The sequence below is a fragment of the Vipera ursinii genome, assembly GCF_947247035.1.
Source record: "Vipera ursinii genome assembly, chromosome: Z".
In the NCBI taxonomy this organism is placed as follows: domain Eukaryota; kingdom Metazoa; phylum Chordata; class Lepidosauria; order Squamata; family Viperidae; genus Vipera; species Vipera ursinii.
The window spans coordinates 20,608,837-20,680,925 of record NC_139517.1 but is presented as its reverse complement, the minus strand read 5'-3'; the positions used below and the strand labels follow the sequence as shown (position 1 = coordinate 20,680,925).

General features: G+C 40.9%; 2 protein-coding genes across 7 annotated transcripts; one reads left to right on the top strand and one right to left on the bottom strand.

Annotated features, from left to right (window-relative positions):
* Window positions 1–21,441: 21,441 nt before the first annotated feature.
* On the bottom strand, window positions 21,442–26,739 carry LOC310650360 (serine protease 27-like). The gene is made up of 5 exons (XM_083379274.1): window positions 26,572–26,739; window positions 23,350–23,376; window positions 23,106–23,268; window positions 22,376–22,647; window positions 21,442–21,802 (listed from the first exon to the last, which is right to left on the bottom strand). The coding sequence occupies exons 1-5, from the start codon at window positions 26,621–26,623 to the stop codon at window positions 21,585–21,587; spliced, it is 732 nt and encodes a 243-aa protein (XP_083235400.1). The 5' UTR covers window positions 26,624–26,739; the 3' UTR covers window positions 21,442–21,584.
* Window positions 26,740–32,965: 6,226 nt separating this feature from the next.
* On the top strand, window positions 32,966–59,552 carry RNF112 (ring finger protein 112). Of its 6 annotated transcripts, XM_083379213.1 has the most exons (16): window positions 32,966–33,460; window positions 36,301–36,462; window positions 36,772–36,848; window positions 37,965–38,033; window positions 40,188–40,485; window positions 41,724–41,939; window positions 42,582–42,719; window positions 44,027–44,131; window positions 44,226–44,276; window positions 46,699–46,755; window positions 48,319–48,405; window positions 48,549–48,675; window positions 49,334–49,464; window positions 51,444–51,497; window positions 55,516–55,587; window positions 56,471–59,552. In XM_083379213.1, the coding sequence occupies exons 4-16, from the start codon at window positions 38,008–38,010 to the stop codon at window positions 57,023–57,025; spliced, it is 1,917 nt and encodes a 638-aa protein (XP_083235339.1). In that variant the 5' UTR covers window positions 32,966–33,460; window positions 36,301–36,462; window positions 36,772–36,848; window positions 37,965–38,007; the 3' UTR covers window positions 57,026–59,552. The 6 variants fall into 6 exon arrangements, 5 of the variants coding, with proteins under 5 accessions (XP_083235339.1, XP_083235340.1, XP_083235343.1 ...); XM_083379214.1 differs by lacking the exon at window positions 36,301–36,462; XR_014494348.1 differs by lacking the exons at window positions 32,966–33,460; window positions 36,301–36,462 and having other exon boundaries at window positions 36,575–36,848; window positions 56,471–58,590; window positions 58,827–59,552.
* The last annotated feature ends 12,537 nt before the right edge of the window (window positions 59,553–72,089 follow it).

Below are 72,089 nucleotides of genomic sequence, written 5' to 3'. Positions count from 1 at the left end.
TTAAACCATTCATTCCATTTTATGGCATCCTCATTAATGGTGAATGATTGATCTGCAGGGGAGTGTGGATCAATCCTTCCAATTTTTAGCTTGGTCTGATTTTCAGAAAAAATAAAATTTATGATATCAAATCCAGCAATCATCTTCCCTTCCTGATCAAACAATATACTGTCTCCAATACTGTTATTAAACGCAACATATCTCAAAAAATGATGCAGCTGAATAAGAAAGAAAGGACAAATATTGTAGCCAAACTATGTATTAATGCAGTTGTCAAAAGAAACTATTTCAATGTTGCATCTCTATCATGCAAGTATATAAGAGGGAGAAACACCTGCCTCAGCATTTCCCCTGCACTTTGTTAATTAATTAATTCTTAATAACCAAGGATGGAACCATTCATTTAAAAACAAAGTATAAGAACATTTTGCACTAAAATCTGCAGTGTTGCTTAGATTGGGCTCTTAGATGACATGGTTAGATTTGGACTGGGATAATCTTAATAAGCTTTTACACATGGTAGAAATGAAGCTATACAAATTAGGTAAATTGGAATCCATCTACACAGTGGATTTGAAAATAAGACATTGCATTACTATGGCTAGAGATTTAGGACTCAAGAGTGTAAGGTGCATAATACCTGCCAAAATGGGTGATTATGAATCCATAGCCCACCATCCATCATTGTTCTGTGTTTGAGCCAAGAGGTAGACATGGCATGTAAAGCATGGGCTATGGCAAAGGCAGCATTGTAGATACTGTAGCTGTAGCCAGACATGGATATTTCAAAAACGGGGGCAGAGAGTTTATTTATTTTCTCCTGGCCAGTGCAAATGTTCTCCTCTTCTCCATTGATAAGCGTACCTGGAAATTGACAGTTGAAGACCTGCTCCCAAAAGCCTTTGAAAAAACCATCTCCTTTTGTAGTGAAAGGATTTCGACTCTCAATAAATTGATGGAATCCAGACACATCATTGGAATGAAATGCAAAGCCCAAAGCTCCATGGAAAATTCCTAAATCCCAATACCTTTGAAATCCAAAGGAAGCAATCTCTATTTGGGCTGTGAAGATCCATAGCTTTCCTAGGGGTTTCCGATGCTTACTGTGTACATCTTCATCTGACTGATAAGCAAGAAATCTAAAAAATCCAAAGGAATTAGATTCACCAAAAGCAATTATCACTGTAGTCTTACTAGCTGTCAATGTATGATAAGTCTTCCTCCCTTTATCCAGTAATTCAAAGATATTAGTAATAAAAGTTATGCCAGGGATTTTTTCTATGAATGCAATACAGACACCCTTCTGAGAAAACATGGGTATCACTGTTTGTAGAAGTCTTTCTCCACCATCAGTCTCCATAACCACCATTCCAATCCATATCCATCTGAAGTGCAGAAGCAGAGACAAAATCCCTTCATATTGAAGATCTTCCTTTGGAACCATTTGGTAGAAGGGAAGGCCAGGAGATTTGTCCTTCATCACCGGAGTGGGACTATAGGTCAGCTAAAGAGATCCATGAAGAAGAAGAAGAAGATAATAACAGCAGTTATTATCATGTGCCCAGTATGTGTTAAATTCAAAAATTAGTATTTTCCATCTGCTTATAATAATATATCATTCTAAATTATATTTGTTCTTTCAATCCATAACATATATAGATATCATATGTGTATGTATTATCTATCATAATAATTAAATAACATTTGAAATTAAACAAAATCTAATTTAAAACTGTTTTAAAAAGAGATTAACAGATATTAAACAAAAAACTACATTTTTTAATCACAGAGTTTCTGCGGGCTTCAACCTTTGTCTTCTGTTATTTGGAATGTGTTGTAGATCACATTATTTTACTTGGTATATTTTGGGATATTGCTGTATGTATGTCACACATTTCAGACCAATACTCTTCATGTATTGGATTTATAAATTATATAAATTATTACATTAAATCTATTTAACTTTATTGCATAATTGTATAGAATATTGTTATTGTTTTATCTTGTTGATCTAATAATTTTGGCTAATTTTGAACTTTAGTTGAGCTCATTTAAAAAATAACAATTTAATCATAGCATTTGTTTTGACTTTCTTGTGTTAATGATGGTTATTACTCCATTTCTTCTATTATTTGCTTGTTCATAGTAGGTCTGTGTGACTCAATTTCACCCATCTGAGTTCACTTATCATCAGAATGTAAATCGTCACTCTTGACCTTTATATTACAAAAGTATTAAGCTTTACTTGGTTCTCACATGCAACATGCTAACACAAATTCTGTCTGTCTGTCTGCCTGCCTGTTTTCCTGCCTACCTATCTGCCTACCTACCTACCTATAGTATCTGACTCTGTTTGTTATAGCACTGCTGGACTTAACTTCTTGAAGGAGGATGAAACATGAGCAGGGGCACCAGGGAATGATAGTCTTGCAGGAGGTGATTCCAGCATTATTGAAGCCAGTAAATCCATTCTGACTGAGGTAGATCCAGCAAGCCCCCAGGACTCCCTGCTTTGCACTCATTTACTGCCTGTGAGATTCTAAGGTATTCTATCTAGTCCTACTAGCAGCATTGGCACAGAAAATTATTTATCATCTCCTTACAGAAGGACTTTCTTTTGGGAATAATCCAGTGCTATTTTAACTTTGTTGTTGTTGTTGTTGTTAGTTGCACAGTTGTGTCCAACCCATCGCGACCCTATGGACAACATTCCTCCAGGCCTTCCTATCTTCTACCATCTTCCTATCCTCTACCAACTTGCCATATTGCAAATACCTTTGGACCTAGGGGAATGATAATGTTTATGTTTAAAAGAGGGAAATGGATTTATTCTAACACCTTTCTTTTCAATATTTCAATTATATTTCAAGAATTTCAATAAAGATGGCAAACAGGAGCAGACACATCCTGCATAACTCCTGAGGCCTGTTGGAGATTACTTGCCTGCCTCCAGCCAAGAAGTCTTTCTGATAAATTGTTAAGCACAGGAAAGATGCTGAAGTATTTTCCACCCTCCTCCTCTCGCTTAAATCTAGAAGCTAAAGGATCTTCTATCCTCCCTGCCACTTAATGTCCAGTGAGACACCAAAGGACCTGCCATCTTCTGCTCATACCTGAAGGCTGCCACATACCTCCTATTTTCTCTCCAAGGAGCCTGCTAATGTTCCTAAAGAAGGAAAGGGAGGTGGTGGATGAGGAGGAGAGGAGGAGGAGGGGGTAGGAGGAGGAGGGAAAGAGAAAGAGAAGTAGAATAAAAATGAGGAGGATTAAAGAATGACAGCAGGATGTGTGGCTCTCTACAACTTTTCCTTACACAGTGGCCAATAAAGTAAGAGAAGGAGGGGGACAAGAAAAACGATTAAGAGCAAGCAAAGAAAAATGGCTGTTAGATGTAAATCCTTCTGTGAGATGAATGATTACCTTTTTGTGAATAATTTCCTTTCATTTGCTTCTTTATTTCTGCTTTTTTCCCTGATACTCTGCTCTATTAATCCCTATTGCTGTCCCTTTCAGCTCTATGATTTGATGTTCTATGTTCTAATATCTATGGGAATTCAATGGTTACAACCTTCCCCCCGAAACTTAATAACAGACATTTGGTTATACCAATAGAGGAGAATATTTGTAGTTTAAGATGAACATCAGGGCAACAATCAAGAAGTAAACATTTAAGGAACTGGAAAACAAGCTAATAGTAAACAGTTCAACCAAAGAACCCCCAAGATCACTCCCACCAACACTGACAGTGCAAGACACTAGAATATAAATTGAGTGCCAACCACACTCCTTGCAAGTAAAACATCTGCAAGAAAACAACCAAGGTAAGAGAGCACTAAGGATCCCTCATTTAGCCATGCTTCTTTTTGCTGATTACACAGTCATCCTTTCTCTAAGCTAAGGTACCCCTAAGGTCAATGAACCTTAGCAGATTACTGTACAAAAGAATGACTTAAACTAATTCTTAAACTATTATTATTATAATGTACTCTAAAATTCCAGTTTTCTCAAGGGGACTGATGTCCCAGAAACAAGAATGGTGTCAATAATTATATTATAGAACAGGTCAATCCTTTAAATATCTTGCTACAGTATGGCGAATATAGCACAAACAAATTAAATTAATATTTAATAAGGCTAACAAATTCTTTAGAAATCATATTGGTCTTCTTTCATACCTAAAGAGACAAAAGCTCTTTAAAGCTAAATTCATCTGCCTGTTAGATGGCTGCCAATTACATGCATATAATATCATAAAGTCTTTAGATGTCATATACTACAGATTCCTAAGAGCATAGTCAAAGTGCCCTGCTGCATCTCAAATCCAGTACATCATTTAAAAATTGGTATAAGCCCTCTGGAATTCAAGATTCACAAAAAACAGCTTTACTTCTGGTGCAAACTCTAATTTTTGACTTATTAAATTTTTAAATCTTAATTATTTGAATTTAATGAAGATATTTTTCACACATAAGACAAATGATCTCTCCATTATGACTATATTTTAAAATAATGGAAATTCTCCCCCTCTCTCTCCCCCCTGTTTACCTTGAATATCATCTAAATTGATTCAGAAATATTTAAACTGCAAAGATGCATACAGTAAAATGAAGAAATTGTAAAAACATTGTTAACATTCATTGTCATACCTTACCTGGGGAATCTTATAGATATCCAGGAGAATTGCCATATCAAGAGAAGTAACAGAATCTAGACCACCAATCACTGCAAGGAGCTTATTCTTCATGTTACAGTTGTAATTTGGGAAAAATCTTTCTAGTGCATATGTAAGAATCATAGTGGAATAAAATGTCCATTTTGTATCATAATAATTGTCATAAATATGGATTCCCAATGTTATATTGGGTAATATTTGAGGATTTTCATTTATCTCTTTTGCTGCAAAGGCCAAAGCCAGGATGTGCTGGTAATTCATTGAAAATATTCTAAAATGAGCATTGCAATGTATATTAGATAATAGTTTACAATTCTGAAATTTTATGCAGCTTTTCCTATTGTACTCATTCCTATTTAATATACACATGCCTCTTTGAGACATATATTTCTCATACTGTAGAATAGCAAACACCCAAATTCTTATTATTTTATTATATGTAATAATTAATATCTGTAAAAAGTACCTTTCAAAAATAAATGGTGGAGAAAAAATGAAAAAAAATCAAGCAGAATGAACCCCTTTTGATTGCAAAACTGAAGAGGGTTTAATACTTGGATGTTGAATACTTGGTTCTTGTAAATTTATCAGTACTGCATTATAAATCTGAAGAAACAAATGTGTCCTGCTACACCTGTGGGAAAGTAAGAAATTTGTCTCAAGAAAAGGGATTAAGAAATTGAATAGGACAAGTAAATGCCAAAGGCAAAGGGAAAAGAATTGTAATGAAAGATATTATGTTCCAAAAATTAGGAGGAGAAATCAAAACTGTGATCTACCCTTGCCAATCCCCTCTCTGGTGAAAAGTATTGTATAAATGTTTTAAAACATACAATAGCAGAGGCTTTGGAGCAAATTGTGTTGAACATATATTTCCTCATATAACTAAACAAACACACAACTAAACCATTTCCTTTTGCACAGGCGAAAATGTAGCAATCAAATTTATGTGTAAATTTAAAAACCACAGCTTTCTGCATGTCCAAAGTTCCTTTAATTATACTAATATATGTTCCTACAATGCTGTTTGACAGCCCTCTAAAGATAAAGAAGACAACAAAGAAAAATGAATTCCTTACGTAAGTTCCTCAGGCATAGCTGGTGGGGGTTCCTTTATGAAATCTTTGGCATATGAGAGGAAGATTCCATGAGATGTGATGCCACCAATGATGAGGTCTCCAGAATGATGATAGCTATGAAGTGGGTGTTCTGGATACCATACATTACATTTCATGTTGAGAGCTTCATATGCTGTATATGGAAATAGAGTTAACAGGTGTATTGCTCCTACCAACATCCTGAATTCAAGTGTTAAAATCTCTCTGCAGGTTCTTCTCTCTATCCACAAAGAGGTCATTAGAGTCTCCATTAATTTATACAAGTAGAATGATTTATATTTATTATTATTCCCAGATTAAATGAATCAAGTCTTCTGACCAATCTAAATCTCCTAATATTGAATAAAGGGGTTCTTATTTATGGATTTATATTTCTTATTTCTAGACCACCTATCTCGCTCAAAGACAGACTGACAAACACATATCCCTATCCCTACCACAAATGCCAAAGTGCATATTTATTCAATAGTTCACTGACTGTTTATGAGGGTTGGTCTTTGCAATTTTACGCCAGCTAATTTAATTATAGATATTATGCTAATTGAATGAGTGCAAGTTGTTTCTTATTTAGAAGTTGAATACCATGTGAATATCTATATATCCAGGGCTTTTTTTCTCATAGAACACTCAGAACAGAGTTCCGGCACCTTTTTTGGATGGAACCTTGTAGGGTAGGCAAGGCAGGTTGTATGACATGTGTGAGTTCCGGCACCTTTTTCTTTTACAAAAAAAGCACTGTATATATCTATATCATCTATATCTATCTATATCTATATCTATATCTATCTATATCTATCTTTCTGTCTGTCTGTCTGTCTGTCTTTCTACTGTATCTATCTATTTGTCAAGACGGAAGGACATTTATTCTAGTTTTCTTCAATAAAAATTACATTTGATGTTATATATTTGAAGATCATATAGGAGCCGGGACCAGGGGGGCTTTTGCCCAGGTTCGCCTGGTGCGCCAGTTGCGGCCCTATCTGGACTGAGATGCCTTGCGCACAGTCACTCATGCGCTCGTGACCTCCCAGTTAGACTACTGCAACACTCTCTACATGGGGCAGCCCTTGAGGACCACTTGGAGGCTTCAGCTGGTGCAGAATGCAGCCGCACAAGTTGTGATGGGGGCTTCCCGATACTCCCATGTAACACCTCTGCTCTGCGAGCTGCATTGGCTTCCGGTTGGCCTCCAGGTGAGATTCAAGGTGCTGGTGATGACCTATAAAGCCCTACATGGCATGGGTCCGGATTACCTATGGGAGCACCTGCTGCCAGCGTCAACTTCCCTTCGTCCAGTGCGCTCCCACAGAGAGGGCCTCCTCAGGGTGCCGCCAGCAAAGGATTGCCAGCAGGCAACACCCAGGGGGAGGGCCTTCTCTGTGGGCGTGCCTGCCCTTTGGAACCAGTTACCCATAGAGCTCAGGACTGCCCCTGATTTTCGTTCGTTCCGCCTGGACCTGAAGACCTGACTCTTTGAGCTTTCCGGCCAGGACTGAGAATTTTTAATTTTTAACTTATTGTAATTGGGTTTTTAATCAGAGTTATAGGGGTTTTAGATTTTTAATCAAGGATAATTTAATCTATTTTAATTGTTATTAGTTTTTTGTATTGTAATGTTGTTTTAATTGCCTTGTGAACCGCCCTGGGTCCTATGGGAGAAGGGCGGTATATAAGTTCAATTAATACTAATACTAATACTAATACTAATACTAATACTAATACTACTAATACTACTACCACTACTACTACTAATAATAATAATAATATATGTTGACAGCGGCAAGATTACTCTATGTTCAGAAATGGAAGACTACATTGATTCCTACAATGGAGGAATGGTTTCAAAAACTGATGGAGCTAGCAGAGATGATGATGATAATGATGATAAGTTGGAAGGGACCTTGGAGGTCATCTAGTCCAGGGCTTTTCAACCAGTGGTATGGGTACCACCTGTAGTACATTGGCACCTGGCAGGTGGTATGGGACCATCCTAGAAAAGTGGTAGTGGGGGAGGGGAATGAGCTGAACTGGTAGCAGCACTGCACAAGCCTGAGCAAGAGATGGCTGGAGCTGCAGGGCTGTCAGGGCTCAGTGGAAGCACCAGGATCAGTACCAGGCTCCATCTGCAGCTCGGTGCTGATCCTTGCACTTCTGAGCCCAGAAGAAGCGCCGATCAGCTGGAATGTTGCAGCATCTCCAGGGTCTTGTGATTTACATTCAGATGCTTGGCAACTGATTCATATTTATGATGGGCACAGTGTCCCTGGTTCATGTGAAGTGACCAAAACCTGCTGCAACTACCCAGCAGACTGGGGGAATAAAAATCAAACACCCCTCACCTGACCCCTGCTGCCAATCCTCAACAGAAATGCTCACAACAATGAAAACCTCGAACAGGAGGAAGAGTGCCGCCGGGCGGGTAGGCAGTTGTCTTGCTCGGCTGTGGCTTGGGGGGGACTTTTTTCAGTGCCATTGTAACTTCGAACAGTCATTAAGCAAACTGTTGTAAGTTGAGGACTACCTGTACTTCATCACTTTTTTCCTTCTTCTTTTTTTTGTCATCAAGTTTTTGACAACTTGCTATGCGACTGGTGGTACTCAGATGTTGCCATATCCTAAAAGTGGTACAATGGGTGAAAAGGTTGAAAAGCCTTGATCTAGTCCAGGGGTCAGCAACCTGAAACAGTGAAAGAGCCACTCGGAAGCGGTTCCCTCACAAAAGAAAAAACTGGGAGCCGCAAAGAAGGATGTGCATGCGTGCACATGCGCAAAACAATAGGCTTGACAAAACAGTGGAGCCTAAGGGGAGACATGCAGCCGCCCTGCCCCTCTGCTCTCATTCACTCACCTTTGCTTGGAAAAGCTTCTCTATCACTATCATTCACTCATGTTTTGTTTGCAAAAGCTTCTCTCTCGCTCTGTCATTCCCTCACTTTTGCTCTAAAAAGCCTCTTTCACACTCTCATTCACTCACACTGCTCAAAAAACATTTCTCTCTCATTCTCATTCACTCACCAACTCAAAAGGCCAGCCACAGCACCTCCATTGACTTCCATGGGGATGCTTGGCAATGAAAACCACTCCCGCTATTGATGCTAATTTTTTCACTTGCTGCTTGGTTCCGATTTAACCCGTAGAAACAAATACCCATGCCGGCCCCCATGGCAGCAGCGAGCCCCAAGGACCAGGGCAGCCCAGTGCTCTCGTCGAAACACTGGAGCGTCTTTGGCAGCAGGAGTAGCAATGCCTGCCTGCCAGGCGGAAAAAACAGAAAGGTTGGTGGCGGTGGCAGCGGCAGCTGTTTTTCAGGCAGCTTAGTGCCCTTGCCGATATATGGAGGTGCTCCAGGCCCACGCTCCACTCCTCTCCACTGTTGGTGACTCTGAACAACTGGCCCTGACCTCCGCCGACTGGAGGCCATCGGTGGAGGTCAGGGCTGGTGGTACAGAGTTGTCAGCTCATCAGCGGCCCTGTGTATGCATCCTCCCAGGCCCACGGGAGCTCTGGCAACTCCGTAAGGCCAGCCCCAAACTTCACAAGTGGAAATCAAGGGAGATTACCAGGAACACAAAATCGGCGTTTCTCAGCCCGCGCTGATCTCGCACTCTTTACAGACTCCCTCTCTTTGTTTCAGTTAGCTTTCTGCATTTGGAATGAAGACATGAGATTCAGCATTTCTCCACACCCGCTGATCAGTGTGTGTGGAGAAACGCCCATTCCCTCTGCTGAGCCATCCCAGTTACTTCCCTGGAGCACCTCCATATCTCACAAGGGTGCATAGGGAATCTGCATTTCTCCGCACCCGCTGATCAGCATATGTGGAGAAACGCCCATTCCCTCTGCTGAGCCATCCCAGTTACTTCCCTGGAGCACCTCCATATCTCGCAAGGGCGCACAGGGAATCTGCATTTCTCCGCACCCACTGATCAGCAAGTGTGGAGAAATGCCCTTTCCCTCTGCTGAGCCATCCCAGTTACTTCCCTGGAGCACCTCCGTATCTCGCAAGAACACACAGGGAATCTGCGCTTCTCCACGCCCGCTGATCAGCACATGCGGAGAAATGCCCATTTCCTCTGCTGAGCCATCCCAGTTGCTTGCATTGCAGAAGGCAAGCGTTTGGAACGAAGACACGAGATTCGGCGTTTCTCAGCCCGTGCTGATCTCGCACTCCTTACAGTCTCCCTCTATCGAGTCTTCATCCCAAATGCAGAAAGCAAGCTGAAACAAAGAGAGGGAGACTGTAAGGAGGGCGAGATCAGCGCGGGCTGAGAAACACTGAATCTCGAGTCTTTATCCCAAATACTTGCCTTCTGCAACGCAAGCAACTGGGACGGCCCAGCAGAGGGAATGGGTGTTTCTCCACGCGCGCTGATCAGTGGGTGCAGAGAAACACCGAATCTCGAGTCTTTGTCCCAAATGCAGAAAGCAAGCTGAAACAAATGGAGACTGTAAGGAGCGCGAGATCAGCACGCGCAAAGAAACACCGAATCTCGAGTCTTCATTCCAAATGCTTGCCTTCTGCAACGCAAGCAACTGGGATGGCTGAGCAGAAGGAATGGGCATTTCTCCATGCACACTGATCAGCGCACACGGAGAAACGTGGATTCCCTGTGTGCCCTTGGGAAATATGGAGGTGCTCCAGGAAAGTAACTGGGACGGCTCAGCAGAGGGAATGGGCATTTCTCTGCGAGCAGGAAAGGTCTGTTAGGGAGGCGGTGGCCCGGTGTTGTTTACCTCCCTCCTGTGTGTATGTGTTGGACCTGTGGGGAACGGCTGGTAGAGGTGGCTGTCCGGCGTTTCCCCCCCTCCTGTGTGTGTGTCGGGCCCACGGGCTCGACACACAGAGAGATACAAACACCAGACTGCTGCCGCCTCTACCAGCTGTTCCCCATGGGTCCGACACACACACACACACAAACGAGAGGGGAGAAAATGCCGGACTTCCGCCTCCCTACCAGCCATTCCCCACAGGTCTGACACACACAGACACACACAGAGAGAGACAGAAAGAGAGAGAAAAGGGGGAAAAGAAGGAGGGGATCTGGCAACACCAGAGACTCCATATGTTGCTCAGAAACACCACCACACCTGCACGCCCCATCTGACCGACCCACTACTTTCCTTTCCAGCAGTCCTCCCATCTCTTCCTCCGCTGCCACCATGTGCAGTCCAAAGAAGAAGAGGTTTCTGGGCAGTCCCACAAACCAAAGAACTTCAACCAACAATTCAAACTTCACAAGTTTTTTTTTCTTTTCCATGAGAAGTTTGAATTGATTGGTTGAACTTTTTTAGCCCCACTTTTTTTTTGGACTGCACATGGTGGAGGACTGGGAGCTGCAGGAGACAGCTAAAAGAGCCGCATGCAGCTCCAGAGCCACGGTTTGCCAACCCGTATCATAGAATGCTCAGAACGGTGTTCCGGCACCTTTTCTTTTTGCAAAAAAAAAAAAAAAAAAAGCTCCCTCTGAAAGCCTATTGCAGGGATAGGCAATCTTGGCCATTTTTTATGACTCGTGGACTTCAGCTCCCAGAAATCCTGAGCAAGCCATGCTGAGGGAAAAGGGACAGGTTTCCAAACTGAGCCATGCTGGCTCAGGAATTCTGGGAGTTGAAGTCCTTGAGTCATAAAAGAGCCAAGGTTGCCTTCCCTGCACTAGAGGAGGACATTACAATTATTTACAGGGTTATTTCTTTAGGAACTAAACTTTTAGAATCTAAAACAGCTAATTCAAAAAAGCCAACAGGAAAGAACCTCACATTTTTCATCTGCTTCTGTCTTTTGGAAGGTAAAATTAGATAACAAAATAATCTATTTCCTATGTTAACATCTCTGCAATGAAATCAATAAATGTAACAGGAAAGAAATGAGAAACATTTTTCTCAATGTAATATTTATTTATTTATTTATTTTTGGGACTTATATGCCACCCTATCTCCAGAAGGACTCAGGGCAGCTAACAACAATAAAAACAACAATACAAAAGTTAAAAGAAATTAAATAAACAGCCCCAATAAATAAGTTAAACTAAACAATTAAAATTAAAAAACATTTCAAAAAACCCTGTCATCAGTCCAGGTCAGCCTGATGAAAAAGGAATGTTTTAAGGCCGCAGCGAAAGGACCAGATATCCGGGGCCATCCGGAGCTCAAGGGGGAGTTGGTTCCACAGGGCTGGCACTCCCACAGAGAAGGCCCTCCCCCTGGGGGTCGCCAGCCGACATTGTCTAGCCGACGGCACCCTGAGGAGGCCCTCTCTGTGTGAGCGCACTGGGCGATGGGAAGTCGTTCCCAGCAGCAGATGGTCCTGCAAATATCCCGGGCCTAGGCCATGTAGGGCTTTAAAGGTAAGTACCAGCACCTTAAATCTCACCCGGAAGACAACCGGTAACCTATTCAGCTCACGCAGGAGGGGTATAATATGGGAGTATCGGGATGCTCCCATCACTACCCACACGGGCATATTCTGCACCAGCTGGAGCCTCCGGGTGGTCTTCAAGGGCAGCCCCATGTAGAGATCATTGCAGTAATCTATCCGGGAGGTAACGAGTGCATGAGTGACCGTATGTAGGGCATCTCGGTCCAGATAGGGGCGCAACTGGCGCACCAGGCAAACCTGTGCAAATGCCCCCCTAGCCACGACTCCAATATGATCTTCAAAACTGAGTTGTGAGTCCAGGAGGATGCCTAAATTGCGTGCCCTATCAACAGGAGGTAACACCTCTCCTCCCATAACCAAAGATGGAACCTCTTGGACAAGTTGAGATGCTGGTACGTAAAGCCACTCAGTCTTGGCCGGGTTCAGCTGGAGCCTGTTCTTCCCCATCCAAATCTGTACCGCTTCCAGGCAACGGGACATCACATCGAGGGCATCGCTGGGTTGGTTTGGGGTAGAGATGAAAAGCTGGGTATCATCAGCATATTGATGATACCTCACTCCGAAACCACGGATGATCTCACCCAGAGGCTTCATATAGATGTTGAACAGGAGGGGCAAGAGTACCGACCCCTGAGGCATCCCACAACTAAGGGGCCTAGGGGTTGACCTCTGCCCTCCTGCCAACACCATCTGAGAAGGGCCCGAGAGGTAGGAGGAGAACCACTGTAAAACGGTGCCTCCCACTCCCAACCCCTCAAGACGTTGCAGCAAGATACCATGGTCGATGGTATCAAAAGCTGCTGAGAGGTCTAATAGGACCAGGACAGAAGAATAACCCCTGTCTCGGGTCGGGCCCACCAGAGATCATCCACCAGCGCGACCAATGCCATCTCCATGCTGTACCCGGGCCTGAAACCTGATTGGTATGGATCCAGATATTCAGTTACCTCCAGGACCAAAGGGAGCTGCCGTGCCACCATGCTCTCAACAACCTTCGCAAGGAAGCGAAGGTTGGAGACAGGACAAAAGTTATTTAAAATAGCTGGATCCAAGGCAGGTTTCTTGAGGAGGGGCCTTACCACCGCCTCTTTCAAGGTGGCAGGGAAGCACCCCTCACTCAAGGAAGCATTAATAACTGCCAGGAGCCAGCCTCGTGTAACCTCCCAAGCTGCATAAACCAGCCAGGAGGGACACGGGTCCAAAAACACGTGGCGGCACTTAATTTCCCCATGATCCTGTCCACTTCATCTGGAGTCACAGGATCAAACTCTTCCCAAACATTATCAGCCAAACCCATCGTTTCCCCCTCATCAGATACTGCCCAGTAGGAGTCCAAGCCAGCCCGAATCTGAGCGATTTTATCCACCAGATACTCACTAAACTCCTCGGCCCGTCCCTGCAAGGGGTCCTCTCCCATCCCCTGATTTAAAAGGGAGTGGGTCACCCTAAACAGGGCGGCCGGGAGGTTATCTGTGGATGCAATGAGTGTGGCGAAGTGAGCATGCTTCGCCACCTCCATTGCCACAAGATAAGATCTAGAAAAGGATCTTAACTGTGTTCGGTCAGACTCGGACCGACTGGATCTGCAAATGCTCTCTAGGCCCCTTCTCCGGTGCTTCATCTCCCGCAGGTCTATGGAGAACCAAGGAGTGAGCTGGGATCTGTGCCGGGTCAGAGGCTGCAAAGGCACAACACAGTCGAGAGCCTCCAAAGCAGCCCGTTGCCAGGCGTCAACTAAGGTCTCGACCAGGCTGTGGGAAAGGGAGGAAGGAATCAATCCAAGTGCCGTCTGGAACCTATCTGGGTCCATCAAGCACCTGGGGCAGAACCACCTGGTCGGTTCCGTCTCCCAGCAGTGGGGAGTGGCATGATGGAGGCCCGACCACAGGAGATAATGGTCTGTCCATGAAAGGGGTTGAGATGTTGGAGTAACCCCACCCAGACCATTAAGCCACTGCCCAGAGATAAAAATAAGGTCGGGCGTGTTTCCCCCGTGAGTCGGACCCTGAATAATCTTGGTCAGGTCCATGGCTATCATGGAAGCCATGAACTCTTGGGCCACCCCCGACGCACCACCCAGGGAAGGCAGGTTAAAATCTCCCAGAACCATAAGCCTGGGAAACTCAACCGCCAACCCCGAGAGAGCATTGAGTAGCCCGGCAGGGCCATTGCCACGCAGCTGGGAGAAAGGTACGTGAGCAACAGACCCAACTGACCCCCAGGACCCCACCTCAGGAGGAGGGACTCATATCCGCCTATCTGAGGGGCAGTGGTCTCCCGCGGACAAAGGGCCTCCTTAATAACAACTGCCACCCCCGCCCCTACCCTGAGCTTGAGGCTGGTGAAGCACACAGAAACCTGGTGGGCATAGCTCAATCAAAGGGACCCCTCCCTCCGGGCCCAACCAGGTTTCGGTAATGCATGCCAGGTCTGCACCTTCCTCCTCAAACAAATCCCGGATGAGGGGAGCTTTATTCACCACAGACCTGGCATTCAAATAAACCAGCCTGAGTTCAGGTACCTGTCCTTCCCCACCCCTGGAGAAGCAGGATGAAGCCAGAGGGTCGGAGCATGCCACCGCTCGAAGATAGCGGGGGCACAATCCCAAGTTTTGATATGGCCCTCTGTTCATCCGTCTGCCACCATTCCCAATCACCATGGGGATCACTGTCCCCACCCCATCCCCTCGGGCCCCAAGACACCCCCCCCACCGCTGCGACCATTTACCAACCTGGACTGAGAAAGGTCCAGCAAAATCCCCCCATCTTTCTTCTGGAACTTACATCCCTCCCCCCTCCCTAACCCATTAAAAAGTTTAAATAAAAAATCCCTAAGCCTCCTTTTTGTGCCATGCCACCTCTTGGGATCCCAGGATCCATCATTAAGGAACTGGTGGCACAAACCAGAGGGCCACACCTGCGAGAGGGGGGAATCTCTCAGGGCAAGCAATGTGCCCTCGGAATAAATCATCAATAAGATAAAAGAGATAAAATAAGCTAAAAGCAGGAGGAGATGAATTGGCAGGAATCAATACAACGGCAATTGATGATAAAATTACAGAGCTGGACAGCAACTCCCAAGCGAGGTCACCCTCTCACAGTGACAACAAGATCAGGGAATGCCACTATAAAGCTCTGGGCAGGTCCCATAGAGGGAAAAACAAAAGTCCAATGACTGGGAGGTAGTAATAGTCCATTTGTCGGTGGAGGCATCCATAGTTCCAGCAATGAACTGATGTAATCAAGTCTCTAGCTTCAGGTTCCAGGCCCGGCCAACAACAGCCGGGCCCCCCTGCTGCCCAACATCGCCAGGCCCCACCGACAACACCTTTCACCACAAATGTAAAATGGCAGCAATAAAATTCAAACCAGTCATCCATCCCCATCTCCAATTAAACTCACAACCAAAAAGGGCTATAGCAAGCCTCAGAATATAAATATCGTCCAGGGAAATGGGGTGGTCTCACCTCTAATCTTTGGGCGGCATCGTTGGCAGCCTCCATCCTCCAAACAACGGCCCCAAAAGGGCCTTCACAGAGGAGGGAAAGCTTGTGGCCCATCGGTCAGCATGTCTCCACCCCCCGAGGAACCTCCACCAGAGGGGAAAGCCCACCAACCGATCATCAGTTGGGCACTCGGCCGTCCCAGGCCAAGTGCCCCAGCGCCTGGATCAATGGCCTCAAGGGAATCATCATGGCCGCCACAGGCCCTAGGCGTCTCGCCGCCCGGATCATCGCCCCGAACGGGCCTCAAGAGATGTTCCTGCAGTCGTCGTAGGCCCAAAAAGCCTCGCCGGAGCATTCCAACTGCCGTAGGTCCCAGGCACCTCGCCGCCCAATTGTCATCCCGAACGGCCTCGAAAGGAGTCACCGCAGTCACCACAGGCCCCAGGCGCCCCACCGCCCAGATCATCCCGACTGCTTTAGGCCCCAGGTACCTCGCCGCCCGACTCATCTCCGGCGGCCTCAAAGAAGTTGCTGCAGCCGCCTCAGGTCCCAGGCCCGGACCACCCGGACCACCACACTACCATCTCCCACGGCCTCAAGCAAGTTGTCATGGCCCCAGGGACTCCCGGTGCCCAGCCAAGGCCATGCAGCAAGCAACAGCCTCATCAGGATTCAACAAGCCGAAACTTGTCCTGCATTCTCTAGCTCAGCCGCAGGCCGCGGCCATCTTCTCTGGAGGTAAAAAAAAATGTCTAATTTAGCTGATGCTAGAAAAAAATAGTATCTTTTGTACATATTCTTGAAAACTATTTTGAATCTAACCATCTATTACAACTAAACCACTTTAAGTTATACAATTCTTAAGAATGAAATATTCTTAATTTGGACTTTACTTTTCCTGTCTCGACTGTTATGTGTTTTGAAAAATAGATTATTTGGAATTTAGTTATGTTGCACATCAGTCTTTAAATAATTAACCTAGTAAATACATAATAATATATGATGTTTTCCATGGTGAGCTTAACATCAATAACAACATTTATTAAAAAGGCTAAAATATTTCTGGTGGTATTATCTGTACATTAAAATTTTGTTTAGTCACAATCTTTCACTTTTCACGTTCTGGACAAGCATTGGTCATGTATCCTAGCAAAAGATGTTACATATGTGCATAAGTGTAGTCAGTAGCATATGCCTTTTTAAAAATGTCAAACATGCAAAGAAACAAAAATAAGTCCAAAATATCTTTATTACATCCAGAAATCCCAACTTTGCAACCAATATTTCTCATCCATAACTATGGCACCCTAAGGATACCTGCATACATGCAAATGCTTCTCTGGGATCAGTAACGCAGCAGGGATTGCTTTTTCCTTCCAGTAACAGATTGCTGGGAAATTCCAAACATGGCCTTGAGAATTCCAATGTTTGTTACAAATTTTTCTGGATGTGGTTGGAAAGAGGCTGTTTGGCGCTGGAGACCATTGCCACGAGGAACACAGGTCTGGGTCGGGGTTCGGAGCAACTCCGGGTGGGGGCTCAGCACAGGCCGCGGCATGGCAACTGTGGGGAGGGGAATCCCTGCGGCATGTGGCTCTGAGCCGCAGGGACAGGGGTGCAAAGGATGGGCAGCGACGCCATAGCAAGACACCGGCATCACTCCCAGTGACAGTACCTCTGAGTTCCGGCACCTTTTTTTTTTTTTAGAAAAAAAGCACTGCTTAAGGGAAACTTGGCTTGAAGCCCAGACTCAGATAAGACTCTTTGTTTTTCCCTGACACTTTCACTTTTGCAGACTGCGGCTGGGAAAGGGGAAAAACAAAAGTTCTTGGGCTGCTTTTCTGGGTTGGGGACCATATTGGATTATAAAGACTACATACAAAAACAAACCCAGCCTTAAATGGGAAAAAATCATCTTTAACACCTGTCTCCAAAGGTTGCAGCTTGATATATCAACAAGAAAATGCTAATGAATCTCAGAAAGAAATTATTTCCATGTTGAAATCATTCCAAGAGACAATTGTTTTATTTCAGGATGAGACTAAAAATAACGCAAATGATATAAAAGTACAATTTTCTAACCTAAACTTACAAATCAAGACAATGACTGGAGCTCTCTCCTCCTCTTTATTCCTGACAACACCAACCCTGTCAATAGGTTGGGATGGGAGAGGATGACTGGCTCAAAGTTACTTAGTGAACTTCCACAGTTGAGAACATGGGTCCTCTCAGTGTTAACTATGGACCTCAGTGGCTAGCTAATTGTTCTTTTAGTTGCTGAAATATTATGGATTGGAAAAGAAATAAAGGTTTGGATGCATCCTGACAGAGAAGTACTTTTCTTTTAACAAGCATTTAAATCAAGCACATTCGGTATAAATCTGAAAAGGAGAAACCTTTTTCACAGTTAAATTTATAATGCTTATACCTTTTGGCATTTCTTGATAGGGATAATTAAATTGAAATTAATTTCCATGAAAAGGTTACTTGTCCCACAATGTTATGACAATATATATGATGATGATAGATATCCATTTAAATATATCCAGTACTTACACAGAAGAGATCTAATATATATTAGTTTATATTGAATAATATTTCAACACTTGCTGCACCCAAACTCATTGCCTTTATTGGGTGATGTCATAGGGAACTTATTTACAATGGCAGAAGAAGAAATGGAAATAAGGTAAATGTTAAAAAACTTGGTTTCTTACTTAATTTCATCAAACACTGTCGGAAGTGGTTTTTCCTTGAAGATTAATGTATTGGAGACAATAAAGCAATGAGAAGCAATGACACCAATGATGAAGTCTCCTGACTGATGATAGGTCAGAGGTGGCAAGTGAGGAACATGCAACCCACATTTAACAGTTGGAGTCTTGCTAATATGCAAGGAATTAGTAGAAACAGTAATGCCATCATCCCGCACACAGATCTCTCCTCTGTTCCCTCCATTGTTTACTGAGTTATTTTTTTCAATCCTCTATTGTTTATATCTAAAGGTTTTAGTGGAAAATATAAGTTATTAGATAACAGATATGAGAATCTGTGGTTGCACCTATATCTTGGCCATATCTGTAAATGATAGAAAGTATCATCATTTTGTAATTTGCTATGTTGTTACTGAAATTCAAGCAACTACCTTGAATTTCTATTCATTGTAAAATAGTATAGACCCTGGAATTTAGGAATAGAAAATATTAATGATAGAACAGATCCATACTTGTTCCTAACTCCTGCCTACAACCTCTGAATGCTACAGGAGATATAAATTACCTTTCCTAGTTTTATTATTCAATTACTGTATGTTACCACCTTCAGCCACTCTATTCAAGTGGTCTGGGCTTGGCAAGCAGCAACATTAATTACAGTACTTCTGATAATAAAGTTGAGGAATCCCCAAGGAACTGCAGATAGGAGCACGTTTGTGAATTTTGAAGACCAGAGGATAAAATGTCAGTAAGTATGAATATATTCTTTATTATTGTTAAATTTCTGTAACAACTTATATTGTCTGAATAAATATAAAAAGAACTAAAAAATAAAACAAATTATAAACAAGAATAAAAAAAACAAGAACATGACTAATAACAGGCAAAATAAAAGAATAAAAATATGAACCATCGAGGTATAACAACTATATATCAAGTATGAAATAATATATGAAAGTTAAAATTAAAACAAAGAAACCATTATTTTAACTGCCATAAAGTCCAGTCCAGAAGGATACAATATTTTTATTCACTTGACCAGTGAAAAAACAAAGAAGAATATATCTGATTTTCTGAAACACTCTTGGAGAAGAGCAAGAAACTATTATTTTAAAACCATCTAAAAGAAATGTTCATTGAAGGGTTTCCAATGGATATCAGAACTTAAGTTTAAAAGAACACCTTTGAACCATTTTCGCACAAATCATAATCCACAAGTCGATTTTTTTCCCTATTCTTGCACAGAGTAACGTTGATTTCTATCAAAACTGAATAATGCAGAATTACAATCCTGTTCCATGATCTTCTGTGAGGGGAAGCTGGGCAAATATATTGGTGGCAGCTATTTTGTCAACAGAACACCTTCAGCAAATAAAAGTTATTAATCTTGTAGTTGCTATATTTCATTATTGCCTTATTCCTTTAGTCTGTCTTCAATACCTATGACAACCCAATATTATAAGGACTCTTAATAAAATAGGAAAACAGCTCTGTTTCATATGCTCATAATTATATAAGCAAATCATTGCACACTGAATTTCAAGAACTGTCTTGTTTGTGTGTATTTTTATATTCAAAGTATAACACAGCACATCTAGCCAAACTGTACAGATCTGGCTTTCCGTGAAATTTCTGGCTTATTTTATGAAGCCTCTGTAGGACTCCTGTACACCTGCCATTCCTGAAAAACTGATATAAATTTACATTGCTATAACTCTGAAAAAATAATAAGTATGAAGAAATATAAGAAAGGTCCATGGCTTATGATTCTTTAATGTTATATAAAAGAATAAGAGGAAGGGGAAAGGGAAAGGGAAGAGGAAAAAACAAGAATTAGATGAAATTATGGGGATGAAACAAAACAGGAATGAAAGAGTTAATTAGCAAGGTCCATTCAAAAAGCCTTGACAAATACTTAAACATACATTTGCCTTGCCTTCCAGCTAATATAAGAGAGAAGGAACCCCGTGGCTCAGGAGGTTAAAACACTGCCTGATATACAATCAGCCTGGGTTCGAATCTCAGATAAAGGGTATGACTAACTGATGAGAACATAAATGAGTTCGAAATGATCATCTTAGCCTCCCAAATTCTTTATTAGCAATTTGAATAATTTGCACAAATAATGAGCTGTCATAAGTTGACTAGTTCCTGTGGATAAGCCCTGAGCCGGGCCAAAACAGGAATGAAAGAGTTAATTAGCAAGGTCCATTCAAAAAGCCTTGACAAATACTTAAACACACACACACACACACACACACACACACACACACACACACACACATATATATATATATATATATATATATATATATATATATATATATATATATATATATGATTCCAGAAGAAAATACCATACAGTGGGAGCTTTGTCATACAGATTTGACAAAGATCAGTTTCCACAAACTACAGCAGGCAATCTAGACAAATTCAGACATGCTCTACCAAGTTTTGTTACTATATAATAGAGATAATATTGATAAACAATGAAAGAAGCATAGCTATATTAGCAATAGCAACCAAGGAACATCCATTGTTAGGGATAATTACGTTTAGGGCACTAATGAAACTAGATTCCACTTCTGGAGCATGTCTCAAGATCCATCTAGTGTGGGCGCTAACCCGAGTGTAGACGCCAGGGCGTTTGGGGGCAGCACAGACATCTCCCCAGCTCACTACACCAGCCAAAACCCAATCTACATTCCATGGACAAAGCAATGGCCCCCCTGAGTCCCCCTGTAAAATAAAGAAATAAAGCATTACTCTCTAAGAATATAACATGAATTTTCTGTCAGAAAGGGTTCTTACATATGACTGATAGGTGAATCTTACTTCGACACTAGAAATATGATCATATTCTACTGTCCAAAGGCTATGAGCAACAGTTTGGGTAGAGCAAACTACTCTGTATTTCAAGAAAAGAAAATGATGGGAGGGTTCAGAAGGAATAATCTCACTGACTTCCACTCATGTCCACAGCATCTTCTACATGGGGTGATTGCCTCTCTCCACCTAATGGTAAACTGATCTTGTTCTATCAGCATATTTGTAACAAAAGCAAATATTGAAAACATTCACAAAATCAAAAAGGGAATAAATCTTGCTCAGGGAAATAGATGTATACAGACAAATAACAAATAGATGTACACAAACAAAATACCTCAACAGCAACTTCATTAGCAGATGCCTTTACAATGGAAAGGAACTAGCTCACATTAAAAGGTGCATTAAAATGTATGGGGCATACAGAAGCCATTTAATGTTTATTTAATTGTTCAATACACATTATGAACATTGCAGAATGTTTAATGCTGTTTAAATGTTTAATATCCTTAACCAGTCCCTTGAAAATTTGATATCTATATTCAGGAAACATCCCAGGCTCCTTAAAGTCACTGTAAAGAGTCTCACAGGTAGCCCTGTCAATAAGGGGAAGAAGCACTTCCTGCAAAATCTCGGGTTCAGGAAGTGGGACTGAGAGAAAGAGAAAAGAAAGTTATTTCTTCAGATTCCATCAGAGGGAAAAGCAGAACATCTAGGTAAAAGAAGGAATTTCAACAAACTGAACGGCTTGTCAATGTATTTACTGCTGCTGAAATTTAAACAAATTTAAACAATTACTCATCAAATATTATACCTGCTCTTTAAACAATTATTTAAATCACACAAATTCTAAATAATTATTAAAGGTGCTTAAGCTCCTTTTCTCTTGCATGTGTCCAGGCAGTTATTAAAATCCTTGATAATTTAATTCTATTTTTACTCATTGTTTTTCCTCCAGAAAAAGTATCCTTAATGTCAGGCTTTCTGAATCCATCTGAAACACTTGATCCATTCCAATAAAGCCAATTAGTAGAAGTTGGGGGCAGGGTAAGATTCTATTTATTTTATTACTATTATTTTATTATTTTACTTTATTTTTGGTGTTAAGGCTTGTATTTTTGGAACATATATACCTATGAGTTGCTACAAACACCAATAGATATGGAAGTTCAGATATATATAACATAATATATCACATAATATAGAAATATGTCTTATACTCACCTTGTGATTTAATGTTCCCCCATCCTGCAACCCAACAACCCAATCTGGGAGGGAAAACAATGGAAAGTCCTGGTAAACAGGCAGGCTGGATAAGCTGGGTGAAATTCACAGAGCTTTCAAGTTCCATTAGTGCAATATCATTGCCTTTTGACAGCCCAGTGTAGTTGGAGTGGGTGATAATTTGCTTCACATTCACTAGTACCGACTCTGGTCCCGGATAGGAGAGATTGTAGGATCCCAAAAGAACAGCAAATAGAGAGGGATCGGAGATACTGTAGATAGAGAAATTGGCTAATAAAACATAAGCAGGATATGAGAATGAAAACAGACATATTGTTCAAAATTCAGCTAGGAAGAGGAAGAAGTTGAAATTAGGTAGTTAAGAGAAAGTTAAAAAGGTATTTTAATTGTGGTGAGGAAACAGGAAAAGAAATCTTGTGGGGAGATTAGGCTTTATGCCTCAATATTTTTTAAGAAAAAAAACATGATAGAATCTATTAGAAAGGGTGTGACAGTAAAATCACTTCCCTAGGAATGGGAGAACAGTGTTTGTCATGAGTGTCAATATTAGCTAATAGCTTGAATGGTAGAAAGAATGGTAGAAACTGACCTTGGGGATGCCAGATCTCTTGGTAAAGGAAATGAAGTTTTATAAATTAGTTTCAGAAGTCTGAGAGTCAACCCTGTGGGGTTTTGTATGAAGGGAGTAAAGTTTGGAAACTGTTCTCACCTGCTAAAGCAATGCGCTGCTGTGAGAACCCAGCGTGAGGCAATGAGGGTTCCCCCACTCTGATGTGAGTCTAAAATCTGTAAGCTGGCCTGCCATGGCCATGAACCCACCTCAGCCTCTGTACCTCCTACTATTCGGGCAGAGGGGATAAATCGGCCACAAGCTGTGGGGAGATCAAGATAGGCAGGTTAGTGTCTGGGTCCTGAGTTCCGTACAGCTGAACTCCATGGAAAACTTTATTCACCTGGAGGTGGCTGGGCCTCTGTAATGCCTGTGAAGACAAGAAGAGAAACATCAAAAGAGACTGAATGGACCAAGAAAGGTAGCCAAAAATAAAACAAAATATGCTACATTAGATCACTTTTTAGATCAGCAATGTCTATAATGACATTGTTTAGAATTAATTATTCATTAATTGATAATTAACATATGAGACTTGGAACTTTAAAAATATGCTGTGTGTCATTCAAAAATGGTCATTCCCATTACAGCACATATCACTACTTCACTTATCTGTAGTAAATAAAGGTACAGATCTGAAGGAATTCTTGACCCAACATCATCCAATGAGTTTCAGGGCTTGGGAGGATTTGTGTGAGATAAAAAGAGTAAGACAACTTCAGCACTTTTAAAAACCAAAGATTACTTTGATCCCAAAATAAAATTGAGTTGATGAGAAATATATGAGGAAATAAAATAATGTATGCATATGTGTATGGATAATGAGGACGTACAGATGGTGTGTAACACTAGATAGATCAATTTTATTTTTTTATATTTCCTCTCTCCATTTTCTTTTTTGCTTCTTTCTTATTTCATCTCCATTCTTTCCTTAATACCATGTTTACCTGAAAGGAAAACCTACCCCCAAAATAAGCCCTAACTTGATTTTTGAGGGTGGGCCTAATATAAGCCCTACCCCAAAAATAGACCCTAGTTATGGGGCGAGACACACACCTACAAATCAAGCTAGGGTGGAGGTGGGAGATGGAGGTGCCCCACATGCCCTGCTTACCTGGCAGCTAGGCCTCTCCTTGCCAGCCCACTTCTGCAGTGTCTCCAGGCCTGCATTTCACATTCAGGCCTTTCTACAAGGCCTCTGCAGTTGAGAACTGAGCTATGGATTGAATCCATTGCTCCATTATCAGTTGCAGAGGCCTTCCGGAAAGGCCTGACTGTGAAATGCAGGCCCAAGCTCCATTCTGAGCTATAGAATGAAGCTGCTCCTTCAGTCACAGAAGAAGTGGGCCAGCTGGGTGGGGCTGTCAGTGCCGAGGTGAGTGGAAAAGCCACCCCACAAAAATAAGACCTGGTGCCTGTTTTGGAGGCTAAATAATAATAATAATAATAATAATAATAATAATAATAATAATAATAATAATAATACCCAGTCTTATTTTGGGGAAACATGGTAGCAATAGCACTTAGATTTATATACCATTCCACAGTGCTTTACAGCCCTCTCTAAGTGGTTTACAGAGTCAGCATATTACACCCAATAATCTGGGTCCTCATTTTACCAACCATGGAAGGATGGAAGGCTGAGTCAGCCTTAATGCTGCGTATGTTGAAAGGGAATAGCATGATGGATAGGTGCATAAGCATGTATGTCTGCCATGTACAGGAAATTAAGCAAAGCATATGTCTCTGTTTCAAATGTGGGCATCCATAATCTGTACCATTGTTTCCTTTTCCATCAGATCCTACTTGGTAACAAAATAATAATGCAGCTAGGTAACAAAATAATAATAAAAACAATAACATACATATTGCTGTACCCAAGAAATTTCAAGAATCAATAGTTTACAAAAAGTTCCCCCAAATCTCCTTAAATAACTCCCTATGTCATTTTGGGGAGCTGTAAAGATAATAGGGAAAAAAGTGCTACCAGAAGAAATGATTTATCTGTTCTATGGTATCATCTCTATTTTTAAGAATACTTTTGGAAAATGCATAAGTCTCATGGTCACTTTTAAAAAAAAACAAAATAGTATAAACAATATCAGCAGCTTTCTTTCACTGCTGGAAAAATATGCCTACCAGCTCCTTGAGACAGGCAGGGAAAATAATTAGGCAAATAGAAGTTAAAAAGCATTCCTGAAGGACCATTGGAATGGATCAATTTCACCATTTTTACTACTGCTAAATGGATAACTTGCAATTTCTCATATTCTTAATCACATCTATTTTATGAAAAGATGGTCTGTCCTGGAAACAATTTTGTAAGAGTACCCAAAATATTCTCTCCAAATGCTAAATGTGGCCCCCAGAGCACAGTGATTTTTGACTACTAATTTAGTTTATACCTTATTTATTTTCTCTTTTTGTCCATATATGTATGCGAGAAAAGACAGAAATAGCAAGAAGGAAGAAAAAGTTTCAAAACTAACCCAGGCCAGGCCCACAGAATGTCAGTAGTAATACTTTTCCTGTTTTACTCTTATCTGTATATAAATATATCTAAATGTACGTGAAAACATTTGAATCTAGATTTCTGAGTCCAAAGCCAACATTCTGTCTAACATTTTGTAAGAGACAGAATTACTGAGCTTAACATTAAATAGCAACACAGTAGCACATCTTTACTAATTTTCCTCAAAACACACAAAAACAGTTTCCAGGTGGTGAATCAGTTCCTTTTTGTCCTTCAAACTGTAAAAGAAAATATAATCACAGCTGAATAAATCTTATCAATCCAAACATACTTCTAAAATATCCAATAAAACAAAACAAACCCTTTCTCAGAATCCAAGTAATAAATTCAAATTATTTTTTAGTTAAAAAAAAAAGAACATTACTTAAAACTCTGCTATTTAACAATCCTTTATAATGCCAGCCTCAGCTAGATATACAATAGTTGGAAGAATGCCCTGGAATCTATGCATCAAAGTAATTATTTTGTTATCTACATTTATCAAACAAATGCATAGGTAATCAGAACACCCAGTAGATTTTTTGCCCGACTTCAGAAATTTCTCTCCTTAAAAATAAAAGACAAGGATTTTTTGAATAATTGTTTTGATTAACATAGGAAAGAAATACCTAATATATTTTCATACAATCTATGACCAAATCTAGGGTCTTACCCAACTGCATTCATTTAACAGTAGAACCATTTCTAAAATCAAAGCAAGTAAAATAAAATTAGTAACTTGCCCTGGGCTAAATAGGGTAAACCAGGGGTCTTCAAACTTGGTCCTTTTGTGACTTGTGGACTTCAACTCCCAAAATTCCTCAGCCAGCTTGCCAAGTTTGAAGACCCCTGGGCTAAACTTTACCTTTTATTAAAAAGGGGGGCTAGATTTCTCTCATCATCTGTTTATGTTTAATGTTTGTGTTTAATTTTTCAAAGTAATAAAAAATTGGGTACCTAGTAAACAAGAAAGGAGGGATGAATCTTTTTGTATTTTATACACCCACCTCTTTTGAAAAAAATAAGTGCCTTAAAGAAAAAATATTCTCTTACCCATCAGAAGAGAGAGAAGGGCCAATTCTTCAATCCCAAGAAATCTCACCATCTTTGTTTATGAGTCTATCTTGATTGACTTTAAGTCAAGTAATAAAAGAAGAAAGAAGTTAAAAGGTAGACAAAGCATAGAAGAATATGAATAACTGTCACTGTACTCTGACCTCCTTTTGTAAACTTAATACTCCCTATCTAGCTCCTCCTAGCATCTTAAAGGAAACAGTTTGTTGTTTTTGTTTAAATAAATTAGTTGTGATTAACTTCTCCAAGGGAACTGAGAGTTAACATTTGACTCCTTCCCAGAGTAGGGAGGAGCTTTTTTAATTGTATTATTCAAAGACATGGGTGGGACTGTAAGAACCCAGATAGATCAAAGACCAATCAGGTATTTACAAAGAGCATAAAAGGAGTACAGAAAAGCAACTGTGTTATGTGACTATTCATTCCAGAGTGGCCATCTTTCCAAAGAATACTGTATTTGAACATAGAATGTGCATTTAAGTTTTCTCACTTTACAGATTTCTAGGACCGTTCATGTGCTACTGACCCCACTGATTGGAGCTTCTGGATGTAGTATAATGACTGTGGAGGGCACCATATTTGTAAAATATCACAGATCTTTTCTTGGAAAAGCAAACTTACAATAATTTCATATTTGAGAAGGAAAATAATAGACCCACTGTAGGTCCATGGTTTGGTTCTGCTTCAGTAAAGTTATTTGTGCCTCAGAAACAATGAAGTTCTTTTTATCTGTCTAAGAATGTAACGTGAAGCATTACTGTACAATGAAATAGCTATGCAGCCTGTATGTCTTGTATTCTGTCTGTTTAAAATCATATAGTTAAGTATTGTTCAAGTCTGATTCAGCTTACGATGACTTTATGGATGCATTTATTTATTTGTTTATTTATTTATTTTTATCCTGACTGTATTATCTTTATAAATAACAAGGGGATGAACAAACCCAATACTCCTTCTTCCTCCATGCTGGTTTCTCAGCAACAGTATGTGTTATATTCTTGGTTTGGTTAGGCATTGATGAGGCAGAGTGGTGAAACAGCAAGCATGTTTATTAAATAACAACAGAAGCAACCCTAACGGCTGCTTCACAGCTAGATTCAAGGTGCTGGTGATGACCTATAAAGCCCTAAATGGCATGGGTCCGGATTATCTCAGGGAGCACCTGCTGCCAGCATCAACTTCCCATCGTCCTGTGCACTCCCACAGGGAGGGCCTCCTCAGGGGCCCGCCGGTCAGGGAATGCCGGCAGGCAATCCCCAGGGGGAGGGCGTTCTCTGTGGGCACGCCTGCCCTATGGAATCAATTGCCGGTGGAACTCCGGATCGCCCCCGACCTTTGTTCGTTTCGCTAGGACCTAAAAACCTGCCTTTTTGAGTTAGCTGGCCTGGACTGAGGGGTTTTAAGGTTTTTAAATTCTAATTTTAAATTTTGGGGCTATTGATTTAATTTTATTTTAATTTTTATATTGTATTGTTTTAATTTTGCCCTGTAAACCGCCCTGAGTCCTTCGGGAAAAGGGCGGTATATAAATTGAATTAAATAAATAAATAAAATAAATATACAGATCGCCTCTAGGTGGCAACCAATAGATGTAAAGCAATAGTTCGTGTGCGAAAGCATAGTTACTTGGAGACAGTCTGAGTTTCAAACAATACAGCCGTTAAGCAATCACTCAACTGATTAGAACAATTAAGGCCAATACATTCCACCCCTTCCCCCTAGATAGTTCATACTCTCAAATGCTTGATATAGTCCTGTAAATACTTAGGAGGCCTTCACGACCATTCCGAATGCCTGGGGGTCTCTGGAGGCTCCCGGTCTACCCGCTCGCCTACAATGCTGGGTAGCCTGGGACTTTGAGGCCCTCTTGCTTCGGGCCAACTCAAGTCCCTTTGGCTGACCTGTTCTGGTAGGCTCAAACCAAAGTCTATTTGGGTGGCAGAGTCTGCTAGGCTGGAACTTGGTGCTGCTTGCCAGTTCTGCTCAGTGGAAACAGTTTGTGTGTCTGGGGAAAACTCACTGCCAACCAAACCCCTGTCTCCTTGGCTGAGAGTCCTGTCGGAGCATGCAGGCTCCTCTGTTGAGCCATTGTTGCGCTGCCCCTGTGGATGGCCTTCTTGAGAGTCTTGAGCCAGCAACTGGTTCACTAGCCTTCGATGCAGTTGGTCAATGTGCCAGCAAATGACTTGGCCATCTTCCAGGACCACCTCATATGAAAGTGGCCCTGACACCTTAGCAACCACAGCTACCACCCACAAAGGCCCTTTCTCATAATTCTGGGCCCAAACCCAATCACCAACTTGCAAATTCCATGGTAGCTTTGGCTGTGCTGTGTCCAAGGCAACTTGGTCAGGGTGCACCTGATCCAGCTTAGTGATTAAATGTTGGCCCCATCTGAGTTCAGCTGGGCTTCTGCCCATGGCTGTGCAGGGAGTTGTGTGTTGGCAGAGTAAGAGGTCTGCCAGTCTGTGGTGCCAGTCCCCTGTGACATCCTCTTCAAGGATTCCTTGGTCATTCGGACCATGTGTTCTGCTTGGCCATTCAAGGTCGGGTGAAAGGGAGCCGAAGTGGCATGCCTTATTAAATTAGCCCTGAGGAAGGACTGAAATTCTGCAGCAGTGAATTGGGCCCCATTGTCTGAGACCAATACGTCTGGTAACCCATGCGTTCAAAGATCCTGCACAGTTCCTGGATGGTCCTGGCAGTAGTCATAGTTGGAACTGGTGTAACCTCTAGCCATTTGGAGTGACTGTCCACCACAATGAGGAACAGCTGTCCCTGAAAGGGCCCAGCAAAATCAATGTGGATTCTTGAACACGGTGTGTGTGTGCCCTCCCATCATTATGTACACTATACATTCATGTGATAATTTCCATAGCAATACGTGAAGTGCGTACAAGATGTTAAAGCCCATCTAGATTTTTCAACATTCCATTATCTTATTCTATACTTCTACCAGAGTTTTACTATCTAAATCAAATTGTAGACTAACAGTACTTATAGCATTCCTTTTAATTCCATGAATAAACAACCAAGCAATCATGTGTGAAGGTTTGCCTGATATCTTTAGCTCACCTCTAGGTCAATCCATTCTCCAGTTCTTCTCTTTTTATCTGCTTTTAATTATTACAATGAAAGAGCTAGCTTGATGTAGCGTCCAAGGTGTCAGACCAAGAGACTGTGAGTTCTAGTCCCAGTTCAGTACAAAGCCAGCTCAGTAAACTTGGGCATGCACGCAGTCTTTCTCAGCCCTATGAAGAAGGCAAGGACAAGTCACTTCCAAAATTTTTCCAAGTATTCTACAGGGACTAGTCGTGGCAGCCCAAGTAGTAAACATTGACTCAAAGGCACACTCTTCCCCCTATCCCCCCCAAAAGATCTACCTTTATAGTGATTACATAAATTATATCAACAAACAAACACTATTTCCCAAAGAGTGGGAAACCTGAAAATACAAACCCGAAAATCGAACTGACATAAGCAAATTCAGAGAAAATAAAGATTTTTATTATTTTTATAAATTTATAATTTAATAGTTTACAGTCATCTTTTCTATTAGCCTCTCCTATTAGTATCATATGATTATATTACTTTGTTGCTGTATGTACACTGAGAGCTTATGCCCCAAAGACAAACTCCTTGTGTGTCCAATCACACCTGGCCAATAAAATATTCTATTTTAAAATACATCTGATGCACTTTTATTCATTAAAGCATTTCCTCTATCTCTCTCAAATAAAGAAACAAACAATAGCTCCTGAACACCAAAAAAAACAAAAAACAAAAATAACAACTTAAAGATAAAGATAAGGAAGAAAAAAAAGTACAGGAAAATCTGGAAATATCACTAGGTGGCAATATTGACATACTGTTTTCATTCTCTTGCACATGCAGAAACCTATAGCTAATGTAAATTTTCTGTTGGTCTAATACATAATTCCTATATATCTTTTTGAACATCTTTTGAGTTTTACTCCTTCAGCTTTTCCTTTTCAAATTAGTATGCTCATTGTAGACTAAATTTAATCTTCAGGCTTGTGTTCCATATGACAACATATTAACTTTTTCAAGAATTTTGAGTCCGCACAATATATTTAAGCTGGGGACCCAAATAACCTTTTTAGGAGGGTTCCCATAATATGTTCAGCTATAAACTAATAAAATAAGCAAAATTTGCACAATATAACTAAGACATGTGTATTGAAATCCACCTAACTGCAATTCAATATTTAACAAAATTTAGTATATTGAATAAGAGCAATTGCAACTCCTAGGTCAGGGATAGGCAACCTCGGCTCTTTTATGACTCATGGACTTCAACTCCCAGAATTCCTGAGTCAGCATAGTTGACTCAGCATAGCATAGCTGACTCAGGAATTCTGGGAGTTGAAGTCCATGAGTCATAAAAGAGCCGAGGTTGCCTACCCCTGTCCTAGGTGAAAAAAATCATATTTGGACTGTAAGTTATAGAGGTTTTTAATGATATGATAGCCTTATTTTTAAAATCTTGTTTCTTAGGTTTGTTCTTTTTGTTTTTGTTTTGTTTGTTTGTTTGTTTTTGGTTTTTTAATATGCATATTAAGTCTAATCAAAGCTTCCTCTTCATAATAGGAGATTGGAATTATAGATATAAGAACATGGAAAGTCATATAGAGTATAACTTTGTAGTTCCAGATCCTAAGTACTGTAAAATAAACTTTATGGAAAACCTGGAACAGTGCTAGGAAGTCCTATGTAGGGAGTAAAAATCTGGACAACCCCTAGCCTAAAGTGAAGTAGAGTTATATTTTCTACCTTCTTGGTATCCAGTGGTAGCTATATTTTCGGAACCAAGATCTGCTGGACCTGCTATAAGCCCTTTTACTGATCTGCTTGAGCATTAGGCTATCTATACATTTTGCTTAACAAGATCATCTTTCATTAACAGAGTGGTAAAAGCCAAAGAGTCCCTATTGGATGAAGAGAACTGGCTTATCACTTCCATTCTATCTATCTAACTATCTGTCTGTCTATCTATCTATCTATCTATCCATCCATCCATCCTTATAAAGATGAGTCCAAGAAGTCAAACTCAACTCAAAGGAGACTTTGTGGAAAAGAAAATAATTAGCACTACTCTTACATTGAGTACAAGGGTGGGACATTTTATATATCTTCAAAATAATTGAAAAACCAAAGTTCTAGTAATTCCACATCCATCACCAAAACTAAAGGATGTTAAGAAATGTAGTTCCAAACCAGCTGGACAAGCCACCAGTTTGCTACCCTTGGCATGGCAACTGAAAATTGATAGATTCGTCATGTGCCGTCAAGTCATTGTCTCTTAACAACCAGATAGATAGTTATTCTTCATGATGATCTGTCCCTAATCTGATCCTTCAGCTGTTCCAACAGTGCACTCTTCACTGCTGTAACTAAGCATATCCATGTTGCTTCCCCTTCTCGTTCCTCCCACTTTTCCCAGCATTATAGCATACTTTACAGAGCTGAATTGTCCCATAATGTGTCCAGAGTAGGATCATTGAAGTCTGATCATTTGTGTCTTAAGTGAGAACTATGGGTTTGTTTGTTTGATAATCCATCTTTTCTTGGCTGTTCACAGAAATTCTCAAGAATCTTCTCCAACACAAAGTTCAAAAGCATTAATACTCTTCCTCTCCTGCTTCTTTAAATTCCAACTTTCACTTCCATAGTCTCACAGGGAATACCACACAAGCCTGAGCAAGAGATGGCTGGAGCTGCAAAGCTGTAAGGGCCCAGCGGAAGTGCCAGGATCAGTGCCAGGCTCCAGCTGAAGCTCGGCACTGATCCTGACACTTCTGAGTCCAGAAGAAGCACCGATCAGCTGGAATGCTACAGCATCTCCAGGGTCTTGTGATTTACATTCAGATGCTTGGCAACTGATTCATATTTATGATGGTCACCGTGTCTCAGGGTCATGTGAAGTGACCAAAACCTGCTCTAACCACCTAGCAGAGTGGGTGGTTTTTTGTTTTTTTGGTCATCAGGTGCTTGACACCTTGCTAGGCGATTGGTGGTACTCAGATGTTGCCATATCCTAAAAGTGGTGAGTGAAAAGGTTGAAAAGCCCTGCTCTAAATAATTCAGTTAATCACTCTGACATCTCCTTCAATGCTGTCCAGATTATCGAAATGTCTGCATGGTGCACTCTAGGAGATACAACCCCCCCTCCCCCACACACACACCATTTATCTTTTAGTAAAGGGGCTTGCAGTGTGCTCCCAGCCTCCCTGTATCTTCCACTTCTGTCAACTTGCAACTCCAAGCTCAAACATTATTGCCTGATTATTCAGTTTACTGACTATACCCACATTGCAGGAATTTGAGATTAAGAAACTGATTTTTTTAAGAAAGAAAGAAAGAAAGAAAGAAAGAAAGAAAGAAAGAAAGAAAGAAAGAAAGAAAGAAAGAAAGAAAGAAAGAAAGAAAGAAAGAAAGAAAGAAAGAAAGAAAGAAAGAAAGAAAGCTCAGTTCAATTCCAGGTGTGTGTATTTCTGCATGCCTGTTTGCACAGAAGGGATGACAATGACTTTACATGAATGTTCTTCCAGCACTGCACGCCAAGAGAAAACTATGCAAACTTCAGGGTGGAACTGAATTCCGGATCAGAAACGCAGTCACCTTCTTAGTACGGTCGGTTTCTTTTCCTCCCATAAACGGCTGTTTACTCTCCTCCCTCGCGTCATCTTTCCATCAACCTTGTGACTTTGGTGGACCAATCCGCGCCACCTTTATTATCTCTCTCCAGCATGGGGAAGTAGCGATGCCTTCTGCCTCCAACATGTTTCTTTTCACTTTCGTTTTTAACTCCTTCGCCCCAAACGTTACCGAGCCTGGCCCGGGACAGGTAAGAGAGCAGCGGGTGGGGTCGCCTTCTCTCTCCCCTCCCCCCTCACCCCCCCCCCCGGGTTCCTTCTGCCTGCCTGATCCTCCTTAAGCTGTGCTTTGTCAAGTTCAGCTGACCGGGAAGAAAGCGTCGCGCGTCGTCCCCTTGAAACTCGACCTGCCTCCTGTCGGGTGGCGATATTTGTGGCATTCGCGATCAGTTCGCGTTTCTCTTGAGCTTCGTTTCGACAAGGAGAGAACTCGGAGAGGGTTGGGAACTGGACGTTTTCTCAGTTTTCTCCTCGCTAGAAAGTACTTTGATTCTGCCAGTGAAGGATCAGAGAGAAAGTGGTGGGATGGATATCTACCAGGCATGGTTTTCAAATAGTTTCCTCTGCTGTTTCACCAAACAATAATAACAGTAAAAAAAGATTTAACAGGAAAATCCAATTGTCTTATTGGAACTACAGGATCTGGTGGTTTTTATTTGCATCACAGGTAATAAAAAGTGAAGAGGAGAGAACCGGTTATTATCTATATATCTATATAGATATTTATATCTACATATTTATATCTACATATCTATATCTAAGCACTCTCTGTCTCTGTCTACACACACACACACACACACACACACAGAGAGAGAGAGAGAGAGAGAGAGAGAGAGAGAGAGAGAGAGAGAACGAGAGAACCAGTATATATACAATTTTTGCTACAAGTTGCCCTCCATAATAAAGATAAGATAAGGAAGGATGATTGAAATAGAACATAAACTTAAGGAGTGGCAGATAAGATGCTTTACAGCTTCAGATAAATATAGAGGATGGGGCAAAGCTTGTTTTCAAATCCTCCACATGTGAGAATTAGTAACAATGCCTAGGCCGGATGGATTAGACCCAGAGAAACTCAGTCGGGACAAATTGCTATTCCAGTTTATTGGTTATTATAGCATAGCCAACTTCTTCCCAAAGGAACAGAGATGCTGTGAGATGAACACTAAATTATTTTGATTAAATAAATATATAGCAAGAGGTAGTTTTGCCCAATAACTTCTTCAGCAGTGTCATTAATTATTAATAAATTCATTACTTTGTCAATCCCAAAGCAGCCTTTTGCAAGAGAGTGTTGTCCAAATTGTTGGACTTCAAAATCCCAAAATTTTCAATCAGTAAAATGGCTGGGAATTCTGGGAGATGAATTTTAAGAAAGATAATTTGAAGTGACATTGCAAGACTATACAATTGTGTGGGAGACTTCCTTAGTGTGAGATTTTGGATTAAGTTAACTAGTTCTTCATTCTGAAGAATTCTTCTTCAATTTTCCCATCTATTAACTCCCATGAATCAAGTTCAAGTCTTGACATTTCTTAAAATCTCATCTTAATGTTGACAATCCCATAGAGATAGTTTTTTACACCTCTTTTGGGGAATTTTTTTTCAACTTCCCAGTCTAGTCTCTCCTTTATTTCCTAGTGGTGTCTCATCCAAGTACTAAACTTCATTTAGCTGTTTGAGATCAGACAAGGTCAATTGCTTTTACCTAGCTCAGACTACCCTAAAAGTGTAGGGGGGGGGGTTAAGCCTAGAAGTCTTACTAATTGTAAGTAAGAACCACTACTGGATTAGCAATCAAAATTGGCTGCAAGAACAAGAAGATAATGTAAGAAAATTCTAAATGGAGGGAATCAAAATAAGTCTTCCTAATAGCAATTGTATTGTTCATGATCTATTTTATCACAAAAGGACAGAAATGTCTGCTGTTGTGTTCTTTGTCCTAATCTTTGCTATCTGGAGGTACCTATCCAGTGAGAACAGCCAGATACAGTACTCAACTATGTATTCCCAGTTTTATCTCCAACAGGTTCCACATATAGGGATATAATGTTAAAATATAATAATACAATACAATAATGTTGCTGCTAACTAACTGCTTTTTCCTCAATGCTTAATAGTGTGAGGATTTTTATAAGTTCATTGAAATAAGGTGATATGGTTTGATGTCACATGCTTCAATAGGAGCTTCAGAATGAAAATGTGAAGAGGAACATGTGAAAGTCATATTATTTCCTGACAGGCTTTTCTTGTTTGGCTGGCTTTTTTAATGTCCCCACCCTTGCCAGTCACAGTTAAGTCCAATGCATATTTTTTTTAAAAAAATGAACCTAACATTAAAGCAGTCAGGAACAAAAGCAAAAACTATGGGTATGGTTGAGTAGAGCCAGCCCTGAAATAGTGGGTGATTATGTTACAGAAATAGAATATGGAAGTTATTACAAAACACTTTGTCTCTAGCAGTAGAAAACAGGGGCAGATGTTCAGAATAGTGGAAGAATCAATTTTGTCCTCTCTCTTTCTAATTTGTATCATAATAAAAGCTGTGGTTTTCTAAAACAAAAGGTGATATGTTTTAACATTTACTCTTTAGCTTGCTCAACCTGGAACTTGTTTTCGAGTTCACTTAAGTGTTATAAAGATTCATCTTAAGAAGCTACTGTCAAAGGTGGAAATCAAAATATATAATATTTGGAGAACTTTCTTACAAAAAACTCTTTGTGCTATAAAAACTTTGCATTTCTCACCTCAAAGCCAACCATCAAGAAGAGACACTTTCCTTCTTTGGTATGAAGGAGATGAGCAGCAGGGATGAAAAATGACAGTTCAGTTTAAGCTAATGATAAAAGCCATATAAACTGAGATAAGCTTTCTGAGATAAGCAGAAATAATACTTCTAATCCTAAATCTCTCTTACAAGTTTATTGTGTTTTGTAATGACCAAATTAATGAATTCCATCAGCATTTCTTAGCTTGGTATCCTCTTTTTTTTTCTTTTAACAAACCTGAAATCCCTTGCATCGGGGTGAAGTTGGACTACTGAACAGAGCTCGAGTGTTTATTGGCCGGATGCCCTTCCTGATGCCTATGTTGAGTTCACATCAGAAAGTTACTCATTGAACCCAGATAAACTTCTGCCACTAAAGATCGAATTAACTGCCTCCTGATTGTGAGGAAAGAGCTCCACTTCTAGGTTACGATACTGCTCTATCTACAGACCCTTTAATCCAGTATAATACTTAAACTTAAAATTAAATCACTCTTTCTTGGCCCAACAGAGTTGTTGTTGTGGGGAAAATAGGAGGAGGAAAGTGTATTGGATATGTTTGCCACCTTGAGTTGCCTGTAAAAATAATAAAGGTGGGATAGAACTAAATACATTGTTTGCTTAGATTTCTTCTAAGTAAACAAGCTGACTGAAATTAGAAGCAGGTCTTTTTGGCTGCACCCAGTCACGTAACTAACCCTAACCTTCTTTGACTGATTTTGACAATTTAAACAGGGTTATACTCAGAGAGGAGACCACAAGGAAATCCCAAGTCTAAAAGTTAGACTGGCAAATTGAACCAATCACTAAAGGTAATGATAAACTATGATTGTATTATTTCCTTCAAAGTAACATGGATGTGCCTGTAACATCACAAGAAATCAGGTTTTCACCTTTATCAGTGGACAAATATATATGACAACTTTAATAAGAATGTCCTGTTCCTTTCGTTGTATTAAATTAATCAAGTTTCCAGAACTAATGTTTACACATGATCAGAACTGTTTTGTTTTTTTAGTGAGCATATGTTCCAAATCTTCCCTGGATGGCAGGGGAGTGGACAGAGGAAGAGGAAAATATTATTTTCAAATAATATAAAAAAAAATCCTTGAGGAAAATTCCAAGGTTCTGTATGCTGCCTTTACTCCTACTGTACCCCCATAATAAAACTTTCTAGAATTTCCTAGGTCCCTTATATTTTTTTGTCCCAGCTCACTGTTACATAGCTTTTTTTCTTTTCTTTTTTTTTTTAAAAAAAATAGATTTGAAATTGCTGTTCCATACATTGACTTTTCCCAACTTAGCTTATTTTTAATGTCTTGGACTACAGTTCCCATCGTCCCTGGTTTTGTTTTTCTTTCTTTTTTTCTTTTGTTCTCATTGCTTAATTTTTTTGCTTATCATACATTTGATTTTAAATCGTGATTAAGAATACAAAAGAAATAAAAACAGAAATCTTTGTTCTGTTGAATAGGATTACCTGTTCGTGTATAATGGTCAGACTGGGGCCATTAATTTTTGCATTCTTTTGTACAAATGCTTCTTTTTATTCCTTCCATCCCAAATAAAGTCAAAGGACTGGTCTTTCGTGACCCCTTTTCTTTTTTCTTCTTTCTCTCCCCCATCTTTATTTGTCAGATTCTGGATAAGTTAAGGATAAGGAAAAGCCAGTTTGGTCTAGTAGTTAAGACGCCAAGCCGGAAAGCAGGAATCCATGATTTCAAGTCCAGCCTTAGCCATGAAAGCCACCTGGGTGATTTTGGGCCAGTCACTCTCTCTTAGCCTAAAACTCCTAGCAGGTGTGTGGATACTTTGTGACCTTGATTTATTTATAAAAATAACAAAAATGGATACAAAATAAATACAAAAGATAAGGAAAAAAGAGGGAGATGACTCTCTTCTTAGCAATGTGATCTTCTCTGTCTTAGGAAGGAGAAGTTTGGAAACCCTCAGTATCCTGGTCATCACAGAATGGGAAACCGAAATAGTGCTAAACCGTGAGTTGGTTCTTTATTTTCCAAAGAAAAATATTTGGGGGAATAATACTGAAAGAATTAATGTAATAACTTTTCTCATAATCTTCACCATGGCCACCTCTAGTATGTTGTATTGGAACATTGGTAAATATTGTAACTTAGTAGCAACAAATTATAGATTTTTTTTAAAAAAATGGTTGAGTACCATGAAATTAAGATTCTGTGAGATTTTGCTATTTATTTATTTATTGACAGAAATTATGCTATTTTGGTCAAATTTTACTATTTATTTATTTGTTTATTTGTTTTTTTCAAAACCTTTTCAGTTATTTCAGAATTCATTCCAACATTTGTATTTTTCTGCTGATTACTGTGTTTTTATTTATTCTTACAATTGATTTGCAGTTCTGTGGGAAATTGATGTAGTCTAAAAACTTTAATATGTAAACCCTTTCTAGAGTGAATAAATGACAGCTTTAAAAATTCAGATCAACTAAAAGAGAAACCAGAAACAGAAATCAGTGGTATCTAAGTCCACCTATTATTTATTTATCACTTAACTCTGACTATCAGTTCACTTTTCCCTTTATCAAACACTAAGCATGTTATTTGTTTACTTTTGATGAGTCATTTTCTCAAGAAAAAATAATGGAAAGGCAGTCATATCACCTAGTTTCCATTTTTCCACTTAATCCACAAAAGCTAACATTGCAAAGTTGTCTTTCCCACCATGAAAAAAAAAACATTTCCACAAAACGTTATGACAAATTGCTATGCAAAATTATAAAAATAAGCCAAAATACTATGTACTAGTGCAATTGTTTTGGAGTAAGGAAAGCAGTCTTTTCACTTTCACTCCCTGGAGGCAAAAAAGAGATCACAGGCCAGTGTAAAGCCAATAGTAGAAGACTGAAATAAGAGATGGTAGTGTTGTGGAAAGAAGAGACTCACGCCAGCTCTTCAGAGAAGGAAAAGTTTATTGCACAGGTTCAGAGAGCAAAATGAAGCAAAAGGGTCTGAACCACGAGGGGCTCGTGACCAGACATATTTATACCCCTCATTTCCTGGCTATACATTATTCCTTATTTGGTTATATTCTATGCATTCCTATCAGAAAGACAGTTCACAGTCAACAGTTGCAGAGGAGTGCATGTGTTTCAAAAACAGGATATGGCTATCTTAGCTCAGCATCTGTCTGAAGGACAAAAATATCTTATGCCAGACATGTCAAACACAAGGCCCAGGGGCCAGATTTGGCCCGTGAAGTGGTTTCATGTGGCCCGCGAAGCCATCCTGGAAACAGTGAGGGAACGGCCCCCACTGCCTTGGCCCCGGCCCAGAGACCCTCCTCCTGCCAGAGACCCTCAGATCTGTCCCACTACTGCCCAGGCTCCCATAGGCACCCTTGATGCGAACGATGTAGAGTTGGCCATGCCCACCCAGTAGGCCATATGCACTTTAGCCACACCCACCCAGTAGGCCATATGCACTTTAGCCATGCCCACCCAGTAGGCCACACCCACCCAGGCCACACCCACCTGGCCTCCTGAGGGCAACCACAATGCTGATGCAGCCCTCAATGAAATTGAGTTTGAAATGAGGGGGAGGGGGGATTGTTAAAGATAAACTGTATGTTAAAACTTTTCAATAAAAAAAAAAGAAATTGAGTTTGAAACCCCTGTCTTATGCCCATTCAGCACTTTTGCAAACGCCCTAGTTTTTCTCATTTTACAGACACTCTGGTATTTTTCCACTTTAGTAGTGTAGGGTCCACATACAAAGTAGATGGAGTCATTGATTTTCTTCATTTGATATTCCCTTTTTCTTTTGTTTTTAATCTTTACTCTTCCTTTTTCTCCTCCTCCTCCTCCTCTTCTTCCTCCTCCCCCTCCATTATCCAGATGAAGGATGGGTGTAGTACAAGACTCTGACCTGGGAAAATAACAATCAGATTTAATTTCTATGAACTATCTATGCACTTGGGCTGCAGGCAATGATATAGTTTGGTCATTTTAATTCTGGACTTCACCCTCCTTCCCATTTCAGATTATGATGCTCATCCTTCAAGGTGGAGCTTCTGGATTTCTCAACAACATTCTGGTCCTACAGTATCACATGAAGCTAAGCTAGAGCTTCCCACAGTTTGATTCAGTTCTTTCTCTTTGCTTCTTTCAGGACGATCTCATCAACAGTCCTTACACCAAAGTCTGTAGGAGGCATGATCCAGGACCTTCAGGAAGACATCAAATGTTCCATCTGTTTGGAGTCCTTCATTAATCCTGTCTCCATAGATTGTGGGCATAATTTCTGTCAAGAGTGTCTGTTTATCCACTTGAATAATTCTCCACAGTCTGAGTACAATTGCCCTGAATGCCGCCATCTCTGCCGCCCTGAATGCATGAAACCAGATGCACGGCTGAAAAGTTTGGTGGAAAAAATTTCACAGTTTCCTCACCTGGAAGAAGTCAACAAGGTGAGATTGCATCTAGGTAGAACTAAGAAGATTTTACTTCATTGTATGCCAGGTGCAAGAAATCACAAACCAGGATAGAGTTCAAAAACACTACAAGTTTATTTCAAGCTATCTAGATACAAGTATCTGGTCTACTAATGGTAAAGACAAATTGGTTCCAGATAAGAGTTAATGGACTTTAAGGGGAGACTTAGGTCTCTTACAGGGTGTGGTGACTCCAAACTGATGCTGCATTTGACCCCTCCCTTGGCTCAACCTGGTCATCTCCTACATTGCAGATAGATGGATGGATGGATGGATGGATGGATGGATGGATGGATAGATAGATAGATAGATAGATAGATAGATAGACAGACAGATTTGAAGTTGTTTCAATAAGCAGATGAATACATAAAAAAGCAATCTTGCAGATGACCAGATTCAGAGCCACACAGGACCATAAAGGTGACAACCACAACTCTGAGCTACATCTGTAAGACAAGGTGCAACCAGTTCAGCTCCCAAAGTTGGGTGGACACCCAAGTATAACAGGAATCATTCATCATAGCCCAGGGCTGCCACATTTTGTATTAGTGTTAGCTTCCAAATGCTTTACAGGTGCAATGAAATGTAGATCATGTTATAGTTATCCAGGCAAGAGATGACATGAATGAATGGGACCAAGACTTCCAACCCAAGAATGGCTGAATTAGTGTACCAGATATTCAAAAGTCCACCTGTCTGCAGCTGTCACCTATCTAAAGAAGAGTTATAAGTCAAGAAGGATCCCATGTTGTGGGCCACTTTGAACAAGGGAATACAACTCTCTACAGAATTACTGGATTAGCACTTCCATTATTTGGTGTAGGGTTATGATATTATTACTGTTGATACCTGGCTATGCTGGTGGATGACATTTCCAATGGTTTCACATAGATGTCAAAATCACCTGGGCCACTCCACAGAATAGAAGTTTCTGAGCAAAGTTGTCATCTCCTCTCTTGATGGGAACCATTCCTTAGGAAAAGAAAGAACCATTGAAAGACAATATGTCAATAAAAACTGTCTTCATTTCGCACTCCAAGTTATATAGTCCTCTTCCCAAAAAGCTCACAAACAGCATGTTCTCTACCACTTGTGTCAATCTGGCATCACAAATGAGCTGCCCTAGTTTCTTCTATCTTGGCTCTTTTGACTTTGACTGAGTAGCCATGAAAGTTGTATATGGCTTGTTTTGAGCTAGTTGTCTTCCTTTTCAGAAAATATCAACAACTTCAATGATATTGGGGCAGCCAGTTCAGCTGGTAGGTTTGGATGAAAATGGGGATCTTTACTTGGATGCGGAGGCCCTGAGTAGCTGCTTAGAGCAGGAAGAGGTGAAAGATACTCCTGTCTGCTTAATTTCCATCATTGGGGAACAGCGGCAGGGTAAATCCTTCTTGCTCAACTTCCTCCTTCGGAGATTTAAAAATCTGGTAAGCTTGAGCATATTTATTTTCTTAGTGTTTTAAAATGATTTGGATTGGATGATACTTCTCCTATCATCTTACAGTGTTCTGTTGATTTTATTCAAGAAATCAAGCATGCAAAATGAGTTTGTGTGCATTGCATTTTGCACATTTTTTCCAACTTTCTAAAAAAATATGAGAAGAAGGAGAAATAAATAAGGCATACTACTTTCCTTGTCTGAAAAAGCAAATGTAACAGCTTTATATTCCTTTATTAAGCTGTTACATTTGCTTTTTCAGACAAGGAAAGTAGTATGCCTTATAAAGGAATATAATCACTGAAGGTAGCCTAGTATTTCATCGCTCATGGTATCTCACTGGTGGAGTACAAATGCCTCTCAAGGAGTTTCTAAATTCCCAGGAGATTTATACCATAAATAAATGGCAAAAATAATTAATGAATAAATAGTAAAAAAGTAAAAGTAAAATAATAACATGCATTTCACCAAAAAGCAAACTGATGAATTTTGCAGAAATAAGGAGAAAACTAGAGAAAGTTGCTTGCCCAAGTATTTTTTTGATATATTGGAAAATGTATGTTATTTGACTAACCATGCTATTGCAGCAGCTACATGTTTCCTGTCTCATTTATTTCTTCCTTGCTGGCAGGCTGTTGCAGATGACTCTTGGATGGGTCAAGAAGATGAGCCATTGACAGGTTTTGAATGGCATCCAGGAACTAAGAGCATCACAAAAGGGATATGGATATGGAATCAGCCATTTTTGGTCCCTGGTGAAAATGGAAAGGTAACAGTTTGAGAGTTCAATCCAAGAAGAATTCCCCTCTTCTTTCTGCCTTTTGTCTTCTTTGTAGCCCCTGTGCCAGATTTTTCAACAATTTTCTGAATGTATTGCATTTCACACCTCCTACACATCACAACAGTCCCCAAACTAGAGTTCATTAATGCTACCCAGAAGGTTGATAGTATGATAGAAAACATAGATCTTGCCATAAACAATGTTGCTTGGCCAAGCTGGAGGTTGATCTAATTGAGTTGTCTGTATGATTGATGATTGATTGATTGATTGCCATCAAGTCAATGTTGACTTGTCTTGGCAACCAAATAGATACTTGTCTTCAAAATGATCTGTCCCTAACCTGGTGCTTCATATCTTCCAATGTGCTCCTATCATTGTTGTAATTGTATCTATCCACCTTGCTGTTGAGTGTCCTCTTCTCTTTCCTTCCACTTTTCCCATCATTAAAGACTTCTGTAGAAGGCTAGTGGTTCATATAATGTGTACAAAGTCGTATCTGGTCATTTGTGCTTCAAATGAGAACACTGGGTTATTTTGTGTTATGTTCCATTTGTTTTCTTGGTGGTCCATGGTACTTTCAGGAGTTTCCTCCAGCACCAAATTTCAAAAGCATAATGGAGAACTAGGATACTAAACAACATGTTGAGGCTTGTATTTAAAAAAAAATCTGTTCAGCACAAGAAATGTAGATTTTAAAAGGCAGCAGATTTACCAATTATGCAGAATGTGTGCTTGCCACAACGTGGGGAGAGAGAAGAGTGTTTTGAAAGCAGAAACTTGCTTTTTTACAGCCACATGTAATAGCTGCTATACTCAGCTATGTTTTGTGTGATTCTTGCCACTTCCTAACTGTTTTCCTTTCTTGCCTTGTTTTGGCCGCATCTCTTATCAAACCTAGATGAATCAATGGACCAGGTGCTGGCTGGACCCTACTAGCCTATCTTTTCCATTATAAAGTGATTAATTTCCTGTATTTCTGTCATGATGGTATGGACTGTTTTCAGTAGTTTTATCTCTGTGGTTTTTATTCTGTTTATCATCATTTTGATTTTTTAAAATATCAAGAATGCTGGGAACTGTAGTTCAACCAGGACAGAAATCTAAAAGATTTACCATCTCTGCTAAGAGAATTTAATGTACTTTAGAAATGAATTCTGTGGCTACGTACACAAAACATTCCTAAGATGATTATTGAATAATCCACATTGCACAATTTATTGAATCAGAAACTAGATGAAAAGGATGAATTCACACTATATGTATCCACTTATTTCTCTTCTCCATTCCATCTCCAGGTAGCTTTGTTCTTGATTGACACCGAAGGCTCAATGGATATAGAGAGAAGCAAGGACAATGGTGTTAAGTTTTCAGCTTTCTCTATGCTGCTTAGCTCCTATCAGGTGGAGTTCTAGAAATCAAATCACCTTTTCCCCTCTAGACTGTAACAATAACATACTTACCCCATTTTTGTTGTGTTTCTTAATTGTCTTTTAGATTCTCAATTTATCCCACAGACTGAAGGACCCAGACCTGGAATACATGGAAGTGAGTTGGGCTCTAAATATTAAAAGTGTGGTCCTTGTCCCAGGGAGATAATGCAACATTACCGGGCAGAGGTGATATAAAAAGAAAGTTCTCTCAAAATAGTTAAAAGAAGGGGGCATAAACTAAAGCCCAGACTTCTGGTGTCCTTTGATTCCTTTAATTCAGGCAACCAAACTGGAAAGGTCCTAGACTATTTTACCTGGTTACCTTGACTCAGAAGCAAGAATCTGCCAGCTGTAGTACTCAAACAGTCCAAATCAGTTTCAGTATACTACAAGCAGAGAATCAATGCCTTGCAAGAGACTCCATAAGTAGTAAGGTTATGCAGTACTTCGGATCCATTTACAGAAGATGCTGAGGAGAATGGAAAAAAAGTAAATGTAATAACCTTTAAAGCACCTGTATCTTTTTCCAGGATATTTGGCAGCTACAGAAAAGCCAAGTTAAAGTAAGAAAATATGTAGCTACTTTAAGAGTTTTGATAGGTGTTATGATCATACTCCAAAGCATCTTTTCCAAATTGTCTCCAAAGTATTGCCAAATCTCATTCTGGTGTAAATATTAACAGGAATGTCAAATGATCGAGTCAGATTGCAAGAAAATCCATTTCAGTTGAATGATTAAGCATATTGACATGCCAGGGCAAACTGATCTCAAGAAGCCCTTTCACCTACATTTTCTCCCTGCTCATAGCTTGACAAAAAAACAGGGTAGAGATTGTGGAATGTAATCCAAATGTGGGAGGAAAAGTATCTAAGCAACCAAGTTGTCTTTGAGAGCCTGCAAGAATATCAAGGTCACTAATGCAGGTGCTCAATGGAGAAGTGGACTGAAGAAATATTATTGTTGGACTATGTGAACACCCAGTAGGTAGGGGCGAGGGAATATATTGTTTAACTAAGCAAGCTTTCTGTGGGAAAACCAGACATGATTTTGCTTCTTCTGTGCCAATGTAAATTTTCAGTAAAGTATTATAAGGTAAAGGTAAAATCATGTCCCAGGAGTTTCTTTTTCTGAAAATGCCAACTGGACAGTTGACAACAGCTTGATTAATCTTTGTCCCAATAGAAAACATGGATACCTAATAGTTATCAGATCCCTATTACTGCTGTACCAGTGTGTGTATATGTGACCTACTATCTTTTCCATAAAAAGGGACGTGGTGGCTCAGTGGGTTAGGACGCTGAGCTTGTCGATCAGAAGGTCGGCAGTTTGGCGGGTCGAATCCCGAGTGCCACGTAACAGAGTGAGCGCCTGTTACTCGTCCCAGCTTCTGCCAACCTAGCAGTTCGAAAGCACGTAAAAAATGCAAGTAGAAAAATAGGGACCACTACGGTGGGAAGGTAACAGCGTTCCGTGCGCCTTTGGCATCTAGTCATGCCGGCCACATGACCACGGAGACGTCCTTGGACAAGCGCTGGCTCTTCGGCTTTGAAACGGAGATGAGCACCGGCCCCTAGAGTCAGAAACGACTAGCACACATGTGCGGGGGAACCTTTACCTTTACCTTTATCTTTTCCATTTCCTAAAATCTACAATGAAGTTATCAAAAGAAATAGTTCAGGAAAACCAGTAAGGAAATTTTCAATTTTACATGGTTGACACAGCCATGAATGCAACCACTGAACAAAGGCTAGATCCCCACATCATGTTGGTCTTAGATACCAAATTAACCCATTGTCTGAATCTGCACATTCATTGGATCATTAGCTTATCTCTGATGCTTGGTTCATGCAATTCACTATGCCATAAGAAACACTCTAATTTTACAAGTAATTAAATTTGGCATGTTGTACAAATGCAGCTAAAATTATTTAATTGATCTGAATAAATTGATTGTCTCAATAACATTAAAAATATTAAATGGAAAACTAGCAATGCTTTGTCTTTCTATAAAAGCGATAGGTTAAGTAGTTTAAAGTGACTATTACATTTTAAATGGGGGGATATAACCCCCACCAGTTTACATACAGTACTGTACTTAAGTCTACTGTCCTGAATTCTCTGGAATCGGTCAGGATATAAATGTGACATAAGATAAATTTGTAAATTTAAGTAGGCATTATTCTTGTCTTACCATAATAATAACACCATCAAACAACAAAATCTGCCTATCCCATGTCCTTGGGAAGGGTTCAATATTTGGATAAAAATGTCAAATCCAGTTTAAACATCTGGCTGAACCATTAAGATATCATTTCTAAAAATATAAATTTATGTGCAGGTTTATCTTTCCTGTCATCAGTCACCTAAGGTGGCCAACAGTAAAAACAATAACTCACAATCACAAAGTGAGAGAGGTGCTCACTTATTTCCTAAATCATGTTTTAGTTCTTTATTTCTGCTGCTGAGTGAACAAACAATAAGCTCAATGAAATTAAATCAGCTAGTTTCATAGTCACCCTCTTCTTTTATCCCACAGATGTTTTTGTACATAGCAAAGACTGTGGGCCATCAATTCAAGCTGAAGCCTGTTCAGGTAAGGAGCCCCATCTTTTCCCTTCTTTCTTTTTACATTCATGTTGTGTATATATATATTTTTCCTCTTCCATTGTTACCATTCCCTCAGAATTGTTGCCCTTATACTTGGTCAAAGAGGCTCTTTGTTCCTGAATTCCTCTTCACAGCAAACGCCTCTTCCTCTCTGTTTTTTTTCTGCCTGGTACTCGCATCTCTCTTTCCTTTTCTTTCACTGTGAATACTAATGAAACTTTTTCACCCACTGCTATTTATTCATCTCTATAATGCATCCATTTTTGATCTCCAGAAAGGACAATAATTTCTTTCTTTCTTTTTTTTTTACAAAAAGTCCAAAATTAGATAGAGCACCATATTTCCACCATATTCATAAAAAAGGGATTGGTTAAGTAGGATGGCTTATTTTTTCCCAATTATACACACTTACTATGCTGTTGCTTTAAGAAAGTTTCTCTCTGCCTGGTTTGAATGCCAGAAGCTAACCAGGTAGTAAGAAAGTTCTTCAAAAAAAATGAGGGTTAGTGGGGTACCTTCATGCTCTTTCTCTTTAAAAAAATATTCAAAAAGTTACAGTACAAATTCAAAAAATAAAATTAAGTATGCTCTTCATGCTCTTTCTCATCCAAAGCACAAATAGACAATCTGCTGTGGTGTATGAGGTTTCAAGTTCCATCTTACAGAAATAAGAAACTCTGTTCAGGATTGTAATTTTTCCCAATAGGTATTGTAAGCCATTAAAAGTCCCAAAGTCATATCTACCCAAAATAAGAAAAAAAGGACACCAAGTGTTCGTACAGTTCCCTTTGGTGACAATACAGTATCATCAGCCCTACCTATTTTGATCTTTGTGAGCTGAAAAAGTGGAGGGAGAGTGTTATAAAGAAAAAGAACAACCGAATAGCAATATGAATGTAAGGGGAGGCACTGCTTTACTTTCACTATAATTATGATATGCTGGGGTAAATGGTTTTTGAAAAAATGAAAACCAATCTTTAAAAGTAGGACTAGCCTCAAAGGGAGCTACAGTCCAAACTATACTTCTGCAGAGAACTCACATATGATTCTTTTCCTTATTCTCTCCTGTCCTCTATAAATGATAAGACAGCTTTGCTCTCCCTCAGCTTCATAGACTGGGAATAGAAGGAAGGATAAGTGAATAAGCTTGCAGAATAAGAAAGGATCTGATAAAGGAGGAATGCCCTTAGAAGATAGGACCCATCATCCAGGGCCTGAAAGTAAGATTTCTCTAATAGGGAAAGATTCTACTTCCAAATGATGTGAATCACTCTCCCTGTTTTAGCAGCGTTGATGGACGTGCCAAATGGCAGGAGAAGGTGGTGAGATTGAAAATATCTCCTGTGGCTCTTTGTAATGGCTGAATCAGCCCTGTAACTTTACTGCCATATGTACAATTTACTTTCTAACTCACCTTTACTACCATGCAGACTAGGTTTGTTGTTCCATGCATCCAGTGGACATGTAGTGGGACCACAATAGGAGGGAGAAAAGCCAAATGCAGAATCTTGCAGCTTCTCTTGTTTTGTTGTTGTTGTTGTTGTTGCAGCATCTTGATGTTTTGGTTCGTGACTGGTTCTACCCCCCCACCTATGGATTCCAGGGGGGACAAGATTATCTCCAGGACACCATCCAGGTAAACCTGTTGTAGAAATTATACAAAGATATCATGAGTTGATAATGAAGAGATTCCGTAGGAATCCATCTCCCCTCTAAAGCAGAGAAACAGAGTGTTACAATATTTCATCTTCTCCCTTCTATGTGTCCATTTAACCTCAGAAGCTGGAGGGTCAACCCAACCGGCATCCACAAGCCCTGCAAACATTCAAAAGTACCGACACTTCTTGTTACCTGATGCCCTTCCCTGGCAAGACATTGGTGATGGGAAATGAAGGCACCATAGCAGGCAAGAACCTCTTTCTTTCCATTACACCTTCTTCATGTTCCTCCCACAAGTCTATACATCCAGTATTTATATGAACTGTAGAAAAGAATAAACACAATTACTTCATTCCATTGCAAGGAGGAGCATCAATTCCATAAATCCTTTCTGATTAGTGTTGGAGTTTAACAATAATTAGATCAATTCATTCTACAGTTTGAAATGGAACTATGAATCTTTGTTTTCTTAATTGGAGCTGAGATGGGGGAACCAAACCAGGAAATGGGTTTTTCCCCTCTTATTATGGTTTAAAAATTGCTCTGTATTCAAAAGGCAATGAAAAATAACTGTAGTGAAGCCAACAAGCTTATCCACTGTCCCGGTGTATTTTTTATATGTTTACTTAAACGTTCACAAAGCTTAAGTCTTGAAGATGTAAATAATATTCTAAAATCAATTTTATTTCTCCCACCACCAGAACCCACTCACACTGCATATAGACAAACATAGTGACTGTTTTTAGGTAGGATTGTTTCCTTTTAAGGCCAAATACAACACTCTTTTGCATTCTGGAGTTTTGGACTAAATCAGGTTGCATTCAGATATTTTCAACTATGATCTCCAGAAAGGATATATAAAAAAATGAGTGTGTTTGCCAAAACAGTTGAATTGTTTCTTGCAGGTATGGATGAGGATTTTAGAGAATGCCTGAAGGATTATGGGAATCATGTTGCCAGATCAGCTGGAATGCATGTACAGAAAAATCAGAAGAGCAAACCTCTCACCGGGACAGAACTTGCTAATAAGATAAAGGTGAAAGTTATGGGAATCAAATGACATAACCTAGGACTTTGAATTTGTGTTTGGCATAGAGAGATTTCTCTTACATCCAAAAGAGATCAGTCTCTTGAGCTATTTCTCAATGTCAGGAACTTTAAGATGTGTGGACTTCAAGTCCCAGAATTCCCTAATTCCCTAACTACTATCTACGAAACATCAATGTCTTCTTACACTATCTATTCTGACTGACTTCCCCTCTCTCTGAGATTTCTAGTTTTTCTTCTGTGTTGTCACTTTTAAAAGCCAGCAGATGGAGCAGTTTCACTTTCCTAAGTTGTTCTTCTCCTTGCTGTGCTTCTGTACATTTGTTCTCAGAATTGTCCACTCTTTCCAAAGGAAAAAACAACTTCTCTTTTTGCTGCTGATGGTGGCATAGCTGTAAAAACATATATCTCCTCTCCTACCTCTCACACCTGTGTCAAGGTTGCTGCTTTATTGGCAACTCTGCTATGCTGGTGCTGGAGTAAATGAGAGGGAAATGAAAGTGAATGCAAGAGACCTGGAGTTCTCTCAAGCAGCCAGTCTTTGTGAGATGCCTTATTCTGGATAGGTGAATAAAAAAGGACCCCGGAATCTGCAGTTTGGACTTAAAATTGTATGTTTAAATTGACAAACAAACAGGAAATGTTCAGCACTCCTGTTCAAAACATGATTTCATAGAAACTTAGAGTTAAAATCCCTGCTCAGTTTAAAAATCCATTTAAAAACATCCAGAGAAATGATTGTTGAAGTACCACTTGAATACATTAAGCAAAGGGTAATTTAATTCCACTGTTACTTGGCACTGTTTGTAGCCAGTGGACATACCTACTACATCAAGTTGGTAGTTCTGAATCTCATGGTGAGTGTTAGTGCCCATAGTTTTTTGTGTGGCTTGGTTTGAGCCTTGTTACTACCAACTCAGAGGAAAGGAACATGGTTGCCTCCCTTCTTTCATCCAGTTGTTAATGGGAGGAATCGCATGATATGCTTTGGCTTGACATGGCACACTGATGCAATTGATGTTCCCTCATAGTTTGTCCAAAATTAACGCAAGCCTAATGAGATCTAGAATATGATAACACCCTGCCCCCCCACCACCTTGGCACATTTGTGAATATTTAGTGAGTTGATATATGTATTCCTTGCACGTGTATGTGTGTGTGCATGTGTGTGTATTAAAAAAAATCCTCACCTTATACTCACTCTTGGGTCTTCTACCAGGGGCTTTATGAGTAAGATCTTAATTGTTCCTAGCATTGTACATAATTGGACAGAGAGCTATGTTGGAGCCACTCTCCCAGCTTAGGAGTCACAACCCTATATACTGTTATTACTGCAACATGTGCTTTGGCCTTTACTTTTCACATTCTCTCTAGTACTTTCTTCAGGCCCTCATCCTTATCTACTATTACAATACTAGTAGTAGTACTACCTACTTGTGGTAATACATAATTTTATTAAAGATTTCTGTATATCTAAAACATAAACATGAAAACATAAAATGGAGTATTGAGAAAAAAGGAAAATGTACAAAGTACAATATAGGCAGAAAGAGGGAAAAAACAAAAACACAATAAAAGAAATGACTTCTGATCTTCTTTACACCATATATAAAAAAACTTCTAACCCTGATTCCTAGTCTGAGCCTTTGGTCCATTTCAATGCCTTTATGCTTTTGATATTTTTATTATAATTGTTGTGTTAATCATTAACTGTTAAGTTCTAACCATCTCAGAAAAAGCATCATTTAATCCAAAATTCTATGTGAAAAGAGTGTGTCATATATTGGGGAAAATATTGTGCGTGTCTGTTTCTGTATTTTGATCTGTCAATAGAAGTCTCTGTGCAGGTGGGTTATAAGTTGATTGTCTACATGCTGTATTTGGAGTTATTGTGAATAGACATGTATGACAGCCTTTTGTTAATCTACTTTCACATGTTGAACCCTCCTTTTTTAAAATTTCTTTTAGGATTTGTCAGAACTCATGAAACAATATCACACTGGTTTTTCCTCACCCACAGAGGTACTGACTTTCCCATTTTCCTTCTCTATCCTTTTTTAAAAAGGAAATTTTCCCTCAGAGCAAACTCCATATTTGCAGACTGCATGAACAAATCCACCCTGTTTTCTGGTCAGCTATGTATAAATCATTTGCTTTCATCCTCTTCTGTTTCATTTTGTTTTAATCTTAGCTTATCTTACAATTCTAATACTGCTTGATGGTTCCCAACAAGGAATTAATGGGGCCTGATAAACATAATGGGGCATGAAGAAGAAAACCGAAGAAATCTTGCTGAAGCTAAATTGGGATGGGCCTAGTTAGTGTTTGGATGGAAGAACATCCATTTGTTGAATTCTGTAGAGGTGGAAGATGGGAGGAGACTGTTTGATACTGTGTTCATTGCTTCAATGACGAGACGAGGCAAGTGAGTTCAGTAAAGATCATTATTTGGTAGCAGGAACTGAACTGAGAAAAAAGGGCTGCAAATGCAGTAATTTATACCCTGGCCTCTAGGCGGCGGCCAGTAGGTTTAAAGCAACCTATTGCCGCCCTAGAAGCAGCCAATGGCGGCGCTGGAGATGGGTTGTCTAAGGAGCTGGGAGCCATTAGCCAGCTTCCCTGCTTGAGCAACCTTCCAGCAATTAACCCACGTGATATTCCCTGAGCAAGACAAAGCCCAATACATTACAGAGATTATCATAAATAACTTGTTATATATGGCTTTGGAGAACCATAGCAAGAAATCCAATTTCTGATAGTGATGGATTAACCAGTGGAACAGCTTGCCTTCAGAAGTTGTGGATGCTTCATCACTGGAGATTTTTAAGAAGAGACTGAACAGCCATCTGTCTCAAATTTGTAGGGTCTTCTGCTTGAGCAGGGGGCTAGACTAGATCAGGGCTTTTCAACTGGTGGTACGCGTACCATCTGTTGTACTTTGACACGTAGCAGGTGGTACGTGACTGCTAGCCAAGTGTAGCAAGGGAGAGGAATGAGCCAAAGCAACCCAAGCCTGAGGTAGAGAAGCCCCAGGACCAGCAGGGCTTCAGCTAGAGCCAGCAGGGCTCCAGCTGATTGGCTCCAGCTGATTGGCACTTCTGGAAGTAGCTGGAGCTGGAGGTGAACTGAAGAAAAAGTGGGGAGGAAAGGAGAGGCTATAAAAGGAGGTGGTTTGAGTGGGAAAAGGAAAAAAAGACAACAGGGAAAGCTGTTAGCTGGCAGGGGAGGAAACAGGGACAGAGAAGAAGAAGCAGCCATTGCTGGAAGAAAAGGTCCCTTGTTCGTTTTTCCAACCAGGAGAATGCAATCAGTGCTGATGAAATGAAAAGCCAGCATGTCGGAAAGGAGGTGGGTTTATTTAGTTCTGGATCAGCTGGCAGCTTGATTGGGTTACCATAAGGATTTTTATACAGTTTTTACAGCGTTTTGTAATTCAGAGGCTCATTTGTGTGATTTGGTTATTGGAATATTTTAGTCTGTATTTTAGGCTAGCAATGAGTCCAAAGTGTTGACTTTTGGAGGTTTAATACCTTTAAACAAATGTGATTAGTTTTACCCCCTTATCTTGAGTCCGTATATTGCTTTTAGAAACTTTCTTTGAAGGTAAACAGGCTTAATTTAAAGCTAAAGCTTTTCACATTTGCCAGAGCCTTTCAGTCTCAGATTGCAACATTGTGACACATGACACTCCAGGCAGTTAAAGAGAAAAAACAAAACAAAACAGAGTTTATGTGTTTCTTTTGTGAGCCTTTCTTGCTTTGTACTTGATTCCTGTGTCTTAAGGATACAGGGAAGGGACTGGGAGGAGGTGCATTCTTACTACACTGTGGAAGGAGAACTAAGAAGGGCTGACCAGCTAGCTCAGGGGTCTACAAACTTAGCAATTTCAAGACTCCCAGAATTCCTCATGATGGCTGAAGAATTCTGGGAGTCGAAGTTCACAAGTCTTAAAAGTGCCAATTTTCAAGACCCCTGAGCTAGCTGGTAGTGGTGCATATTAATAAACATGGATAAATTAATCATACATTTGTCAGTGCAAAGGGAAAGCGATTCAGCAAAGGAACAGCTACCAAAGAAATTAGAACTGGTACTTTTTTCTTTTTTTTCCTACAGTTTGTAATAGTTTATTAGATTATAGAATAAAATACAAAAATACTAAAGCAAATAGAAGGAGAGTGGGGAGGAAAAAGGGGGGGAAAGTGAGGGGAGAAGGGAAAAATAAGAGATTTCCTTTGTTGCAGTAGAAGGAACCATTAACACTGAACCTCAACTTTTTACTTTTCCATAATATTATAAATTAGCCATTTCTATAACAAATGAATCTAATCAGTAAAACCCAATATCCCCCTCCCTTTTTGTTTAGTCATCAAGTTTTTGACACCTTGCTAAGCACTGGTGGTACTCAAATATTGTCACGTCCTAAAAGTGGTACAATCTGTGAAAAGATTAAATAATAATAATAATAATAATAATAATAATAATAATAATAATAATAATAATAATAATAATCTGAAAGGGACCTTGGAGGTCATCTAGTCCAACCCCCTGCTAAGGCAGGAAACCCTATACCATTTCAGACAAATGGCTGTCCAGTCTCTTCTTAAAAACTTCCAGTGTTGGAGCATTCACCACTTCTGGAGGCAGGTTGTTCCACTGGTTAGTTGTCCTAACTGTCAGGAAGTTTCTCCTTAGTTCTAGGTTGCTTCTCTCCTTGACTAGTTTCCATCCATTGCTTCTTGTCCTTCTTTCAGGTGCTTTGGAGAATAGCTTGGCTCCCTCTTCTTTGTGGCAGCCCCTGAGATATTGGAACACTGCTATCATGTCACCCCTCACCCTTCTCTTCATTAAACTACAAATACCCAATTCCAGCAACCGTTCCCTATGTGTTTTAGCCTCCAGTCCCCCAATCATCTTTGTTGCTCTTCTCTGTACTCTTTCTAGAGTCTCAACATCTTTTTTACATCGTGGTGACCAAAACTGGATGCAGTATTCCAGGTGTGGCCTTACCAAGGAATTGTAAAGTGGTATTAGTACTTCACGTGATCTTGATTCTATCCCTCTGTTAATGCAGCCTAGCACTGTGTTGGCTTTTTTGGCAGCTGCAGCACACTGCTGGCTCATATTTAAGTGATTGTCCACTAGGACTCCGAGATCTCTCTCACAGTTACTACTATCGAGCAAGGTACTACCTATACTATTCCTGTGCATTTGATTTTTCCTGCCTAAATTTAGAACCTTACTTTTTTCACTATTGAATTTCATTTTGTTAGATCAGACATGTCAAACACAAGGCCCGGGGGCCAGATCCGGCCCGCGAAGTGGTTTCATGCAGCCCGCGAAGCCATCCTGGAAACAATGAGGGAACGGCCCCCACTGCCTTGGCCCTGGCCCAGAGACCCTCCTTCTGCCAGAGACCCTTAGATCTGTCCCAATCCTGCCAGGGCCCCCATAGGCACCCTTGATGTGAATGATGTAGAGCTGGCCACGCCCACCCAGTAGACCATACGCACTCTAGCCACGCCTACCCAGTAAGCCATGCCCTCCCTGGCCACACCCACCCGGCCCCCTGAGGGCAACTGCAATGTTGATGCGGCCCTCAATGAAATTGAGTTTGACACCCCTGTGTTAGATAGTGCCCAGTGTTCGAGTCTGTCCAGATCCTCCTGTATTTTAAGCCTATCTTCTGGAGTATTGGCTATTCCTGCCAGCTTGGTGTCATCTGCAAATTTGATGAATTCCCCATCTATCCCCTCATCCAAATAGTTGATGAAGATGTTGAAGAGCACTGGACTAGATGACCTACAAGGTCCTTTCCAGCTCTATTCTGATTGATTGGATTCTGCATTTGTAACCATTTCCATTAAAAAGTAGCAGATATAAAGCTAAATAGCTGACTTGGATGAACCTGATGCATACATCCAACTTTATACTTCTTTCTTTATTACTTTCTTTGCCTCTTCTGGGATGTAAGGGAACTCAGTGAAAGATTAAAAAGTTTTGTAGCCACATCTGCTAACGTTTCCTTTTTCCTTCTGCTCAGATGGCCTATACCTTCAACCAGAACAACATTAAAATGTTCCAGAAGAAATTTAAAAAGTTCATCCAAAATCTGGTAGGAAGAGAGGAAGAGACCAGTTTTATTATAGTTTTTAATTTTTTTAAATGAGGATTTTGAAGAAGCAAATATTTGGAATGTGTTAGCGATGGAACAGATTTTTATGGTTTATTTAATTTAAATTGGCACGTGGGGAAGGGCAAAGGATTGACATTTGTTCAGAGTATGGTAGACTAGAATCAGAAGTGTAATATAAACCAAAAGGCTATGCTTTGAAAGTTCAAGTACAGATAGTTCTTGATTTACAACTACTACTGGGACTGAAATTATGGTTGCTAAGTGATGTGGTCATTAGGTAAGTTATCACATGGACAGACCCAATTCTACAAATGATTTTTCCACAGTTGTTAAGTAAATCACCACAATTAAGTAAAGTTGTTAAGTGAATCATGTGGTCACTAAGCAAATTTTGCTTCCCCCATTGACTTTGTTGAAAACTAGCTAGGATACTGCAACTGTCATAAATGTGAGCTGGTTGCCGAGCACACAAATCATAATCACTTAACTTCAAGGATAAATTGTTAATCACTTTTTTCAATCCTATTGTAACTCTAAACTGTCATTAAATGAATGATCATAAATTGACCACTACCTATAGTGGTATTGGTCAGTATTTAAATGCAGAAAAAGTAAATAAAGTGATTTTTGTTTGACATTGTATGAGGATGGACTTAAGGCTGGGTGAAATGTGCTCCACAAATGAAAACTTTGAGGTAGATCAAGAGTAAAGCCTCTTGTGTTTTGCGAAATTTAGTAGATATTACACCAAAATTAGACCATTAGAGCAAATGAACAAAATTTGGTAGACAAACCATTGAGCCCTGGTTTCCTTCTCCACATCTGTCTCTATAACTTACCACCCTTTTGTCTTCAATCTTAGGATAAATTCTCACGCTCAATGTGGGCAAGCCTACAAGTGTCCCCAAATTCGATGACTAGGCGCTTAGAGGAGAAGCAAGAGAAGCTGCTCCAACAGTTCCGAGATTCATTTCAGGGTGACGAGCTGCATCGGACTGAATTTTTATCGTGTCTGGAGTCATACCTCAAGTGTGAAGCTAATGATTTCATGGAAGATTACAGACGCCGTTTCAAATCCAGTGCGATCAAAGCTGGGGTAGCCATTGGGGTGGGTGCTGTGGGGTTAGCTGGTGGGGCTGTTGGAGCTGGTATAGCGGCAGCCTTGTTGGCAGGAGAAGCCGTTGTGCTGGGCACTGGTGCTACTTTTGCGATTGGGACTGTGGCCGGGGCAGGCACGTTTGGACTTGTGGGAGGAGGAGTGGGAGCTAGTGTGGGGAGCCGTTTAGGGAATGCTAAGAGCAACGAAGCCAAGAATGAGGCTAAAGGTGATAATGAGACTAAAGAAGAAGAAGAGGAGGAGGAGGAGGAGAATGTGTCAGATGAGAAGAGTCTTATTAGCCGATTAGGTACATCTTAAGAATTGGAACCCCTACCTCCTTCACCAAAGAACAAATACCTGATATAAAGACATAAATCCCAAGTCTCATGTTCACTCCTTTGTCCCAAGAACTATGAAGAATTATTCTGGGATAGCTATAAAATAGCATAGTTCCAGCACAAAGATTTGGACTTGCTATTGACAATAAAAGACAAAGGCAAATGCTTCATTCAGTGGCAATTAAAAGAATAATTATTTCTTCTGTAGCTTTCCCTCCCATTTGGGGGAGGGGAGGCAGACCCCAATGAATTACCACTCTTTTCACAGTACCACATTTTCCCCTTCTCTAGCATCTATTTTCAGATATAGAATAAAGGAAAAGTGAAAAATATATCCATAGCATTAGCTGTATTCATGGAGCTACTTAATGATACCCATTCTGCAATAGTCTGCTTTGGTTCAAAATATAAAAGAGTTTAAAGTGGGCCTTGTTGTCGTTTGTCACAGGGTCCTTCACTCTTTGTAGATAGACTGTAACACCTCCCAGATGGAGCTACATCAAGTTGTAGTAGCAGGTGCAGTTAAAGGTGCAGTTTATGTTGTGTCTCAGTTACACCCCTTCCTGAATACCCATTCTGCAATAGTCTGCTTTGGTTCAAAATATAAAAGAGTTTAAAGTGGGCCTTGTTGTCATCTAAAAATTTGTCACAGGGTCCTTCACTCTTTGTAGATAGACTGTAACACCTCCCAGATGGAGCTGCATCAAGTTGTAGTAGCAGGTGCAGTTAAAGGTGCAGTTTATGTTGTGTCTCAGTTACACCCCTTCCTGAATACCCATTCTGCAATAGTCTGCTTTGGTTCAAAATATAAAAGAGTTTAAAGTGGGCCTTGTTGTCATCTAAAAATTTGTCACAGGGTCCTTCACTCTTTGTAGATAGACTGTAACACCTCCCAGATGGAGCTGCATCAAGTTGTAGTAGCAGGTGCAGTTAAAGGTGCAGTTTATGTTGTGTCTCAGTTACACCCCTTCCTGAATACCCATTCTGCAATAGTCTGCTTTGGTTCAAAATATAAAAGAGTTTAAAGTGGGCCTTGTTGTCATCTAAAAATTTGTCACAGGGTCCTTCACTCTTTGTAGATAGACTGTAACACCTCCCAGATGGAGCTGCATCAAGTTGTAGTAGCAGGTGCAGTTAAAGGTGCAGTTTATGTTGTGTCTCAGTTACACCCCTTCCTGAATAGGGAGGCCCTTCACTTCATCATTCGTGCCCCCCACATTTCCTGTCTCGATTATTGCAATGCCCACTACATGGGACAACCAGTGAAAATTATTCAGAATCTTCAGCTTTGTGAATTGCATTGGGTGTTTGTTTGTTTCCAGATCCAATTCAAGGTGCTGGTTATGACTTTTAAAATCCTACAAGGCCTATAAGGCCAGATTACCTGTGGAACTGGCTTTACCCCATTACAGTAACCTGCCCCACTTGGTCAGGCAGAGAAGGTGATGCTTCTGAACCCATTAGTTAAGTATTTTGACTGGTGGGCTCAAGGAAGAGAGCTTTCTCTGCCACTGCCCACACTCTTTGGACATTCTCCCCCCAGAGGTGAGGCAGTACCCCACTCTCCTGGCTTTTCATAAATGCTTGACCTGGTTGTGTTAACCTAGTTGGGGCCCACAGAGGAACACATCGCCATGGGGCTGGCTAGCGCACCAAAGCCTCTTCTTGCCTTTTTAATCTTGAACTTGAACTTTTAAGTTTAACAGAATTTTCCTGTTTTTAATCCTTTTCATTATAATATAGTTTTTATGATTTTATATCTATTTATACACTGTCCAGAGTCCCTCTATGAGAGAGATGGGCTGTTTGCAAATATGATATATAAATAAATTCAAGGTTCTGATGGTCACCTTAAAGGCAACACCTGGCTCAGCAGGTGGCTGAGATCAAGTTAACTCTGCTGGTCCAGAGAGAACAGGGAGACAAGGCATGTTAAAGGTCCCTGTACTAAGAATATCATGTCATGGATCCTAAGCCTTCTCAGTGGTAACAACCTCTTTTGCAAATACCTTTCCAATAAATTTTCTGGGAACATTAAAGGTTTCTGGAAGGTATTTGGGAGAGGGATGAAATGCTGGGTTCTGAGAATCATAGGATGTTCTTTGTGGTTACGGTACATGTTTTTAAGTTGTACTGCTATAATAGATAGTTGATGATGATGGTGACTGATAATAGATAACAAACAAACTAAAAATTTTTACAATAACATAACATTAATGTTAACAGCTGCACATTTACCAAAAAACTCCTTGCTGAGCTTATGATATACTGCATCATATAACATTACCAGAATAATAAAAAAAAACTTCTAATGTTTTAATGTTGGTGTTTTATATTTATAAAGACTTGTTTTTGTATTTGTATTGATTTCATATACCGGGTACTTATTCTACACCATTCAGATCATTTTGCATTAAGATAGACAGCTATCTAAATTTGTTTAATAAATAAATCCTAGGTCTCTGACTGGAATTGGAATTTCCAAGCAACACCAGTCAAATACATGATTCTGTTTGTTCATTCTTTATATTGTGTTATAGGAAACAGGATGGGGAAATGAGTAGAGGGACTTCATTTTTCCCAAAAAGGAAAGGAAATCCAATTTCTACCCACTTCTTCCTTTACTGGGTTCTGTTGCTTTAAACAAAGTTTCTCTCAGCTCGCCTGGATGTCAGAAGCAAACCAAAGTAGTTTGTTATAGCATAGTTTAATTGAGGTCCTTTCAAGCTCCTAATTATTCAAGGAGCAGGTCCCTAGCATCTTTCTTATAACAAGAATTTCTGTTCAAGACGACCATTTTTTCTTTCTAGGTGTGTTCAGTGTATTAAAAGCATCTCATTTCCTCCAAAAAAAATTGGTCTCACAGTTTCAGGTGTCATTATAATATTAGCATCCTAACTCAGTGTGATGTCTTGGATACTTCAGTAGAAGTAGAAAGAATTAAAAAGAATCATTCACAAGAATACAAAATAAGAGATGCTCTTTTGAAGAACGAGGAAAATTGCTTTGCAGATCCATGGATGCTCTGAAATTGGAGGATTGGGCAGCTATTTGTTTGGAGAGATGTGAGGATTTCTGCCACTGGTGGAGCTTGAACTAAAAGATCTCATACAACCCTACGATTCTATAAATCTATTTTGTCCAGGATCTTCCAGTGTGAGGGCTGATCCTGCTTAAAAGCTTCACAGGAGGATGAATGCCAGTGTTCATTTTACCTAGTACAATAAGCCAATAAATTACACAGAGTTGAGGAAAGTGGGGTTCAACATTTTAGTTCTGTGCCAAAATAAAAAGAGATAGTCTTGAGGCCCAAGTCCAAATCAAGCACCCCTGCTGAAATTCAACAAGCTCTTTTTATACCATAAAACCACATATAACCCAGAATTTCCTGATCTTTCATTATTTGTTTCTGATTTTTTAATGCCAATTTAGAGTAATATTCCATAATAAGCATGGTGTGTTCGGGGGGTTGCACTTAATTACCTAAGCTCCCTTTTAACAGGCTGATGACAAACTTTTACCATTGGATCTTAGCCTGGACATTTTTAACCACAGCTAAGCTACATGTCATGTTACCTTTCCTTGTTCTAGTAATGGGCCTGCTGTGTAGCTGGTTCTTTGCAGGCAATAAGCGAGACAAAGATTCCAAACAGTAACATGCTTTATTGGAGTCAAGCAGAACAGAACTGAAACAGAGGCTGCTGCGTAGCTACTTATATGGTTGGCCACTAGGTGGCAGCCAATAGGTTTAAAGGAACCCGTTCCCGCCCCAAATCTACCAATGATATTCCTGGAGACAACAAGTCTGGCTTGGTCCATAGCCATTACACAGACACACCATTGAGTAACAGTTAAGCAGCATTTAAACAGACACGTAAATCAGTGCAAGCAAAAAACCCCAATACATTACACCCCTCCCCCCTAGAATTATTTACTAACATAATCTTGAAGATAATTCGGTGGTCTACGAGACTGCTCAGAATGCCTGGGGATTCCGGGAAACTCCCAGTCTACCTGCTTGCCTGCCGGGCTGGGTGAACAAGGACTCTTGAGTTCAAGTGAAATTGACTTGAGTTCCTTTGGCTGGCCATTCCCGGTTGGCCCAAACCAAACTCCAGTGGAGAAGCTGGGTCAGCGGAGCTGCTATACAGTTTGGGTTGTCCTTCCCTGTCTGAAGACCCAATTTGAACTTCCAGACTGTGTCCATCTATGGCCACCTCCTCGTTGTAATGTCTGAAAGAATCCTCAGAGCATGTGAACTGCTCTGTTAGACTGCTGGTTAACGGCTCTTGTTGCAGGCCCTCTGGGGAGTCCTCAGTTAGTAACTGTTCAGCAAACCACCATCATAGCTGATCAGTATGTTGGCGAATGACTCACTCCCTTTCCAGGACCATCTCATAGGAGAGGGGTCCTGAGATCTTAACAATTTTAGTGGGCACCCACAAAGCCCCATGCCCGTAGTTCCAAGACAACACCCAATCATCCACTTGCAACCCCCTTGGTGCCTTTGGGCATGTGGTGTCTGCTGCTACTCAGTCAGGGTGCAACCTGTCCAGTTTTGTGATCAGGCTTCTTCCCCAGCGGAGCTCTGCTGAGCTTTTTCCCATGGTTGTTCATGGCGTAGTGTGCTGGCATAGCAAGAAATCAGCCAGCCTATGGTGCCAATCCCCCAAAACTATGCATTTTAGTGACTCTTTTGTCATTCGCACCGTGTGTTCTGCCTGCCCGTTAGTCGAGGGGTGAAAAGGAGCCGACGTTGCGTGCCTTATGAGGTTGGCCCTCAAGGAGGCCTGAAATTTGGATGCTGTGAACTGGGCCCCGTTGTCCGAGACTAAGACGTCCAGCAGCCCATGTGTAACAAAAAGCTTCTTAAGCACCTGGATAGTCCTAGCAGTAGTCATAGTCGGTATAGGAATTACTTCCAACCATTAGAGTGGCTGTCAACCACTATCAAAAACAGCTGTCCCTGAAAGGGCCCAGTGAAATCAATGTGAATCCTTGACCATGTTGTATGAGTCTCCTCCCATCGGTGGACAGGGGACTGCAGCATCTCTGGTCTGGACTATTGACACGTGTAACACCTGTGTACTTGGGCCACGATAGCCTTATCTAACTCTGGCCACCAAAGGTAGCTCCGTGCCAGCGCCTTCATCCGGATGATACCCGGATGGCTCTCATGCAGAGACTGGAGTACTCGGTGCCTTAATGAACTGGGGACAATAACCCTGCTTCCCCAAAGAATGCACCCCTTATGAGCTGAAAGCTCATGTCTATATGTGAAATAGCTCTGGAACTCTGGACCCGGGCTATTTTCCAGCCATCCGGTGTGAACCTAGGACAGCATCCTGCTTAAAATTTTGTCTGCAGCTGGTTCCGCAGCAACATTCCCTGCATGGAGAGGAAGTTCAGGCAAATCTTGAATGGACAAGATGCGAGTGACTGGAGCCAGATCTGGCTCCACGTGTGGCAATGGCAGTCTGCTAAGGCCATCTGTGTGGCCCATGTCTTTACCAGGTTTGTGAATTAACCTGTAGCTGTAGGCTGACACAAAAATGGACCACCTTAACATTCTGGGGGAAAGCATTTGACGCATCTACCTGTCTGTGGTAAATAGTCCTAGCAATGGCTTGTGGTCAGTGAAGACCATGAATTTGCGGCCGTACAAATAGTCATGGAATTTTTTAACCCCAGCCACAATGGCCAAAGGCTCTTTGTCAATCTGAGCATAATTGCGCTCAGTCGAGGACAAGGTCCTTGAGTAGTAAGCAATAGGGGACTGAGTCCCATCATCTGACAAGTGGCTTAGTACAGCCCCAACCCCATAAGGGGATGTGTCACATGCAATACAATCTGGCAAGTTTTCATTAAAGTGCGTGAGCACTGAATTTGAGGACAGTAGTGACTTTACTGCCTTTAAACTGTTTTCCTGAACCTTGGTCCACTTCCACGGAGTGTCCTTGTCTAAGAGCCAGTGTAACAGCTCTGCCACTGTGGCCTTGTTAGGAAGGAACGCGTGGTAAAAATTCAGGAGACCCAGAAATGCCTGGAGCTCTCCTTTAGATGTGGGGCTTGGTGCCAGCTGAATTTCCTTCAGCTTGGACTCTGCAGGATGGATGCCTTCAGTATCGATACAGAACCCCAAGAATTCAGTGGAAGGGACCCCAATTTTGCATTTGTCCTTCCTCAGCTTGAGGCCCACGGTGCGGAACCACTGAAGGACGGCTTTGAGCTGCCTTGCCAGGACCTCAGTGTACTCTCCAGTGATGAGTACATTGTCAAAATAGGGGTATACCCCCGGAATAGTATGCTCCATGACTCCCTGGAAGATCCTTGGGGCTACGCTAACCCCAAATTGGAGGCACTTGACCTTAAAATCCCCCCTATGTGTCACAATTGTTTGTGTGGCTGTTGTGGCCTCATCCACTGGTAACTGCTGATAGGCCTGTGCCAAATCTAACTTAGCAAACATGCTACCCACTTGCAGTGATGCCAATATGTGGCTAACGACTGGCACCAGGTACGTGCGCTGTTGCAATTCCCGGTTAATGGTGCACTTATAATCAGTGCAAATCCTGATCTCCCTGTTGGCCTTAAGTGGTGTAACAATAGGAGTTTCCCACTCCCCCCCCCCATCTATGGGCTGTAGTACCCCCTGATTGACTAGCTTGTCCAGCTCTACATTGATTTTTGTGCTTTAACACAAAAGGCACACAACGGGGCTTAACCCTAACTGGTGTTATGGAGGGATCAAGCTTAAAGGTTATTGGAGGGCCCTTGTATTCTCCCAGGCTTGTGTCAAAAACATCTGCGAATTCCTCGCATACTGACGCCAAGTTCGCTGCTTGTGTCCGGTGAATTCCAGTTACTTGAATTCCCAGTGCATCAAACCAATCAAGCCCAATGATTGTTCTCTAGCCCTCCACCACAATGACATCTAGGGGCCCCAAAAAACCCTTGAATTTTACAGCCAAAGTGGCCTCACCCTTGATGGCTACTTGGGAATTCTGGAAGTCTGTTAAAATAATATCAGATGGCCAAAGCTTGGCCCATCTCTTGCTGCAGCTGCATACAAACTGGAAAGTCTCAAGGGAAATAATGGATATAGCTGAACCAGTGTCCAGTTCCATCCTGCAAGGAATGCCTTGCAGCTCGACTTGTAGTCAAAGTTTTTGTTCAAGGGATCAGCGAGCTCCCGTGCGGCAGACACTCCTGCGGCTGGAGCAGAACCCTACTCTATGCTGCCCTGGGGCTGCGGTACCTCTCCTGAACAGCTCATCTGGTTGGTGGTCCTTCTGTCGACCTCTACAGACCGCTGCGATGTGGCTGGATTTCCCACATGCCCGACATGTGGCTGTCCTGAATTTGCAGTCTGCTCCTTGGTGGTGGCCACCACAGTCCAAACATCGAAGGAAGGGAACTGCCTTGTCTTTGTTCCTTGTCTTGGTGTCATTGAATCTTGTCGACTTCATGGTCAGAGTCGCTGTCTTCTCATTGGTTGGCATCCTCGTGGTGGATGGCTTCTTCATGTGGTGTGCTTTTGGTGGACCACAACGCCTTCATGGCCCCGCTGGTGGCTTTGCCTGCCATGACCTCTTTCAAAGCTTCTTGGAGCTAGAGAGTTTCCTTCACAAAATTTTTTTGTTGGAGCTCTCTACTCCTGAGTCCACAGACAAGGCGATCTCAAAGTCTTTCTTCCAAGTCCATGAATTGACAAAGATGCAACACTTGCCTCAATGCCGCGATGAACTCCGTGGCCATCTCGCCGGGTTGTTGTTCTCGCTGTTCGAAGGCATGCCTCCACGCTATCACCAACAGCTTCAGTTGAAAATGGTCACCGAGCCGTTTCTTCAGGTCTGCATAAGTAATGGACTCCAGCTGGGCTGGTGCGACCAAGTTCTCAGTGATGTCAAACGTTGCAGGCCCACACACAGAGAGGAGTGTTGCAGCCTTCAGACTATCTTTGGCAACTTGATTTGCCCGGAGGTAGCTCTCCACCCTCAAAATGTAGGACAACCATCTCTCTGGGTGCATGACATCGATTTTTTCGAGCTTTCTGAGCTTCGACATGGTGAGAAGTCTTCGCGGCTTGTGTCTCGCATTGCCTCGTGCTGCTGGCTTCTTCGTAGGCCCTGGGACTGATCCTCAGGGCGGGGTGGTCTCCAGCTTGGGTTGCTAGGCAGACTGAGGTGGGTGGGACACTGTCCCTACCAGGTACTGTGCTGGTCTCATCCCCTAGTGACTTCAGGTTCTTATGAAGAAGCAGCATCCCACCTTCATCACCAGTGTTGTGTAGCCAGTTCTTTGCAGGCAATAAGCGAGACAAAGTTTCCAAATAATAACATGCTTTATTGGAGTCAAGCAGAACAGAACTGAAACTCTCGCTGCTGTGAAGCTACTTATACGGTTAGCCACTAGGCGGCAGCCAATAAGTTTAAAGAAACCCGTTCCCGCTCCAAATCTACCAATGATATTCCTGGAGACAACAAGTCTGGCTTGGTCCATATCTGTTACACAGACACACCACGGAGTAACCGTTAAGCAGCATTTAAACAGACATGTGAATCAGTAGAAGCAAAAAACCCCAATCCATTACAGGGCCCATTTGCAAATTTCTTTAGCGCAATTACAAAACCACTTCATGCCGTTTAGACTGACATATCTTACATGTGAGGTATTTGTGATCAGTCCCCTCAGCTGTTTGCTAACAGATGCTAAAGAAGATGTCAGTTAATTGCTGACGACTAGGTCTAGCAAAGACACAAAGACCAACATTTACAGAAGCTTCTAATTATTTGTTAGCAGGTTAATAGGCCCTCCTTTTCTAGAGCCACAGTTCTTAGGCCCTCACCAGAATTTCCTTAGCTGAGAAGGATATCAGTATGCAGCACACAAGCCAGATGTACTTCCCAAAACAGTTCAAGGTTATAGGGTGACAAACATTTTTCTACAGGTTCTTTCCATTGGGAGAATCAGCCCTTTACCTTTGCTGCCATATGTACAAATTTGTTTCTAGATCACCTTTGGGAAGATTTGCCAACGGCATATTAGGTATGGTTTCTCATGCTTCCAGTGGACATGCAGTGGGAGGAAAACAATGGGAATGGAGTTCCCCTCATCTCTCTGTTGCAATGTCACATTCTCTTGTGGAGTGACTGGATTGTCTCAGCTATGTATGGATACTGTAGAACAGAGGCCTCCAACCTTTCCAGGCTTGAGGACCAAAGGGAAGAAGAGCAGCTTCAAAATTGGTGCACGCGTGCACACACATGGGGACACCCGCCATGACATGACACTAGCAGCCCTGTTCACACATGCAGCACTGCTGTGCAAACCACCCAGGCTAGCAGTACATGTGGAAATGGACTGTGCTAGAATCCCCATTTGTGCCTGTGCGCATGCACAAATGGGGCTGTGGGCCCTAGTGCAATTGGGGTGGAATGTGCACCCATGTGTGCACATACCAGCCAGCTGTTTCCACGGCCCACTGACTAAGAGCCTGTGGCCTGGTCCTGGGCCATGGACCATATGTTGGGGACCCCTGCTGTAAAGGACAGTATTACTGTCAGACCTGCCCCAGTCAGGTCTCTTAGGAAAGAAAGACCATTTTGGTGAAGTAATAGATTTTTTACTAATGATTGCAGGCTGCAGTAAAGTCAGGCTAGAACTAAGTTTCCTGTGCAAAAAGTTACATTTCTTTTTTTCCCCAGCCCAGCCCTCTCCCCATGACCAGTTCATCTTCAGCCAATGAAGAGCCACAAAATTGTTTTGAGAAACACTGAGATATTTGGGGCAGTCTACATTCCATTCTCAGGGTGTGTGGCCTTGAGTGCTGGCACAAACTGGTTCTATGCTTCCCTGGTCTTTGTCAAGCTGTTATCCCCCTTCCCTATTTTCCTTCATATCCCCAGACAGGTTATTCCCCATATGTCCCCCTACGATGCCCCTTCCTGTAGCCTTTGATGGCAGGATGCCAGTGAGGTGCTGAGCCAAAAATGGCAGATTTGACAATTACCCCCCAAGACTGGGATGGGCAATTAATTTTCCCAAGGGGCCACCTGAGCAACTGGGAATGTTCTGGAGGACCAAATCAAAGTCTGATGTCCTCAAACTCCATCACCTCAGCTCCTTGGGCCACTTTAGATGAGATGGAAGTGCTGCATAGGTGCAGAAAAGTGCTTTATCTCCTTGTCAGCCTGCAGCTGCCAGCCGACTGAAGGAGTGCACTGTGACTGCACAGAGCCAGATCCAACTTGGCTTCTTCTTTTGCCCCTTGTGGTCCACTTATTTACATTTGATTTCTAATTTACAATTTACTTCACACAGAAATAGCCAGGGCTGGATGTGGCTCAGGAACCATAAAATGCCCAGGTCTGCCCCATAACATCATCCAGATAAACTTATTGCAAAAAGCATGAAAAGCTGGTATTCTGTGTTCGGAACTGGAAGTTGGTCCTGGAGTCCATCTTCTCTCTGGGAGATGGTTTTACAATGGCTGCACATTGTTCCCTCTATTGGTCCATTCAACTTCATTGACTTGCTGGGATTCAGGAGGCCCAGAGACCCTTAAAAGCAGCAGTAGGTTGATGCCCTTCCCTGGCAAGAAGTTAGTGAGAAAACTGAGGGTCCCTCAGAAGGCAAGAATCTCTTTCTTTCCATTATAATCCTTTATGTTCTTCTTTTCTTGTATGTCTTTATTAACATAAATTTGAAATAAAAGACAGCATTGTTGCATTCTACCACTAGAGGGAGCATTGGTGCTATAAATTCTCTGTTTTAATCGGTGGAATCTAAAAATAATTTAGATCAATTAATTCGTTTGCCTGGAATGAAAGCAGAAACCGAGGAGGAAGAGGAGGATTGTAGGGAGAGGTTCCCACCAAAAACAATATAACAAATTATGGACTTTTGTAGAACTATAAAAATATGATAACTAAAAATGATTTTATAAAAAGCCAGAATTGGAAGTTTGAACCCCCTGCTCAGTGCAGGAGTACTATTTAAAAGTTTCCAGACAAATGGCTCTTGAGTTGCCATTTGTACGTATTAAGCAAAGAGGAACCTACCACCTCTCTGATAAGGTAATTCTACTGTTGTTAGGCCCTGTTTCTAGACCAGTGTTTTTCAACCACTGATGTTGCCTGGTGTGCCGTGGGAAGAATTGAAAAAACACTGACCTAGGAGACAGCGGTGAGAGGAGGAGGAGGAGGAGGAGGAGGAACAGCCACGGGCGGAGCGGCGCTGCAAGACTCTCTGGCGGAGAGCCTTGGCTAAGCTGACGGCCCTACTTTGCTGGAAGCAAAAGCCCGGGAAAAGAAGTGGGCTCGACCTCTCTAGGCACCAGGGCTCCATGGCAGCATAGCTCCGCCCCCTTCTCTGGCTTCGGAGGGTCTCTTGCTGAAGAGAGAGAAGCTGGGGAGAGGCGACCGGCTCGCGTATCGGAAGAGGACGGGCGGGCGGCCAGCCCGGCTCGCCTGAGCTGTCGCATGGTTGGTTGCCTGCAACGTTCGAAAAAGCTCTTCTTCCCCAGCACGCGCCGCTTACTCCTTACTCCCCGCGCGGCTGAGGATGCGAGACTCCCGCGTGGTCGGCTGCCTGGCTCCGCTTTCTATGCTCGCCGCGACCCCTTGCCCCAGCCCGAAATAGAGGGATCTGACCGCTTCGCTCTTGGAGGCTTCGCTTGCATCTGAAAAATTACATGGCTGATTTTTTTTTAACCTGTTCTTTTGATACGTTGCATAATAAAATGTCCTTTGGACCAAAGCAATTAAAAACCTTTGGGGTCCCCCCCCCTCTGGAGTGAAGTGCTTTTGATGGTAAAGGTGAGAAAGAAAGAAAAAAGGAAGGGAAAAAAGGAGAAAGGGGGAAGGGGAAAAGGGAGGGAGAAAGAAAAAAAAGGAGAATAGAAAAGAAAGAGAGAGAGAGAGGAAGGGAGGAAGGAAGGAAGGAAAAAAAGCAGGAAGAAAAATTAAAAAGAAATGCAAGTAGCTTCCAGTTTCCACAACAACTAGAAAGCAAGAAATTGAGAGAGGGAGGGAAAGAAAGTGGGAGAGAGAAAGGCAGGAAAGAAAGGAAGGAAGATAGAAAGAAAGAAAGACAAAAGAAAGAGAGAAAAAGAAAGAAAGAGAAAAGAAAGAAAGAAAGAAAGAAAGAAAGAAAGAAAGAGAAAGAAAGAAAGAAAGAAAGAAAGAAAGAAAGAAAGAAAGAAAGAAAGAAAGAAAGAAAGAAAGAAAGAAAGAAAGAAAGAAAGAAAGAAAGAAAAAAAAATGAAGGAGAAAAATGCAGAAAGAAAAATTAAAAAGAAATGCAAGTAGTTTCCAATTTCCACAACAAGTAGAAAGCAAGAAATTGAGAGAGGGAGGGAAAGAAAGTGGGAGAGAGAAAGGAAGGAAGGAAGAAAGAAAAGAGAGGGAGGGAAGAGAGGGAAGGAAGGAAGAAAGAAAAGAAGGGAAAAAAGAAAATACAGAAAGAAAAATTAAAAAGAAATGCAAGCTTTCCTTTTCCTTCACAGCAAAAACAAACAAACAAAAGCCCCAAAATAAAATAAAATAAAATAAAGAGGCTAATAATAATAATAATAATAATAATAAGAAGAAGAAGAAGAAGAAGAAGAAGAAGAAGAAAAAGAAGAAAAAGAAAAAGAAGAAGAAGAAGAAGAAGAAGAAGAAGAAGAAGAAGAAGAAGAAGAAGAAGAAGAAGAAGAAGAAGAAGAAGAAGAAGAAGAAGAAGTTGGAAGGGACCTTGGAGGTCATCTAGTCCAACCCCTTGAGAACACAGGCCATCCTCGACTTACGACCATTCGTGTAGCGACCATGGGGAGGTCCAACGGTGTGGAAAACAGTGGAGTGCCTCGTGATTTTTTTCATGAAACAAGTGTGCCTTTGCCCAAAAAAAGGTTGAAAAACACTGTTCTAGACAATGGGTAGATACAAAATCAAAGTGGCAGCTCTGAATTTCATGGGGAGTGTTTGTCCCACATTCAGTTATAATGAGGCCTGGTTTGAGCCCTGTTGCTACACTCTTGGAAGAATGGAACATGGTCGTCTTTCTTCTTTTATCCAGTTATTAGCAGATTGATGCAACTAATGGGTACCTTTGATCTCTCTCTGCAGGCCCAAAATTAACACAAACCCCATGAGGCCTGGTTCCTGTTGCTAACGTTGCTTTCCCCACCTAAAGCTTTCTTATCCAAATCAGGTTATTTAAAATATTTCATAGAACCCTTCACATTTTTCCTGAATTCATATAATGTTTTTAACCCTGCTTTATTTTTCTTTGACCCCCCCCCCCCAGGTCTTTACAGCAATGATCAAGTATTTATTTATTTATTTTTATTGAAAAGTTTTAAAATACAATTTTCCTTTAAAAATCCCCCCTTCCCCCTCCCTCCTCCCCCCTACCTCCCCCCCTCCCCCCCGACTTCCCAGAGCTAAATACAAGGTATATATATAAAAAGCAATCATAAACAATCATATACTAACAAACTATAAACTCTAAAATCCATCACTCTCTAGCTTATATAGGATAAACAAACCTTAGTAATATTGAATATGTATAAAAGAAACTAAAATAAGAAAAGAAAAAAAACGAAAGAAGACTTATTCAAATGCTACATAAAACTTCTTAACCCTATACTTGTTCTGGATAAACTCAATCCATTTTCTCCATTCCATAATATAGCGTTCTTGCGAATGGTCTTTCAGATAGGCCGAAATCTTCGCCATCTCTGCCAGGTCGGAAACCTTTAAAGTCCACTCTTCTATAGTCGGCAGTTCCTCTTTCTTCCAATATTGGCCTATCAAAAGTCTTGCTGCCGTAATTAAGTTCAACATCAATTTGGTGTCCACAACTGTAGCGTCTGCAATTATTCCCAACAAAAAAAATTGCGGACAAAACTTTATCCTCTGTTTAAAAATCTTCTGCATATTCCACCAAACTTTTATCCAAAAGGCCTTAACCTTCTTACATGTCCACCATATGTGAAAATATGTTGCGTCTTCATCACCGCACCTCCAACATTTAGGCTGATAATTCGGATACATACTTGCAAGCTTTTTAGGATCTAAATGCCATCTATAAAACATTTTATAAAAGTTCTCTCTTAGATTTTGAGCTTGAGTAAATTTTACGTTCCTCACCCAAATCTTTTCCCACGTGTCCATTGTGATAACTTCCTGAATGTTTTGGGCCCATTTTATCATACAATCCTTAACAAGCTCTGTTTCTGAGTCAATCTCTATCAATGCAAGATATATCCGTTTGATATGTGCAGGTCCCTGATTTCTAATTTGCTTTATCAAATTTTCATCAGTGATTGTAAATCCATTTTTCTGGTCTTCTTTCCACCTGGCCCGTAACTGAATATATTGAAACCAATTTTGAACAACCTTCTCTTCTCGCAAGAGGGTATATGATTTCAGACACCAAACATTTCTTTCCAAGCTAAGGATCTCCTTGTACGTAGTCACATCGTGTTTGAAGCCAGCATGTATATTTTCTATTGCGTGTTTTGGAATTGCCCACAATGGTATCTTGCAACTTAACTTATGTCTATACTTCTTCCAAACTCTCAGCAATGCCTGTCTTAAAATATGCACCCTAAACACGTTGTCTACCTTCTTATTATACAACAAATATGCATGCCAGCCAAACAACAAATCATGGCCCTCAAGATTTAATAACCTCCCTTGCGTCAAATTAATCCAATCACTTATTCCTACTAATGCAGCAGCTTCATAATATAATTTAAAATTAGGCAATTTAAGGCCACCTCTCTCACGAGTATCCTGCATAATCTTAAGTTTAACTCGTGGCTTTTTCCCTGCCCACACAAATTTATTGATACCTCGCTGCCATTCTTCCAGATTAGAATCTTTCTTAAGAATCGGTATCATTTGAAATAAAAATAAAAATTTAGGCAGGACAATCATTTTTACTGCTGCAATCCGTCCCAACAAAGACAATTGCAACTTTTCCCAACTCTCCAGTTCTTTTTGAATTTTCCCCCATAGTTTTTCATAATTATTTTTATATAGCTTTGTATTAGA

Excerpts from the sequence above, each read along its gene's own strand:
- RNF112 (XM_083379217.1), top strand. The coding sequence starts at position 38,008 with ATGGGAAACCGAAATAGTGCTAAACC. Across the intron at positions 44,277-46,698 it reads CAGACCTGGAATACATGGAA|ATGTTTTTGTACATAGCAAA; the intron begins GTGAGTTGGGCT and ends TTTATCCCACAG. Across the intron at positions 55,588-56,470 it reads AAAAGTTCATCCAAAATCTG|GATAAATTCTCACGCTCAAT; the intron begins GTAGGAAGAGAG and ends CTTCAATCTTAG.
- LOC310650360 (XM_083379274.1), bottom strand. The coding sequence starts at position 26,623 with ATGGTGAGATTTCTTGGGATTGAAGAATTGGCCCTTCTCTCTCTTCTG. Across the intron at positions 23,269-23,349 it reads AGAGGCCCAGCCACCTCCAG|CTTGTGGCCGATTTATCCCC; the intron begins GTGAATAAAGTT and ends ATCTCCCCACAG. Across the intron at positions 22,648-23,105 it reads GCAGCGCATTGCTTTAGCAG|TATCTCCGATCCCTCTCTAT; the intron begins GTGAGAACAGTT and ends CTCTATCTACAG.